Genomic DNA, 72,089 nt, shown 5'->3' on the forward strand with positions numbered 1-72,089 from the left:
AAATGACAGGCTACAATTTTAAAAAATTTTATTCTAGATGCCATAGGGAGCCATTGACAATTTCTGGGAAGGGGAGTGACATAGTCAAACTGTGTTTTAGAAATACTAATTTGGCAGCTGTGTTGAAAATGGATTAGAGAAGGAAGAGACTGGAGGTTGGGAGACCAATTAGGAAACATTTGAAATAGTCCAAGAAAGATACAATAGGAGCCTGAACTAGAGTAGCAACGATCTGAGTGAAGAGAAGGGAACGAATGTGAGAGATACTGTATTAAATGTTTTATTGTTGTTATTGTTTCTGGGTCTTTCAGGGTGTTTTTTTTCTGGACAGAAAAGGAAATAATGAGCAATGGTGGAAGGTGTAGAGCAGCAGATTTTGGTTTGGCATCAGAAAGACTTTGTAACAATTAGAGCTGCTCAAAAGGAGATGAGTTGCTGTGGGAGATAGCGAGCCTCCCATTATAGTATCAAAGGATGCAGGGGATTTCCTAGTCTTCAGATTACATTTAAGGGGCAGCGAGGTGGTGCAGTGGGTAGAGCACCGGCCCTGAAGTCAGGAGGACCTGAGTTCAAATATGGCCTAAGACCAAACACTTGGCATTTACTAGCTGTGTGACCCTGGGCAAGCCACTTAACCCCAATTGCCTAAAAATTAAAAAAATAAAAACAAAAAGATTGCAGACTTAGAATGAGAATGGTCATTGAACTTAAAGGTCACAACTCTTTTGTCTTCAGATGAGAAAACTGAGTCCCAAAGTGGTAAACTGATTTTCCAGAGCTTAGACAAGAGGCTTTTGAGATAGGACTGATTGTCCACTTACGAAGAACACTGTAGAGCAGGAGGGCTCCTGCTCACATGCAATTCAGACTACATAATCTCCCTTCCATCTCCAGGATATTATGCAGTCATCTGGTCTAACCTCCTTATTCAATACAAGAAGAATTAAGATGTAGATGAGTTGTGACTTATACAATCTCACATAGATAGTACATCAAATTTTTTTCATTTCAACTTCAAGGATGAAAGGACAAAAGCTCTCCCCTGATAGAAATTCAAAATAAATGTTTTACTGCAGAGTTGGCTAGAAAGTTATAATTCGATTGGCTCCCGATACAAAAAGGAGATACTGTCTCTCCAATAATTACCTGACTGGAGAAATAGAGTGAAGTTTAAGAGAAGGCTCTTCAGAAAGCTGTAGGAAGAAGAGGCAAGAAAGCCATCTTTTCAATACCATAGACAAACTCACAGCTCACATGTGTATCCATTAGGGTTTTAAGTTGGACAAAGCATTTTCCTCACAGTAACTCTGGGAATTAGATCATGTAAGTATTTAGTATCCCTGTTTAACAGAAAAGGAAATGGGCTGTGAGAGTCTTGCCCACAGTCATCACATAGCTAGGGTCAAGGGAGGGATATGAACCCAGATCTCTCAACTTCCTGTCTGGCAGACTTTCCAGTACACTTCCCTCCATTTTCCCAGAAGGAAAGGTCCTGATGTTCTGTTGATTCCAAGCAACTTCTCTACTTCCCACTATTGTGTAACATTAGAGGTGCCAAGGTAGAAATGAAAACATAATTGAGCCGCTGAGGCTTGGTGATTCTTGTACCTGGAAGCAGCTTGGCATAGTGAAATATTCACCTAAATAGGGACAGCTAGCTAAACATCTTGCCCTACTACTTCCCTGAGAGGCAAATGTGGGGTAGCAGAAAGGCACTGAACAGCTAAGAAGGGTCATCAATAGAGTGCTGGGCCTAGAGTCAGGAAAGCTCATATTCCTGAGTTCATATCTGGCCTCAGACACTTACTGCAAGTCAGTTTACCCTGTTTGCCCCAGTTTCCTCATCTGTAAAATGAGCTGGAGAAGGAATTGGCAAAGCACTCCGGAATCTCTGCCAAGAAATCCAAATGCAGTCACAAAGAGTCAGACATGATTGAACAACAACAAACATCTAAATAAGAGTCAGACCCAGGTTCAAGTTCCAGGTCTGACATTTGCAGGCTAAGTGACCCTGGGCAAGTCACTTAACCTGAGTCTCAATTTCACACACACACACAAACACACATAGAAAAACATGGATAATAATACTTGCACAATTAACCCCCAAGAGGATGTCATAAAGATACAATGAGATAAAGCACATTGTAACTGAAAGGGTTAGAAACAGGACCTACGGTTTCACTGCGATAAGGAATTCCAAATGAGGCAAATCCCTCTGCGATGCAGCCAGCACCTTCTCATAGTTAATGGTCTTAAAAGAGGCACCTAGAATAGCGGTGTTGAACTCAAATAGAAATAAATCCCTGTTGCAGTAGGTTGACTTAGAAAACACAAATTAACATTATTTATGGCATATTGTATTTTGAGGGATAGCTAGGTGGCACAGTGGATAGACTGCTGGGTCAGGAATCAGAAAGACCTGAATTCAACATACAGCTTCAGACACTTACTACCTGTGTGACCCTGGGCAAGTCATTTCACCCTGTTTGCCTCAGTTTCCTTATCTGTGAAATGAGCTAGAGAAAGAATGGCATACCACTCCACTATCTTTGCCAAGAAATTCTAAAAATGGAGTCATGAAGAGTGGAACATGAGTGAAACAACTGAACAACAGTTGTATTTTTATTTATTTTATTAACCATTTGCTGGCAGCTGGGAGTTTGACACCTCTGGTCTAGAACACTGAAAGGTGACTTGCTCAGGGTCACAAAGCCAGGTTGTGTTCAAGGCCAGCTCTTCTTAACCTCAAGGCCAGTTCTCTGTCTACTACTCTATGCTGCCTCTAACTGAAAAGTATGCCATATCAATGTGTGTTATTATTAGCATTCTTTCTCTTTCCTCATGCTATCTTGGTCCAAAACAGCAGACGTCCTGGACGAGCTGTCTGCTTTCATTTGAAGGTGTTAGGGCCAAAAAAATTACCCCTAGATGATAGTATTCTTGTTACTGCCAACATAACTCTTTGGTTCATTCCAGGGGACTTGCTATTAGGCAAATATTGTAACAATCCAAATACCATTACATAACAATAAAACAAAAACAGATTTTTGCTTTTTTTTATTAAATCATTGAGGTAGAAGAATGAGTATATATATTTATACTTTTTTTAATTGGATCAATAAAGAGTAACTTGAACATTCAAGCTGACCCACTCTTAGGCTAGCCAGTTGAAAACACCGCCTATTCTCCCACTATCCAATATGCTTCTATGTCATGAGATAGTCTATAGAGCTTTCTAACTCTGGTTTTTGGATGTTTCTTGAAGTGGCATCAAGAGGCATTTACACAGTGCAGTCACAGCCCCTAGCAACAGACCACCAAACTCCTAGATGAAAGACGGAATGCACAATTGTGCATAATCATGGGCTGGTTGATGAGTTTTAAACAAGATTGCTCTATTCAAACAAATGTCTACAGAGCTAAAAATAAACAGTGTGTTTACCTAAGATTACTTTTTAAAATAGCAAAGTCATTTTCCGTGAAATTAACTATTCAAGCTCAGCAAATCTCAATGGGCCACACCACTTGAGTGTTATTTTTTTTCTGCCTCTCTAACCCCCTACTAAAGAAAATTGTATAGAAATGGCTTTGTGAAAGAACCTTGCAAATACTAGGGGTTTAGGAAGTCAAAGTTCCCAGAATAAGTCTGCCACTGGAAGGAAAGAGCTAGGCTTTCTCAGACTGCCCCATTTGCCAGGAGTCCTTTGGCTCTAGAGTGAAATGCATGACTTAGAATACTGGCCCAAGAAGTGGGATGGTGTAAGGAGAGCTGGATTCAGGATCAGACAAATTGTATGCTAATGTGGGCTGTGCCTTGAGCCAGCAACAGGCTCTGGACCAAGTCACTTCTCATCTCTCGGCTTCCCTTGGTGGAAAATTAGGACAACCCTGCCCATTAGTTACCTGTCTAGAATGTGGTGAAGGTAATTGAGATAATGCCTAAGTGTTTTGCATTCTTTGGCAATGGGCACCATAGCCACTCAGTTAAGGCTACCAAAGCAAATAGACATTTTTGAAGGACCAAGCCTTGTGCAGTCATTAGTTAAGAAAACCACTCCCATCTGTGAACTCAAGGTTGAATTGCTGAATATAGCAACTTTTTCTTAGTCTTTCCGCATTATCTAACTCACATTAGTAAACAAATATTGAAGAATAACATTGTAACAAGGATGCCCTTTATATGATATACATTTGGTAACAGTGCTCATAAGTACAAATTGATATCATATCAACTGAACTCCTTGAGGGCTGAGGCTCTCTTTTGCCTTTCCCTGCGTCCCCCAGCACTTAGCACAGTGTCTGGAACATAGTATGTGCTTATTGAAATAAGAAATTGAAATAAGAAATGCTTATCGACTGACTGCCTGACTGAACTTCTTTGTCTATGAGTGCTATTCTCCACAGAGCAGAAGCCATTTGGGACACAGCACATGTGTCACTAGTGTCCCATTTAGTCTATTAATGATGTTGATATTTATGTCAGAAATGTTGTACAAAGTCCATGATAACGCGCTACAACTACTACAGCAGTAAACAGAGCTTTGCTTTATTTCTAACTAATCTTTTTTGTCATCCACTGCACCACTTAGCAGCCCCTCTTTCTTACTAATCTTAAAAAGGAAAATGAAGCCTAATATTACTTTCAAATCATGTGTGGATACATGGTGTGGAAACTCACCATCTATAACAAAACTCAGTCTATAACTTGTCAAATATTAGCATGTTACTAAAAGCATAAATAAATGATAAATGACTAGTTCAGGTCATACAACCAGTCAACAACGGAGGCAGAATTTGAACCTAGGTCTTCCTGATTCCAAGCCCAGCACTCTATCTTCTAGTCCACACAGAATGGATCATAACCATAAAATTGAAGCACTAGAATGGATTTGAGGTCATCAAGTCTAATCCCAACCCAATGAATCCTGTCTACAACATCCCCAACAAGGGATTATTCAGGCTCTACTTTATTACCCTCAGAATAAAGCTCTCTTGTGAAGCAAGGGAGGATTTATAAAGGGCGTTTTGGTGTGAAATTCTGTCCTTCCAATGTAGCTGGTTTCCAGGCCATTAATCCATAATGCGTCAGGCACAACCTCTGTGTCATGTCTAAGATATAAAACCAGTAAAGTACTAATGATCAGCTGTGTAACCACTGTTTCAAGCTCTCTTCATTCTCTGTCACCATCTCTCTCAAACCTCACCATTTTTCTTCATGTTGTGGCATTTCCTTCCAATTCCCCCAACCTCTTTATTTCGAGAGATCGTTCATCAATAAATTGGGTTAATAAATTGCTCACACATATATCACCTAGCCCGTAATAGAATTTCCTTCAGAGTATTCAGAGCTAATGGGAGAGGTTTCCAACAAGGTAAACAGCCATGTGACAAATTGTCACATTGCTAAGTCGAAAACAGTTGAGCAGGAATCATGAAAATTAACTACTGTTCTGTCCTAAAAATACACATAACTGTCAGTTGCACAACATGCCCAGACTGGTATGTTAGGTTACATCCTATTGACTTCTTCACACTTTATTTTCCAATGGCCCCTTTACATTCAAAAGCAAAGAGAAAGGAAAGCAACTCCTTCAGGGACAACAGGGATCTCTGCTCACTTTAAACCATAAAAAGCTCCCCAAATGGTCTGAATAAAATGTATTCACTGGAACCAGATGACAGCCTATACTGAATCCAAGTGTAGTACTCCTTCCCCAAATGATGCCACATCCCTGCAAGACATCTCTACCCACTACACAATCCAGTGCATCTGTGACAGAGATTGAGGGAAGGAATGCAGGCGGGGTAAAGGAAGAGAGAAGGCAACTTGGAGGATATATTTTATATGACTTATTATTTCATATTCTTTCTGCCCACCTGCAAGGTTATATACCCTTTCACCAGCCATATTTTATCTGGAAGCATATCCTCCTCTTTCTATTTGCATTTTGACAAAGGAGCAAGGATGGGATTCATGGTTAAAGGATATGAATTCAAAAATATCCTCCAACACTTACTACCCTGTTATGTTAAGCAAATTATTGCACTGTCCTGATTCTCAGTTTCTTCATCTATAATATGGAGTTTATAATACGTAGGCGTTTGACTCAATGACCTCTGGTTTGTTTAATTTCATTTCCAGGTCCACGATCCTTCCTATGAACTTCCCATTTCTTTCTTTTGGTCAGATTTTATATCCTATGCTGTATGTAAGAGATGAGATAGCCAATTAAATTTTGATACAGGAATAAGTTGGTTCACCCATTTAAAAAGGATTCTTTTTAAGTAAAAGAGCCCCACTCCACTCCCATTGATTCTTCGTACTATGGGATCAACTCATGGCTCTAGAGATGTATGGGACCTCAAGATCATCTAGTCCAATCCCTTCATTTTACAGAGGAAATGGAGACCAAGAAGATTAAATAACTTGACCAAGATAACATCCATCAAAGTGTCAGAAGAAGGATTAGAACCCTAGTCCTGAGGATGAGAGAATTGGGACCTCTATGAACCATAGGACGGTCTTGAAGCAACAAAAAGCTGTTTCTGGTTCATGAGTCCAGATCCCACAGGTACTCAATTACACTCAGTCCCAATATGGGGTTTTGTTGGTTGGTTGGGTCTAGACCTGTAATTTCATCTGTGTCAGCAACTACCAATGTAGAAACTTCCTATACTGAGGTGAATGACCTCAAGCTTAAGGTCACAGAGAGTTTCCTGTGGCAGTGAGAAATGAAGAGATTTGTCTGTGGTCACAAAACTAGCATGTGTTAGAAGGACTTGAATATAGGTCTTTCTGATCACAAGTCCAGCTCTCTATTCCACCACACTGCCTCTCTCCCAACACGGTAAAGGTCTTCAAATTAACTCTAGACAGGGATGCCAAGCTGTTAGCGTAATACAGTTTTGATAAGCCAGTTATGCTTATAGAAGTCAATAGCCACTTTCTCGAGCTCACACTCCACACATGTGTGCGTGTGTGTGTGTAGGTGCATGTGTAAATGTGCTCTCCAAATGGAATTTGGACAGGTATGTTTTGGTGTGCAAATTTGGTAATGGGCAGCCATGACATTTGCAAATGCTCCCAAAATGTATTGTGAGTCAAGGTTTTTTTGAGTGAAAAGGGAGCCACATACTACCAATGCTTCTCCCTCTCCTTGATCTTCTCTTGGTTGTCACTAACATTGTCTCTCTCACCAAGGAACACAGATTGACCACTTCAAAAGAAATCAGGAATCATGATAGATATAGAATTATGTCTTAAGAGAATGGCAAACAGGAAAGATGAGTAAGGACAGATATGAAGATGAGGGAGCACATTTACTGCAAGAAGAATTAATCAAGGAATAAATAAACATTTATTTAAATGCTTGCTATGTGCCAGGCACTGTGCTAAGTGCTGGGAGAAAAGGAAAAATGCTTGAACAAGTACAGGTCCAGAGATGCCAGCAGGAAACACACTACTCTCATACTCTAATGTGAGGAGTATCAAAACTAATTCTACTAGAATAAGGTTCCCCATCCCCACCCTCTGTGTAGGAGCCAGCCTAAGCCAATTCAAGAGATCCAATTGTTAAATTATCAGTGTGAGCATTTACACCTCAAATATTTGACAAATAATGCAAAGCAGGGCTTGATGTAGTGTTTTGTTGATTGTTTACACTGAATAAAATGATGGAGAAAATTGTTCTAATGTAAACTGAAGTGTTTCCTATACATATTTTTTCCCAAAGTGCCAGTTGTTAAACCTGAATACCCTTGATCCCACCCACCCACTAAAAGGAATAGGTAGTTCAAAAACCAAATTAAAGCTCAAAACCAGTAATAATGCAACCTACTCATAGGGGGAATGTGTAAGAGGAAATAGAGGTTTGTGTGTGTGTGTGTGTGTGTGTGTGTGTGTGTGTGTGTGTGTGTGTGTGTGTATACCTGTGTGAATATATGTGTATATATATATATACATATACCTGTGTGTATATATGTATATATACACACACATACATACATTTATGATGTGTATACATATGTGTGTACATATACATATGGATACATGTACACATGTATGTATATGTGTTTCTTATGCCTACCTATCTACATAGACATGCTGATATGCCAGTCTAAGGCAGCTAGTGGCACAGTGAACAGAGTGTTGAGCCCAGAGTCAGTAAGACCTGAATTCGAATCCAGCCTCAGACACTTAGTAGAGTAACCCTGGTCAAGTCACTTAACCTCTGCCTGACTCGATTTTCTCAACTGTAAAATGAAGATAATAACAGCAACTATTTCCCAGGATTGTTGTGAGAATTAAATGAGACAATATTTTAAAAAAGACAATGCCTGGTACATGGTAGGTGCTATATAAATGCTTATTTGCCCTTCAATATATTCCTGCACACATGGGTCCCTTGTGCGTATATGCCTGTGTGTGTGTGTTTACACATATAGAAAACATTCATATGTGTGTTTTATGTATGCACCTATGTGTGTTATATCTATATGTGTGTCTCTTGCTTATATACAGATGTAGACACATGAAATATATGTATCATATGTGTTTGTGCCCATATATGCATAGTATATATGTATATGGGTATATATGCGTATATGTAGGCATATACATATAGGCACAAGGAATATGTACATGCATGCACACATACAAAACATTTCTATGATAATCAAAATCACTTCAAAATTTAAGTTTGCTTCTGTGTGTCAGATCATCAGAAGAGATGTCATCATTTCCAACACCATCTCCCTTCACCAAATCACCAATTCGTGATCCTTTTTTGGAAAACGTGCTTCAGAGACTCCGCAAAGGGAAACATAACAGAGAGAAATGTTCTCCTCCTCAGTTCTGCCCCACCACTGGAGGGACCAACATGATGCATGTCCCAAAGGATGGAGAATCTGCTCTCATGCCAACATGCACTGTTTTCAATGCTCCTCTAATTGGATTAGACAAGATTTCTTAAGCTAAATTGAGCAACATCAAACTGTCTCAGACAAGGTCTCAAGTCCCATCAGCTATTCCTTCATGAGCCATCCATCACTCTTTGTCAGCCCTACTTGTTCAGAAACATGTCTCTTCCTAAATAGGGCTGCAGCAAGGGGGAGTCATGCTTTCCCTAGAACTGAAAGAGGAAACCAAAAGGAAGTAAAACTGAAGCCAAAAGCTGATTAACTACAGATTTCTTTTTCTGGTGGAGACAAACAAAATGAGATGTTTTATCCTTCTAACCAAAAATACATCATGCTACCCCTTTAGTAATAAATAGTTATGGTGATATGCCCATTTTTCATTGAGCCCAGTTCTTACCGTTTGGAAAATGTTTGCTGGGAATTTTTTAAAAAGGACTATTGAAAGTTGCATTAACTCTTTCAGGCCATAGGGCATTATTTACTAACTTACTACTTCCATGGCTTCCATCCAATTCAATTCGGAAAAGTTCTTGTTCAGGCATATTCTAAAAACTAGGTAAGTCCACATTTGATCCACTTTGGAATTCCTTGGCTTTTCCTTAGAATTAAAATTGGAAAGGCCTCATTCTGCTTATTCCAAAAGGAGTTATTGACTCCCAAGGAAGAGTCAAAACATTAGAGCAGTCTGATTCGCAAGAGTCTAGCACGACCTTTGAAAAGACTGTCCTACTTCATGCTTTGTGGCTTTAAATGGGGCTTACTGCTAACCAGGCTCTCTTACATCGATATAAACAAAATGCAAAAATGAAAGAGAGCTCTGAGGTTCAGGGATAGTTGCCAATTCTGTCCTCAGAACCATGTAATCTGGACATCCTAGTCCTACAACAGCTAAATAGGAGCTCTCCAATGTTTATTTGCTTAACAATTTACTTAGTGCCCAGTAATGTACAACAGGGAACTTTGCTGATTAACATTTATAAGTAGAATTTCATCTGGTTTTTTCCTTTAAAATAAAAAAAAGATGTCACTATCTCTACAATTTCTTTATAGGAAGTGGTATAACATAAAGGAGATGGACTTGGAATTAGGAACGCCTGGGTTCAAATCTAATCTCTAGTATTAATTTATTTAAAATAAAGGTGTGACTGTGGGTAAGTCACTTAACTGCTCTGGGCCTCCATTTCTTCATCAGATAAATGAGAGTGCTCACTACGGCATCTATCCCACAGGTTTCAATGAGTCTCAAATGAATAATGTCAATAAAGCACTTTGTAATGTTTAAAGCATTATACAAGGGGTCCCAAAAAGTCTTAGTGCAGGAGTGAGCCATAAAAGCTTACAATTGCACTAAGACTTTTTGGGACATCCTATATAAGTGCCCCTTATTATGAATGACAGTAAAAAGAATATCGGATTTGGTTCTAGAGGACCTCGGTTCAAAGAGGAAGGAAGGAAGGAAGGAAGGGACATAAGCATTTTTAAGTGCCTACTATGTGCCAAGAACTGTAATGCATTTTACAAATGTTTTCTCATTTGAGCCTTATACCAACTCTAGGAGGTAAGCACTATTATTATCCCCATTTTACAATTGAGGAAACTGAAGCAAAAGGGATTAAGTGACTTCCCCAGAGTCACATACCAGTGACTGAGGCTGGATTTGAACTCAGGTCTTCCTAGCTGTAAGCCCAGTGCTCTTTTCACTGGGCCATCTATCTGCCCCTTTCTCGCAGTGGGACCTTAGGCAAATCACTTAGGCTCTGTGAGATTCAATTTCTTTATCTATAAATAAACGTTGAACTAGATAACATCTAAGATTCCTTTCGCTCTAAATCTATGATTTTGTGCATCATGCTTGCCATGTTACGTAGATGATATACGAGGAGAAAAGTATGATAAAGGAGCCAAACAAAACAAAAGACCTTGGTGGTCATGGGGGTGGGGAGGTTGCACATAGCAAAAAGTTCATCTGACTGAAAGAGTCCAGGTTTCAGCCACAAATCCACATAACACCAATAGTAAGGAGGCCATGAGTATTGGTCCCTGCTAATCTCCAACCAGTTGGTTTTAAATCAAACCAACAAAGTCTTTCCATTGAAGTGGTATAGACCCATCCAGCTATGAACAATGTTCCAAAAATATACAGTGGAACCTCAGTTAAAGAGTATAGAATTTTGGAGCTGAATGACCTTATAGACCTAGTCCAACCTACTCATTTTACAAATGAGGAAACTGAGGCCCAGACAAGCTGAATAACTTCTCCAAGGTTACATAATAACCTTAGTAGATAGTAATAGGACTTGGACAAAAATACTTCTCCTAACTCTTCTTATTCCAACCCTCTTTACTTGACAGGCATCAAATTATAAAATACACTGTTGGATTAGAAATGTCATAAAAAAAAATCATGACTGAAAAGGACAGGCCAGCATTGTGCCTAAAATAAATGATAGGTAGTCTACATAAGCTACATAGGTGGTCTTTATGCTTCCTTGGTATTCTTGTGATGTCTTAAAAAAAAAAAAGGAAGACCCACCAGCACATTGAACAGAACTAATATAGTAAGAACTAATATAGTGCTTACTATGTGTCAGGCGCTGTGCTAAGCACTTTACATTGTTATCTCACTTGATCATTACAATATCCCTGGAAAGTAGGTGCCCCTATCCCATTTTACAGATGAGGAAATTGAGGCAGAGGTAAAGATTCTTGCCCAGGGTCACATAGCTACTAAGTGTCTGAGGTCAGATTTGAACTAGGGTCTTCCTGACTCCAGAATTGGCACTCCACCCACTATACCACCTAGCTGCAATGATGAGTTCCCAGAGGCATTTGGGTATTGAGAATGAAACACTCTTTTAATATGCTTAGAGACATAGAGATTACTGGCTTTTCCACCAAAGGATAATAAGGAGCTCTGAGTATTGCCTCTTCCCAACTGTTACAGCTATAAACTTGAGTATCTACATAGGTTCAATGACTGAAAAGGCCCTCCTGCTGGTTAAGAGATAGTTGGGGAAAGTGCTCACAAAGCTATAATTTACAAACCCAGGGCACATGTACACAGCAGAAGCACTAGACAGCAGCCAGGTTGAACTTAGACTGTTTTGCAATATCCCACAATATGGTCAGGAAACAGGAAAAAGCATCTATGAGTATTTTAGAAAAATCCATTTCCCGATTCCTGAGCCTGGCCTTACATACTGTCAACAATGTTTTCCACATTCTTCCCAAGTAGCAAGGGCAGAACCCGTGGTCCACACTTTGGATATTCCCATTGCACAACTTTTAACTCCTTGGTACCAGCATCATATTTTCCTGGCACCAAGTTCACTCATGGCAATGGAAATGATGGCAAGAACTACTAGTGCCAGAGGTCGGACTGTGTAGTATTAAGGGAACTTCTGGTTGGGAGCAGTGAGAGACAGAGCCCAGACAAATACAACTGCCAAGAATTGTTAAGGAATTGTACATTCCTACAAAAGAAAAGAAAGAAGGATCTCAATATTCTCACTCCAAAGAACAGCAGCTTTCAAAACCAAAAAAAAAAATGGGATGGGATTAAAAAGATGCCAATAAATAAATGAGAGGCTACTTTCAAGTGAAGAAATTAAAAGCAAAATGGAAAGCTTTTTCTCTGATTTACTAACTCCAGTATTCAAAAAATGGAAAATTTGAACCTAAATTCCCCTTTACAAACATTTTTTATTAGTTTTAATTCACTTGGACAAATCATGGAATCGTGGTGAACAAAGCTTCTCTGGGGAAGGAGAGAATGTCTAAGTATGTATCTCAAGCTGGAGAGCTTCCACTGTCTGCTGAAACAGCAATGAAACTTTCACTCCCAGCATTTTATTCTTCCCCTGTGGCTTTCAACCTGATATCCAGCCCTGGCCAGAGATCAGGCACTCGCTACCTGGTAACTGCGTGCTCTTTGTGCCTCTTTGGAGACAGGAGCAAAACACATATTAACATATCAGGATAGCGAGAGAGAGAGAGAGAGAGAGAGAGAGAGAGAGAGAGAGAGAGAGAGAGAAAATACATATTTTTACTTTTTTGATATACATTGCCACCACCCCACCCCAGACATTATATTTAAAACTTAGTAAGAACACTGGAAGAGGCAGGAATGATTTAACTTGCTGAAAGAAAAGGAAACCTGCTTAACCAATGTTTACATTTTTCCAACTGCTCTTACCAAGCCTTCAGAGGCTGGGGGGAGGGCGACAGGGAAATGATGCTCCTACCACAGCTGCTGGGTACCTTGTTTGATATCTCTTCACAGCAACAGCCAGGAGACATTTGTCCCCATAATTCCTCATCAATTCCAATTTAACAGCAAAATATGCACTTAAAAAGGAGAAAATTTCTTTGGATAAATATGGTGGACATAGTACATATACATGTATGTGTATGTGTGTGTATATGCATATATATACATACACACACGTATATACATATATATTACATGTAAAAAAACCAAAAATGCATGCATTTATGAGTTATTTGGTATTTTTTTTCTTTTCTTGTAACCTGCAATATCTCCCTCACTGAGATTTGCTTATTAGACTATTTTGCAAATTACCAGTTGTAACTGATCTAAATCTAGCATATCACCAAGGTCAAAAGATGCAGCAAACTGACTATAATTTCTCCTTTTTCCATTCAACCCTCCATATCCATAAGCGCACACGCGCGCACACACACACACACACACACACACACACACACACATACACATATGCACCCTCAAAAGCACATGCACATAGAATTCTTTTGGTTCCAAGTGATCCAAGTACCATCTTGGAAAGCTGTCTCCTCAAACTTGCAGGAAAGAAAAAATATCTTAACGGGTTTGCTTCCCACCCCCTCCTCCATACCCTCACTCAACACACGCACAACAGAGGTAAGAGCAAGGAGAACATTTTTTTTCCAAATTCCAGTGGTTCATGTAGGCACAGTCATCTGAAGCAGCTCTAAAATGGACATCAAGTAGAAAATACCATTTTTCAAAAGTCTGTAATTATGTATTTACACAAATGACATAATTGTGTATGTATTTACATACAATTACAGATTATCAGGTAGACAACATGAAGTCAATGTTTAATGTTCATGAGAAGGGGTGTCATAGAGTGACAAAGCTGTCCATTTCTCTATAAAATAGGCCCAGGCAGGGTGAGCACCCACGTGACTCTGACCTGCTCATGTCCTTCAACACCACCTGGGAAGGTTCACATGAGAGATGAAAGGATAGGTGGGTCAATCCATTCCCATTCAGTCTTTGACTAAGGTGCAAGTTGGCACCAACACAGTAATGATTTGGTGGCATGAGCATGTGGCTATGAAAAAGGGAACAGCTCATTCCACAAAGGCTAAGAGTTGCCATCAATTAGACCTTTGGTCACTAGTGACATGAGATGGGTATAAATCAACAAGCTAGAGATGAAACATTCCATAGCCCAGCAATACAATGCCCATGCCAAAACCCTGAGCCAGCAAAACCTCCCCTCCCAATAACACCTATTTACATAAATTGCATAAGTCAGCACTTATTTATTTACACACCATTATGAAGATTTGAATAATCCGTTACAATTTATTGTATCACTTGCCAAAAGCACATAACATTTTACTTTTCTTCCTCTTTAAAAAGAGACCAGAACAATATGAACTCCCAAAGTACACATCAAAGTAGCATTCTTGCATGAACTAACTCATGGACATCTTAGTCTTGTCCATGAATCTCTTTGTGGTTGGGTTTTCTTTTCTTTGAGGCTGGCTACCTGACTTCTAATGCTACTTTAATGAGGCTTTTAGCAATTGACTAAAATGAACTTCTTCAGTGCTGAACGTCATATCTTCTACATCTCAGAAATTTGGTTCTCTCCTGAGCAGATACTTAATACTTTTCCATCAAAAGAATCAAATATTTTATGGAAAACTAAAGCCTGAATATGTGCATATTTCAATAGCAGTTAAGGGTTTAAAAATAAATAAGAATCTTACTTGGACTTAAATGCAAGTTACTATTTAGACATAGAACTAATCCTAAGACAAGGGAATAGGCAATTCTAACCTCCACCTTAAATCAACTCATTATTATCACTGCTGCCCACTCCCTCCCAAAAAAAAAATCCTATTTAATACCATATTACTAGATTGAATTTTTCATAATGCAACTCATGAGGAGGGCATTGCTACCTACTCCAACTTAAGGACCTCAGAATACAAGCTCAGGACACTGAGACATGTACTGATATTTCATACCTGCTTTAAATTTGCCAGTGCCATACCTTTGTCCTACATAATGTGCATCAGAGCAAAACAAAGTGGGAATATTAAATTAAAAGTAGTTCAGGAATATGAATCTCCAAACATTTTTTTTAACTGTCACTCTCAATTTCCCATCATAACTGGCTAGAAAGGGCTAGCTGTGGTATGGGAATTTGTTATAAATTCCTTTTTTCTTAAATATTGCTTTAAGAATTTGGCTCTATTTTCCTTAGTATATAGTAAGAAATATTCTCCCTTGCCCAAGGGCAAGTTCCAAAACTATTGCTACTAAAGAAATATGTATTCCTATGCTTGACAGCATAAAACATTATAAAAAGTCTTGTAAAAGATATTATATATTGTAACCTCCCCCTTAAAAAAAAAAAACTTGAGCGCTTGTGAAGACCATTTTGAAAAACAAAACACAGCCAACAAGTATAATGCTTTCTCCCTCATTGTCATTATCGATAAAGATTTATTAGTTTCATTTTGCAAGTTTTACTTTAAGAAGGGTGCTAGTATCATGTATGATGACAGTTCACACTGAAAGCAGTTTTCCATAGAAGATGTTACAATGACCCCTAAGGAACTTTTATCGTTTCATAGTAAGATAGCCAAGTGAACAAATAAAAAATGTTTACAAGAGTGATCCTATTAACCTGATTCTTGCCTCTTGAAGATAATTCTGTGCTATGTAAGCTTTTTTCTTTCTTTTTTTCCTTTTTTTTTGAGACCTTAAATTAGTACAATGGTGATGTTAGTCCTGCTGTTCTGGAAATCTACTAAAAAATAAAAAAGCATATTTATTGTTTAGCTTTGGTATAATTTGCAGTAGGTTTAAACAAGTAGAATATATACCAACCCTTATATTTTTCCACAACTGTGAAGTTACAATGATGGAATAAGCCACTTAATCAGAGAGGAAATATTACAGACACAGAATAAGAGTTTGAGACCCAGTTTGATCTTTAATCCTCTGGGGGTAAGCTATGAAACAAGCAGTCTGAAGAGTGAATACTCAGGGTCATGAGTGGTGTGCATACTTGTACAATAATACGGACACAAAGAGATTGTCACCTTTCAGTACATTAGGGTCACTAGAATTTCTTGTATCCATGCACCTTTATAGTTACTGCATGAATTTACCACAGGTTCGTAGCAGACTTTGCCATTTAATGCTTACATAGCCTAAAGCTTCCAAAATGCCTATCTGGCCTGTACATATTTCATTAAAAATAAACTCTATATAATAAATAAATATATAAAATAAATAAAATGTTGCCTTTGGAATTTCTATAAATAAATTTAACTTTTTATTTTTTTTTTACTAAGAGGTCTTTGCTTTAAGCTCACTGGGATGATACCAGCAAGCAATTAAACTGAAAAGTCTTTTTTTTTTTTAAGTAAGACTGCACCCTCCATGTCTTTGTCAATGCAGCGTACCCTTGAGCAGGCCACCAGCCAGAAATCCTGATGAGTCGAAGTATGGCAGCTATGCTGATATATGATGAAATACAACTGACCAAAAATTTAAAAGCGTGTCTATTTCCCAGCATGCATCAGGCCTTTTTCCTCTTTGCTTTCACTTCTAGCTTCCATCTCCCCCTCTCACACTCATTCACTCATGTACTCATTCTCTTACTCTCTCTCTCTCTCTCTCTCTCTCTCTCTCTCTCTCTCTCTCTCTCTCTCTCTCTCTCTCTCTCACTCTCACACTCTGTCTTTCATAATAAATCAAGCGAGTGGGCATAGGCTCTCCTCCAGGAGGACAAACCTTTAAGTGCAGAACAAAATCAGCATGTTCCATCCAAGCCTCCATCATACATTATGCATGCGACAAAGTTTGGCAACAGTGGAGCTGATATGATGACACAGCGAATCAATAAGAACCCACCGCATGAAACCTTTATAGTGGTTACTTTTTAAGGGCTCGAGTGAAGGAATTGTCTTTGTCAACTTTGGCTTAAAATATCCTTATATAGTTCAGGGACTTTCTCAGGGTCCACTGGTCTAGGTAAAAAATGTGTGAATTTTTGATGCCGCTTAGTCCTAGCCCCTTCTCTCGGAGTCCCGTCTTTATTTAATGCAACGTAATATCGCCTTCCAGTGTCCGCGTGTTTGTACAGATTCGATGAGTACGTATTATACCAATTTTCTTCAAACTGCTCTCTGAATACACACTCTTGGGTTAATTTTTCCTGTGAAGACAAAACAGAAATAAAATATCTTACTACAAATAATCCCCTTTCAGTGACATTTAAAACAATCCTACAGCATGGTATGATCTTGATAAACAGATGCTTTTTTAAGAAAAAACTATTTTTTGCAAATTTCTCAACCATAAAAATTCAGTCCCATTCTTATTTCCCATTTTAATGGCTTACTTACAAAAAAAAATTAAAAGCCTTAGAATTTTGTTTTGTTTTCTGTTTAAACTGTGGACAGTCTTCCAAGAAAAGTAATTTTTCAGCTTCCAAATCAATTTAACCCATATAAACAATCACTTTAGTGAGTCATGAAGTATAGAGGATAACGAGAGACAATGGAGAGTCATTAACAAAGCTTTCTCCTTTTTACTACAGATAATTAAAAGGGTGACTATACAAGCTGAGAAAGCAAAAATTACCGAGCTAACGTCAAAAGTTCAGGTAAATGTTTAATTTTTTTAATGTTTTTTGTGATGTGCTTCTTTATATCAAGAACCCTGATGGGTAACAATCTCCTTGTGGAGAAGCAATACCTACCTGGGTACCAAGCATTTTCAATCCTCCTACACAGGTGAGGGAAGGGAAAAAATTTCTCCTCCTTCTTCCTTAAGGCTGACCAGCATGAAAAATGCAGCTGACAAAAGTATATCTTCCCAATATGTATTGGAGGAGTGGCCAAGAGAGGAAAAGAGTGTACAGACTCTCTAAAGTGCATATATCTGCAGTGTTCCATAGGGCCACATATTTACTGCAGAGTAACCAGATGGTCCACCCCTCTTCTGAAGTTCATGCAGCCAACAATTCTGCATGAACTGAAACAATAACAGACCTAAGGAGGGTATTATAGGATCATAGATTTGGTGCTAGAAGGGTCTTTGGAACCAATAAGTTCATCTCCCTCATTTGGCAGATGAGGAAACTGAGGCACATATACCAGCAGTATATGACAGGTTATCAACTTAGGTTTTCTTGACTCCATCTAGAACTCTATCCACTAGGCCACCTACCTGCCTTTATATGAGGATGCCCAGAGCATCACTGCATATATTTTTTTGCTGACCCCTAGAAAAACAGCCTTGAGATCAGAGGTGTTGTTTCCTTCACTATTATTAATATGTTGACATACTGTATAAGTAGAACTATCTTGGATGCTTTGAGGAAAATGTACCAAATGCACTAAAAGTGACCCATACTATCTATTTGTAGCTTCACAAATAAAGAAATAATAAAATAAACAATATATGTAGGTATAACCAAACAGGCAACAAAAAATTATTAGATGCCAACTTCTTTCATTTCCACAATTCTGTCCCAGGACTTAGTAGATAAATTATATTCAGTAATAAATTCTGGTCATCCATTATATGCACTCAGTGAAAGACTGTCAGCAATGGAGCAGGCTACCCTGCTTAACTGAAATAGCTGAGCTTTCTGAAGGAGGGGAGAAGGAGGGAAGTTTTCTAGTGCCTAGAGAATAAAACCACCAATATCTCAGCTAACACTTCCCCTTAAACCCCAGAGTCCTATACTCAAGAGCCCTAGAATAACAGTATCCCCCCCCCCGACCATCAGCTCTACTTCTAGCCTAGCCCCCCTTAAGCTATCATTTTAGAGAAGCAACCCTAGTGGAGAAAGAGCCCCCAACATCCCCACGACCAATAACACCAACTATCAACCAACTGCCACCAATGGATAGGTAAATTCCATAAACCCTAGTAATAGTTAGTTACCCACAGACGCCAAACCACTGATCCTGCTTCCAGCCCATTTCCCAAAGCTATCATCAAGGGGAACAACCCTTGTGGAGATTTGACCTAGCAACTTCCTCTGCAGATGCTACAGCCTCCACCTGCTCAGTAGCTACAGCGACTGAAGACCGAGAAGAGAACATTCTCACTCAGAAGTCTTTGGCACATCAAATGATTCAACCTCAGAAATAGATAAAGACTTATCAGTAGAAATGACACTAAAAGAAATACATTACCATCTGCTTTGCCACTGTACTCTACAGGTCACTGTGTCTTTCCGTCGTACTTGCAATTCTAACTTCCTGTATGTTGTCTTCCCCATTAGAATGCGAGTTCCTTGAGAGCAGGGACTATCTTCCTTTTCCATTTGTAACCCCTGTGCTTATTAGCACAGTACTTTGCATATTGTAAGTGCTTGACAAATGTTTTTTCCTCCAACTCCAAACTCAATGATCTTTCTATTATGTCATGCTCAAAGACATGGTTTAAATTCCAGGAACTCAAGAAAAATAATTGCAAAGGGATTACCCTTCCACGCTTCTGGACACACCCACAGAAACACTCTCCAAGTGCAACTTTGTGGAATTACTACTTTCATCAATTCTCAAGGCCTCTAACAGCTTCTTAGCTTACATCTATGTTGATGATTAAGCTACTTCTCTTTTTACCAGTGCCTCCACCAAAAGATCTAGGTGTCATTACCCATGTTGATTTCTTCATGAGTTTTTCAAAGTAAAGTATGAAAGTTTTAGCCATTTTAGCTGTGCAGTTTCTAGTTCGTATATTTATTTCAAACAACAAAGCAGAACTAGTATCTTCAAGTGTTGGCTCAGCCAGTCCTTGTCCATTCTTGATGTGGCTTGTTTCAATTAAATCTCTATCTTGAATGGAGCTGCAAGATTCCTAGTGGTAGAGTTCAGTCCTGTTATATGTCCATACAAGTACACTTTATCTGCTTCAGCTCTTTGAGTAAGCAAAGGAAACCCAATGCACCATGAGGAGCTAGTATTCTCAATAGCTACCCTTCCAAATAATCAAGAAGAACTCAATAGGTTAGAATTGTTTTCTCTCACTGAACAGAAGAAATTTTGCCAAAGGTATGGGAAAACCATGAAGAAAGAAGCAATAAAGTATGAGGTAAGAAGAAAAGGCTGGATAATCCTGAGGTTGGGTTGTGACTACACAAGCAAAATGAAACCAAAATCTGGAACCAAGGAATTCCCCACAATGGATCAATAAAGATAGTCAACTCGATAACAATACATATTAATTTTATTCATTTGCAGAATTAAGGTATGAAATTATTTGAATAATTATCTAAATTTTCCCTTTCCTCTTCTCATGTAGACTAGGCCCAAAAGGCAATGAATACGGAAAAACACACTGCACACACACGTTATACAAACGCCAATCCAATTACACAAATGTCTACTTCATAAATATTGGTTAAAATTTTACTTTCCCATTTGATGTATTTGGAAATTGTTAGTTTAATCTTCCCCTCAACCCTTAGCAAAGTACAAGTAGGGTACATAGGTCATACACTGAGGGTCCCATTCTAGTTAATCCTGCTATGGAAACTATACAGCTGGGTGTACACTTGAGAATAGTTTCCACGTCATCTGCCTCTGCACAAGGGGCAGATAATTTCCTCACCAACACACTCAGCTGAACCCAGAGAGGGCATCCCTCTGTGGATATACAACAGCCCACTCTCCTCCTGGGGTGGCAAAAAAGTAGGCTGAATGCATTTTGTCTTTCATTTGTATTAAAACTGACAGAACAAAAATAGTGTGTTAAACATATTAGTAGCTATCTTTAGGCTATACCTCCATCTGTGTAATGAATATTTTCCTCGCATTAGAGATTATTCCTGGCTAAAATTCACTAGTTTTGGTTTACTGTAATTAAATAAATTTTTAAAACTTAAAACTAAAAGCTATATTGTATTCTTTAATTACAAAAACAGACACTGAGTGGTATTATACACTGAGTCTGCAGTTCCACAGGGGACATGAAACTAATCCAAATGAAGTTTTCCTTTTCTCTGTGGGAAATCAAATCACCTGACAAGCACTGCAGAATCCATCCTATTAAAAATAGAACTATTCCTAAAATGTCACATTTTCTTATTTCTTGGATCCACTCACTACTCAATATTTTCTCTATATTTCAAATGTTTCCCAAACAGTAGTCTTTTGATTATAAGAGGGAGAATGTATATATACAATACATACATACATACATACATACCATATATATATATATATGTATATATATATATGTATATATATATATATATATGTATATATATATATATATATATATATATATATATATATATACATATAAAACATATCATAGATTCCTATCGTAGATTCCTAAAGCTAAAAGGTATCCCATAGGTCATCTAGGCCAGGGGTTCTTAACCTTTTTTTGTCACGTACAACTATGGCAGTCTGGTAACACCAATGGGCCCCTTCTCAGAATCATGGTTTGTTGTGAGGGGGGAGGGAGAAGAGGTGTTAATTTTATAATTGAAAGAAATGTTAAATTTGAGTTAGAGGTTGGTGAAAATAAAGATGTAATTCTTCCCCATCCAAGTTTGTGGGCCCCCTGGAATCTATCCATAGACATGGACCCCAGATTAAGAATACTGGATCTATCATGGTGTATGTATGTGTGTATACACACAAAAATATTTGTATGTATATATTTATAAATATAATATATGTACATATACATATGTAAATACACAATTCCTAAATTGAAAATAAACACACTTAATTCAAATATAAACATACATTTGCTTCTATTTATATCTATAACTATAATATGATTATCAAAACAAAAATCTTTCCAGGAATGGGGTTGGAGACAACTACCCTGTTATGACTTGGAACTCTGGGTTTTGTGTTTGTTCATTGTTGTTACTTTTCAGAAAGTATTGTGACTGTTCTTAATCTCCTCTCCCAGAGAAAAGATCTATTAGCTTATATTGAAAGATTGAAAAATGAGACAGGAGGAAATAACTTAGACCTTCCTTAAATAGAAAGAACTACAAGTTATTGCAGAATATACTATAGGAATCTTGAGGGTAAGTTCCAAAAATCCTGTTTCCTCTACCATCTCCCCTCTCCCCCAAAATATGAAAAGTGCAAATCTTTTTGAACAAAGAAAGGAGTCAATGACAAAAGACAAGAAGTAGAAATGGTGCTAGAAAAAAAAGTGTTATAACTTGAGCTCTAGTAGTCCTTATTTTGGTAAAGATTCTCATTTTTCTTATTTTCTGTCAGAATGTGAAGACTCCCTAAACGTGAAGGGGGGAAGATTGAATAAGTGAAAAAACTGAAGTGGCATTTTCACTGCTCAGTAAACACTGTTCTATTTCCCCTAGTAGGCTATTACAGCACAGTTTACACACACATAAAATAGCTTTCTAGGGAACCCAGAAAATAAAATGGATTATTCAATGTGAGCATTTGTCATAATCATGAGAAGTTCAATTCTTCCATAAGAACTTAAAGACTATGTTGGCTGCACTCAGATCCCAGATACCATAAGATGATATATCCAAAGTTTGAAGGGGCCTACCTCAGAGAGATAAAGGGAGGAAGAGGAAGAAGAGAAGGAAGGAAGGAAGGAGAGAAAGAAGGAAGGGAAGCAAGAGAGGAAAGGAGGAGGGAAGAGAGGGAGGAAAGGAAAGAAGAAAAAGGAAGGAAGGAAGGATTTATTAGGTGCCTACTGCATGCCATTCACTGTGCTAAATGCTTTACAAGTATTTCATTTGATCCTTACAACAACCTTGGGAGGTAGGTGCTATGATGATCCCCATTTTACAGTTGAAGAAACTAGGGCAAAGTGACTTGCCCATGATCTCACATCTATTAGGTGTTTGAGGCCAGATTTGAGCTCAATTCTTGCTGACTCCAGGCTCAGCCTTCTATCTACTTGGCCACTTAGCCATCTAATCCAACCACTTCAGGTTAATAGATAGGAAAAGTGACTTTCCCAAGGTCAAACAGGGAGTAAGTAGGAAAGAGCTAAGATTCAAACCTAGGTCTTCTGAGTTCAAATGTTTCACTTAGTGAATGAAGCTGTCCAAAGACCAAAACATGACTAAAATTACCAACACAGTGCAGTTCTCTGGCATTTACAACCCCTACTCCTCCTCCTTTTCCCTTCCCATTCCCCCACAACCCCCATCCCCTGCTAAATTTGCACAGCCCTCAAAATATGGGAGGAAAAGAGGATTTACCCACTGCAACTCTTCTTCTATAGCAGAACAGATATACATTTTTAGTCATTCTTTCTCTTGTTTAGAAGCACTGATGTCACTAACTAGAAGATTTCACTGTATGCATTGGCACTAGTGTTACAACTGATAGGAAGACTTCTGGAAACCAGCCTCATTCACTACTTTATCCCAACATTTTTGTGCATTTCAACTAATTGTTCTTTATTTTTTATTTACACTCCAGAATTCCTGCAAATCATAATTTTTTTAAACAAGCTCTATCAGTGGAACTTTAAGAGAAATCTTGATCTATGCTCTGACACATGAGTAGTGGTGGGGGAGGAAGGGATACAAAAAGTGTCTGCTTGCCCATAACTATATACTTCAGAATTATGCAACTCAGATGTTTTCTTACTCACCACATGTTTCCAATGCAGACAGTTTATAGAGTATTCCACTATAAAGTGATCAATTCTTGTTTTACTGTATTTCCACATTTTAACTGCTTTTTTAGATTATTTAACTGTAGCTGTTTATAGCATACCTATCTTTGAACTGTTGGATTATATCACTGGGCCTGGGTGGAGAATGTGGACTTGATTCAAAAGTCTACTGAAGCCTATACTTTGGAACGCAATCTGGTGAATGTTAGCTACTATGGAAACCCCTTTTTATTCCGTGTCATCCAGTCCTAAGCAGTGGGGAAAATTGAAATTAAAACAGCAAAACTTGTACCAGGCCCATTAAAACTCAAGTATGAGTTAATGATGGGAAAAATCACAGTACGTCCCAACGAATGTTAGGAATGTTATCTTATAACACATACCATTGGGGAGATTAATTTGAAAGGTAAGGAAATTAGAAAGTGTGGGATCCATGTGGACATTACTATGCCCAATTTGTATCTATAACTATAAAAAAAGGAAAATGGAGCTAGTTAGAAATTTTTTCTCTTAGAGAACAGTAGTTCTCTGCACTGATATTTTCAAGTGGGATTTCTACATTAACATATATATGTTATGGATCTGACAACATGTTTAGCTGACCAACCGTACAATTGACTACATTTATTTCTTTGTGTCAACAAAAAAAATGTGTGACCAAAACAAAAAGAAGCCTAGTTAGAAAGGAAGAGTGAATGATAACCAACCAATGTTCTATCTGTACCCAGGCAATATCAAGAGAACTTGAGGGAAAAACCTCAACACATTGGTTGGATTCCCTGTGGCAAACATGAACAAGAGTCACAAAGGAAAGGCAGGCAAGGATGGGCTGCAATCTGCACCCCTGGAGGAAACATCCACACAGATAAGAGCCCAGATCTTTTAGAGTATTCCAGTGATAGCCAGCTTACATAAATCATTTTTAAATACTAAGAGTTACTATTCAGCAACAGACTTAATTTTGGAGTCCCTGCACATTTTATAAGTTAATGACTTTGATGTAATCACTCATTTCCATATCTACTATTCATTAGAGTCATGGTATTTAAAACTCCCTTCACCACAGCACCTCTTTCAGATAGGTTCTTATTCCTTCTTGTATTCTCATAGTCTCTCTCTCTCTCTTTCTTTCTCTCTGTCTCATTAATAATATAGCAGTGAAGTCTGGGAGTTGTTGTAAGGATGGGGATGATTAAATATAATGACTAAAGGACCTTTAATAAGAAGCTCAGGTTTTTCCCTCAACTCTCCAGGGAGACATCCCCAATGAGAAAGGCAGATGAGAAGAGAAGGAAACAAAATACAGGAAATCAGCAGAAGACAGCCATTTCTTAGTCCACTTCAAAATCTACTTGAGATCAAATACCCCTCCAAAAAGCTGGATTTTCCTCAAAAGACCAAAAACCACAGAATAGTCAGCTTGTCAGCTTTTCTATTAAATGCTGAGCACTTGAACTAGAACAACAACCAAAACACTTAGGTCAGGTCAACATGGCCAACCTAAAGCATAGGGTTATGTAATAGATTCACTTTAGGGGAGAAAAAAAAAACCCAGACAATGAGGCCTCCAACACATCCACATCCACACACACACACACACACACACACACACACACACACACATTAAACAATGGGCCTGATAACATCAAGAGCAATCTGCTAAACATGTAATAATACCAACAGGCTTCATGTAGTATGTGTTCCTTCAAAGAATGTAAAATGAACATTTGTATATCAAATCACATTTTCCTATTAGCTTTCACTATAATTTCTGAAATACAGTCCCACAAAAAAATGTTTCGCCCCCAGCACACAGTAAAATTCACACTTAAGAGTCTTAACATTCACGCTAAGGAGCATTTAGTATTTGTGCAGTCTATGGGCATTTAATTTTTCCATACAACCCTTGCAAGAAAAGCTTTTCAAAATCACCCATATAACTTTGCATGCTGATTAAAAGCACATGTTATATATTACACTAAACAATAAATTTCTATTTCTTTGGGGATTGTCACTAACATAATATGACTTGAATGTCTCCACATAAGATAAGAGCCACCATCACATGGGTTACCATTTCTCCAGATCACAGAAATAGCCATCAGGTAGTTACCAAAAAAAGCTATACAAGCTCACTTTGTTTTTCCAAATGGTCTATGTGAAGCAGGAAGGTATTCCCATCTACTAAAAGAGCCGTTGTCTATTGGCACCAAGAGAGTCTTAACTTTGATAAACTGCCTTCCATCAGGTTTAGTACTGCATAGTTCCCAGTAGCATAGTGCCAATGGTCCCTTGAATTTCATTTTAGTCTTAGCCCAAGGGTCAGATGCTTTGGCTGCTCCAGGTGTATTTGAGATTTGCTTCAACACTGGGTTACAATGGCAGCACTCATCATGTAGGACCTCCCAAATGTAAGCTGGCTAATTCCTATCATTTATTAAAGGTGCTAGCAAGAAACTGTCCCCAAACAGGCTTTCATAAAGTAAGGTTCTCCTGCACTGAAATCTTAACATAAAATCCCTTGTAAATTCCACCTCTTTAAAACAAGATTCAAGAGAACCTCCAACTTTACTCATCTGTCAGCTGGCACCAGAAAATATTGTCGGGGAAGAAGACAAAGGCTGAGAGCAAAAAGACATTGGAGGGGCTGACTGAATAAGGGAATAGATGGAATGATGAAAATGGGCAAGGTTGAGAGGTGAAATTCAGAGATCCTGGGCATAAAGGGAGAACACATCAAAGGAAATTTGGGTTCCAACTTCCAATCACTAAGTTTGTAATATGATTTTGAAGAATTAGATATGAGTGAGAAAAAGACTGCGACACAACCACTTTCTGTGAAGTATAAACTGCTTCGAGAAGTTTTGCCTTCAAAGGTAACAATGCCATGCTTTTCATAAAGACTAAAATTTATTTCAATTGGGGCTCTACTTTTCAAATGCAGTGACATTTAATGTGAGTGGCATTCAGCTTCTAAAAGTTTCACGTGGGCTCTTCAGGTGGTCATTTAATGAGATCTCCACATATCGGCCAATAATAGCAACCATTTACACATTCTGACCCCCATTTTTGTTTGACTCTGTGGTCCTGGAAAGCACAGCATTTTAACAAATGGTTAGAAATATGCAGCAAACATTTAAATACCAAATCATACAAGACTGAGCTACTTTCATTCTATTCTATAAAGAATGAATTCAAAGGATACACATACCACCAGCCAGCTATCTCATTTTAGAAGTCATTTGGTAATCTGAAAGGTCAATAAAGTCAGAGTCTAAAGTCAGACTGAAGAGACTAGCTAAAAACATCTTCAAAAGTAACTTCTGTTTCTAAATCTTCCAAGGTCCTTGCACACACAGTTGTAATTAACATCTGTTGAATTTGCATTCTGGATACAGTGGAAAGAGTGGTGGATTTGTGTTCAAAAGATCTGGGATTAAATCCTGCAGGGCTCTACCACTTACTGATTGTGTGACCTTTACGAGTCATTAAATTTCACTAAGGTTCAGTTTTCTCATCTATAAAATGGCAAGGATGAGGGGTGAACTAGATAATGTCTAAGATCTCTCATTGCTTTGAGTTCATGAATCCTATAAATTGGCAGATGTTGAGGGGAGGGGAAGATATCACATCCAAAATGCTCTTTAAAAAGTGTACTAAACAGGAGAGGGTGAAAAAGAACCTGCAACGAACGGGGAATAGCCATGAAAAACAAGGTGAAAATATGCTGCATCAGTAGACTCCTACAAAGAAACAATAAATGCAGCAGAAACATCAGCTTCATTCACGTTCTAAGCAGCATGAACTAGAATGAAAATGCTTTGATAAAGTACAAAATAGAGAATGGAAAGAGAGTGACAGCTTTATTTTCTAAGTGCTCCCAAAATGATAGCTCAATGGTCTGCAAGATGAATGAGAGTGACAGATAGAGACAGACAGACACTGGGAGACAGAGAATTCTATCCATCTGCTATCTGATCTGGAGTAAGTCACTTTCCTTGTCCTGGCTTGAAAGGATCTGAACCTCATCTGTAAAACCAAGGCTTGGGGGATTACCAGGGTATGGTAGAAAGAATAGTGAATTTGGAGTGAGGAGGTCTGGATTTAAATTGTAGCTCTGTCACCAACTGTGTGACTGTGAGTGAGACCAACCTCTAGGCTTCTGTTTCCTCACCTCTAAGAGGCCTTTTCACTGGCTGCCCTCTGTGCCTGAAATACTCTCACTTTTCAACTTCCACCTCAGCTTTCCTGGCTTCCTTTAAGACCTGGATCAAATCCCACCTTTTGCAAGAGATTTTTCCCAGTCATTCCTTCTTCTTATCTCTTCGCCCTCTGCTAGTGCTTTACTTTTGGAATTGCCTCCCATTTATACTGTATATATCTTATACATATACAGTTGTTTCTATGTTGCCTTACCCATTAAACTGGGAGCTTACTAAGGACAGGGACTAGGTTTTTCCCCCTTTCTTTGTATCCCTAGCACTGAGCACAATGCATGGCATATAGTAGGCTCTTAATGAGGGCTTGTTAACTGCATGTTCTTCCCAGCTCTGAACTCTATGATCATATAAGAGGTGATCTGTGAGCAAAATCACTTCCTTTCCAAAATCCTACAATTCTACATAGTGGGTATTTCCTTTTCAGGGTTCCACTACATAGTGTTAACTAAAGTGAAGGTTCAATGAGCACTGCTGGCTGATAAAGTGACAAGCTAACTAGGAGATCTGACATCCTGAAGTATTTTAAGAAAACTCAATTTGGAAGATAACCAAAACAACACAAAGATGCTAAAAATTAGTTAAAAGTGGACATAGAAAAAAGCCACAAAAAAATATATATATATGGATATGTTTGTATGTGCATGTGCATGTGTGTATGTGTGTGTGTATATATATATAAATACAGATATACATAGATGCTTGTATATGTATAAAACAAACATAAAAGGAAGAAAATAAAGCTCTGAGAAGAAATAACTTAGCAGTTCCTAAACCACCTTGTCTGGCATCTCCCTAGATCTTTCTGATTTTCCATGATCATTAACACCCAGATCATTAACACCGTTCCTCAGGACTGGCCTCAGCTGAAACAGCGAGAGTTTGCCTTTGGCTTCTCCCACCTAAACTCAATTAAATTCAACAAATTTCTATTGAACACCTGCTGTGTGCAAGCCTAACATTGGTTATGGGAGGATAAATATAGCACAGATTCTGCTCTCAAGAAGCTTACCATCTAGGGACAATCAATACATATCCATAAATAACTGATACAATGGAGAATGTGATGGGTAGAGTGCCATGAAATGAAATATTATGAGAAATCTAAGTGTGGAGAGAGAGGTAACTCTTATTTGGTTAAACCTGTAGGGGGTGTAGCACAGGGGAAATGGAACATGAAGGAAGGCTTCATGGAAGAAGCAGCACCTGAACTGAGCCTGTCAAGTAAGAGGGGAAGGGAAAGAGTCTATTTCAGACATGGGAGAAGAGTTGATAATGGAAGAAGGCAACAAGAAAAGAGGAGATAGGCATCTGACCAGGCTGGAACAAATAATATGTTAAGGGGAATAATAGTATGAGTTTAGACTGGGAAGGTAATTTGGAGTCCAACTGTAGAGGGCTTTGAATGGCAGGAACCAGAGTTCATGCTTTATTTGATAAGCTGTAGGGAGTCACTAAAAGTTTTTGTGTTGACCAGTGACATAATCAGAGAGGGTACATTAGGAAGATTACTTGGGCAAAGATGGAATAGGAAGGGAATAGACTGAAGACAGGAAAATTGGTCAAGAAACATTATAATAGTCAAGGCAAGAAATGAGGGCCTGAATTACAGTAGTTGCAGTGGAAGTAGGGAAGACAGAAGGGAAAGATATTGTCAAAGTAGATTCAATAGGAGTTGCCATTCCCCGTTTCCCATTCATAGTTCCCAGCACCTTCATGCACCACCAGTGGCTGAAGCCTTCTAACTAGGCCTACCTAGGCCTCAAGCCTAAAAGTCTTAACTCCCTTCTCTTCTCCAGAACAAGTTACCTGTCCTGTGCCAGATTCTCTCAGTCTTCTACGTTAGGTCACAGCTGTCTAATTAATGTGATAATTGGTGATAATGGCTTAACGTGTTAACCCTCTTAGGGGACATATTTCCATCCTAAATTGTGTCTTCTGGAGACACAATGTCTTAACTCAAAGGAATGGGAGTTCTAGACCCTATAACAGATGGGGAAGGGGTTAGATATTTGCCATTTGGGTGTAGTAGAGCAACATATAAATTGCAATATTTAGTCAATTACCTATTCCAACTCCCATATTATGCACAGAGAAAATTAAACCCCTAACAAGTTAAAGATAATTTTAAAATACTAAGTAAAAGAATAATCAGATTAATTTAAGAACAAAGCAAACAAATTCCAACAAAAAAGCTTCTTTTTGCTGTTAAAATCAGAAAAACATACTAAATTATAAAATGCCATCTCATGGTTTGAAGGAATAACTTCATCTGCTTTATTTAATTTGAGGGACAAATTCGAGGACTCTCCTGAATGGCAAAAGCAAAAATCTGTTATTTCATTTGGCTCCAGAGTGTGCACATACAACATTAGGATCAGCATTTCTATCCTGAGAATGTTCCCCATGCTCCCTGAGACTCGAAGATGATGATAAATAGGAAAGTGCTCAGGATAAAACAAAGGACCAAGAAGTAGCTGCAAGGGAGAGTATAGCATAACAGGGATAGGAAACAACAAACTAGAAATCAGGTTGATTTTTTTAAATGCAGGTTACTACAAAGAAAAGATTATGTGAAACACAGCTGTTCAGAAGAGCACTCAGTGAGCAGTAATGCAGAAAGAAGCCCAGGGCTGAAAGTGTACAGCAAATTATGTAAGACTTTACAATGCAACATGGTAGCTAAAAAGGAAAAAAGCCAAAAAAAAAAAACAGTTCTAGAGTAGAGGAAAGTACTCACATTATGCACCAGAGAAAGCAATGTCTCTGCATGACCTTGACAAGTCTGTTTTTGGAATGCTGCATTAAGCTACCGGCCCTTCACTACCAGAAAGAGGAAATATGCAACGGAGAGCTCATGGAAGACTAAGAAAATAGATTAAGAAAGGGAGGAATTGATTAAGGACCAAAAAAAAAAAAATAACCTTTCAGGAAAGAGTGAAAGGAAACAGTTCTACATACTAAACCAATCCATTTCTTAATACTACTGTGAAAGGAAAATGCTGGCCATTTTATGGTTCCTTCACATATCCTGTGTCCTTTGTCTCAGCTGGTTGGGGAGGTTAAAAAAAAAATCCGTGGGTGTACAATTGCCACTTTTTGTATGTAAAAGGTTCTGAGCTAGAAACAAGCAAGGGTGACCACTAACTGCGGCTCTCGCTCCTTGAGGACCTGTTAATAGTCCAGTGGCTCCTATTCCAGCTCTGAGTAGTTGATGATTAGAGCAAGTTCTTTGGGTGGTTCAACTGCAATCCCCAGGTGACACCAGATTTCAGGATCAAGACACACACCAGACCAGCCTCAATGTATCAAGCACCAAGCAATTCTGCCAATGGTGTGCTGTGTTGAAAGAGTAAGAGAAAGAAGCTAGGGTGGGGATTAAGGAAAATAAAAGCAGAGAGATAGCTCAGGAAGCAATTGAGGGAGAACATATCTATCTCTGCCCCCATCCCCACCCCCAAAAAACCTCGTATCTAACGTTCCCAAGTCCAGTATCAAGGGCATGGGGAAAAAGTTCCACACTGAAGCCTAAGACTTGGGATAGCTACCAAACATACCTTGTGAGCAAGACAACTAGAACCATAGAAGATTCTAGATCCTTGTGATTACAGCAGCAACTGAAAAGGGGACCAAGAATTTTCTAGGGACTCAGTGAAATCTATGCCCAAAGAAACATCTCTGTAGGTTCTCTCAAGGTTCTGGAAGGAATTGAGCCATTCATTTACTTAAAGGTGGGTCAGAGATTTGAGTCTACACTTCTGAAAAAGAGATAACCGTGAACAGAAGAGTTACAACATCAAAGGAACTAGTATGGTTAAGGAAACTAGACTGAGGATTACAGAATTTATACCTGATGGGGCCTGTAAGGACTGTCTAGTCCAATCTGCTCATTTTCCACATGAGAAAATCAAAGGCCAGCAGAAGTGAGTTGACTTGCTCAAAGTCACCAGGTAACTAAGTAGCAGGTGTAAGATTTGAACCCAGGTCCTTCCCACTGCAATTTCAGCAATGCTTTTCCTACTACATAGCCTTAGGAAGGGTAAGGATGGGGTCAAAGAAGAATGGAAAAACAAAGGGACAGACTGAAGTTTTCTCTTCTGAAGCTTCTTCTACTGTGTGTTTTCTGTTATTTGTAGCTAGGCAGTTCCTAACTGGTTGAAACTCAGAATGTGTTTTTCCATAGAGACAGTGTTGTAAATGGTGATTTGGTTCCCAGGCCAGCCCACAAAAGCCTATAATATATCTAAAAGTAGAATACTCACAGTGATAATCTTAACTAATTGAAAAAAATAAGGAAAAAACACAGACCTTAAATCAATTCAATTCAGCTAGTATTTTTAAGTGCCTACTATGTGCCACATATAAACTAGGTGCTAGGGACAGCTAGGTGGAGCTGTGGACAGAGCTCCAGCCCTGGAGTCAGGAGGACCTGAGTTCAAATCCAGCCTCAGACACATAATACTTACTAGCTGTGTGACCATGAGCAAGTCACTTAACCCCATTGCCTAGCAAAATAAAAAATAAAAAATAAATTTAAACTAGGAGCTAGATACAAAGATAAGAACTAAACAGTTCCTACCTTCAAGGAGTTTATATTCTACAACATGCTACATGTATACAGATAAGTAAATTAAAAGTATATACAAAATAGGGTAGTTATGGGGAAGTGCTTACAACTTGAAAGGGGCACAGGGTAGGAGGAGGAAATTCCTCTTGTAGAAAGTAGCACTTGAGCTGATCTTTGAAGGGAGATAGAGTTGTCAAGGGGATGGCTAGACGGCACAGTAGATAAAATGCCAGGCCTAGAGTCAGAAAGATCTGAGTTCAAATTCGACCTCAGACACTTACTAGTTGTGGGGCCCTGGGAAGTCACTGAATGCTGATTGCCTCAGTTTCCTTGTCTATAAAATGAACTGTAGAAAGAAATGGCAAACCACTCCAGTATCTTTGCCAAGAAAACCTCAAATGGACTCATGAAGAGTCAGACACAACTGAAATAACCAAACAACAACAAAAGGGTTTCCAAGAGGTATACTTAAGAAGGGAGAGAATCTTATGCATGGGAAACAGGCTGTACAAAGGCACTGAGGTAGGAGATAGGATGGTGAGTACCTGGAACAAAAAAGTAAGTCAATTTGGCTGGAATGTAAGGGTATATAAGGTACCAATGGTACAAAACAATAGCTTGGAGACAGACTGTGGCTTTAACCACCAGAGGAGTTTGTATTTTATCTTAAAGGTGACAGGAAGACACTGAAGTACTTAGATTTCTTGGTACTCTTAGGAAGGTCACAACCCCTCTGAGGCTGTTTCTTATCTTTATAAGGGAGAGGACAGCACATACTCTACCTTCCTCACAATTTTATTGTGAGGAAAGATCTTGTAAAGCTTAAATCATTAAGAAGACATAAATCGGCTTTACTTAATAATATTTCTTCAATGGGGAAAAATAATCGAAAGTTCTACCTTGGCATACCAGAAACATATCTACTATACCAGAAGTAGCAGGTGGCTTCCCTGAAAGCAGCATGGGAGAGAGGAACATACCTAGTGTGACATCCAGAGTCACAGATTCCTGGCTGATGGAACCTTTTTTTAACTCACTACATGGCTCTGGACACATAATAGCCCAGAGAAGACCCCTCTTTCTAATTCTAAATCTGTAGTCACTGAGTCAGTCACTCTTAGGGGTCCTGAAAAGGGTAACAACCCCATAGGAAGAGGAGGAAGAGTTCCAAATGCAAACTCCCCTAATAGTTGTTTGTATGTGCAGGGCAATCATAAGTCACTATCTGCCTACGATCCATTAGAGAAGGGAAGGGAAGGGAAGGGAAGGGAAGGGAAGGGAAGGGAAGGGAAGGGAAGGGAAGGGAAGGGAAGGGAAGGGAAGGGAAGGGAAGGGAAGGGAAGGGAAGGGAAGGGAAGGGAAGGGAAGGGAAGGGAAGGGAAGGGAAGGGAAGGGAAGGGAAGGGAAGGGAAGGGAAGGGAAGGGAAGGGAAGGGAAGGGAAGAGATTGAGTAAGAATAATAACAATGCCAAACTTGGAGTTCTTTTCCCAGTTTTTCTCTCCCATGACCTGGGAATTGCTTGCTTCAGAAGTTTCTAAAGTGGGCCTTGTGGAAACATGAGTACAAATAAGATCTGGTGGGTAAAAGATAGAGTCATGTATCAAGGTTATGTCTATCTGATTGTAAAGGCCATGCTGAAGTGTTTCTGAACCTGCAGGAGGACTATATTCTTAACCTTCTCCTCCTTGGTATGTAATCTGTGACCCCATCCCTATCAAGGGGCAGAGATCACTTTTAAATTAAACTATTAAAGTCTCCAAAACAATGATGTTATATATAGAGAGAATGATAGATATGACATACATGTAGATATTGTGTTTATATGTGCATGTGTGTGTGTGTATACACGTGCACACATCTTTCATATGCTTGAAAACCCTAGAGCCCTATAACACATAACTCTGGCCACACCACTCCAAGGACTGTCATGTATGACTCATATAGTGAGTTTGGCTACCCTACTCTATGATCATAGGATTCAGAGCTGGAAGAGATCACAGAAATCATCTTGTCCAACCCACTCATTTTCCTAAAAATTTGAACAGCCAGATAAAAAGAGTTTTCAGAAAACTAAATGCCAAAAATGTAAACGCTGAGGAGAAAAATAAATTATATGTAAGCTTTATAACTAAGGCAAGTGAAAAAGGGGAAGCCTGAAATAAGATGAAAGGGGTCGGGAGGACACTTTAAAATAATTAAATCTAGTCTGAGAGAAAAAAAATATGAATGAAAAATCTCAACCTAGTAGAGAGATCAAAGAGACTGCCTTCATTACTAATTTCCCCCCACTATCTCTAAGTTCCAAAATGTTGTGGAAGAATTCAAAAACATTTTTGGTTGCATATTTGACCCTGGTAACATATTTTCTTATTCATGGAGAGCCACATTTAAGGTGCATGTAAATCAGGGAAAGAAATATACTATTTTTCCCACCCACCCCCCATCATCATATACTACCTATATATTCACTAACTTACTATAGTAAAATTTTGTGCACAGGATGACACAAGGTTTAGAGTGGGAACCTTAGAGATTAACTGGTCAACTGTTTCTTTTTACAGGTAGAGGAGATGAGGTCCAGAAATATTAAATAATTAGTCCAAGGTCACAGGCAGTAAGGAGCAAAGCCAGGTCTTTGGATTCCAAATCCAGTGTTCTCTCACCACTACACCACACTGCCTACAGCATCTTATCCCTGGAACTTCCTATGAGCTGGCACTTTTTAACACACCTCTCTTACAAAAATGCTTCGTGTTCATACTGATGAACTTGAGGTCCTGAACTACAATGTCTTGAAGTGCCTTCTGAATTATCAAAGAAAGAATGCTTTCTATAGGCTGGTTTGAGTGTTGAATATATTTCACTGTGTGCATATCCTCTGGAAATTGGGCATTCATGAGGCTGTAAATGGTAATCCTCTACTAACTAAAATATTTAGTTAACTAGAACATCCCATTCCTGATCATGCTGCGTATCAGATAGCTTGCCTATTGACCTGGTACATTCTTTTTAATGTGAGCTGACTTCCTTAAAGAACTCCATGAACTCTTTGATTCTGTGATTTTACATGACAAGTTTGAACTTCTACTATCAAAATAAATTTGAACAAAAAAAATATTCATAGGTTTTTAAGGTAATAGCACCTAGCACAGTACTTCTATTGCATAAATCCACAGCTGTGTGCAAAGAGGAAAAGGTGAGCATGTCCCAGAAAAATTCCAGAGGGGCAAAATCACCAGCTTCTGACCCAACATACCCTTGGTAGGGACCATTTCTAGGGTTGTGTAACCAAAGGACTCCTTCTTCATGTCCCACTGTGGAACTGGAATTTCCATTAACTTACTCTCCGTTGCACAATACACCAAGTTTACAAATCCAAAGCCCTGGACTTGGAGCCTCAGAAACTTACTAGTTGTAAGAGCAGGTTTAAGTCACTTAATCTTTCTGTGCTTCAGTTTCCTCACCTGTAACATGGGAATAATAACAGTACCTTCTTTTCAGGGTTGTTGTGAGGATCAAATGAGATAGCTCATATAAATCACGTTGCAAATTTTAAAGTTTTACATAAATACTAGCTATTACTGTTATTTGGTGGATTTACATTGCCTTGGATCAAATCATGTCTTTTAATAAATATATCTAGTAAAAGCCAGATGTTTTATTTTTTCTATTTGGAAGTCATTTCCATCCTTTGCCACCAATGTATCAAACACATTCCACAACCTATGAGAAAATACAACACAATATAGCATGAAGAAGCCTATGTGTGCATACAGTTCAGTGACAGGTCAAAAAAAGTCAATAAAGTAAAAGTTTCATTATAAATTAGACAAACTAGCTGTTTTAGAGCAAATTATTTCTTTTTAAAATTCAATTAAATATTGATTAAGCATCTACTTCTGTGCCAGGTGCTCTAGCAAGCACTGGGTTTATAAAAACAAAAAATTAAGTAGTCCCTGCCCCTCAGGGAGGCTTACATTTTTGCTAAAATGTGATTAGTAGGCATCTAAGAACTTTCTCAGCTAAATATTCTCAGCTAAAAAGCACACAATCAAAGCAAACAAGGCTTTTGAAATTATAGGAAATATTAACACTTGGCTACATTATAACACCAAATTTTCATAATTGCTATTGACTGCTTTTGTGTTTTGGCAATACTCAGATATTGATTACTGATACTTAGAATGATTGGTCCATAACACCTGGCCTGACACTGTTTCTAAGAATAAAGATACTAAATTTATGCTAATACCCTGGCTCACTTCCAACACTTGTAAAGATATTAGCTTTCAAACATGCCTTACCTAATCCCTTCCACTAGTTCTAATGAAGTAAGATATTCTCTTTCCATTCTAAAAATGTTATCTGCACTAACCACAACATACTATTCAACATATTCAAGCCTAGAGTTGCATGTACCTAGGGGTTTTTGTTTGGCTGTACCTGTGACTTCATCAGTTTGGGAAATTCCACCCAGCAGTTCAGATGAGCAATTCACTTCTAACTAGAACTAACTAGAATTTAGACTCTAACTAGAATTACATTGCTGTTTGCATGTTTTCTCTACCTTTAGATCATGAGCTCCTTGAGTATTTTTCTACTTTCTTTATATCCCCATCACTCAGCCCAGTGTTTGGCATATAGTAGGTATTTAATAAATGCTTGTTGACTTGACTCCCTTGAGCCACTGAGAGTTTAAGTGGGTTGCCTTTGGTTACATAATTAATATATGTCAAGGCTGACCTATCTATTATTCCTTACTTTCATATTCAAACAGTAAAGGATAAACCTGCCTGAACATACCACTTAAAAGATAAAGACTGATGTTCATGAACAAAATAATCATCATATTTCTCACCTCCAAGCTCGTCTTTTCTATTTTTAAATATTAGCAGAACAGGCATCTCCACTAACTCTCTGAGCAGTTATTAGGCCACTAGTCCATTGGTTAGACTTCACCTAATATAAGGGTAAGTTATTAGACAACAACTCAAGGTTGGGAACGTAAAGTTAATCCACAAAACCAGGTTACTTATTTAAAATTGCATTTTCTGTACTCAAGGAGTTAACTGGCTTTACATAAGTAACCACCATATTCCCAGGGATGGTTTATTTACCTTGCCTCACCATGGAATCAATCTTAATGCCAACAAGGTTTTTTCTAATGTTTAGGGTTGCCAGAAATTCTACTTCCTTCATAAACATTAGTTCTTTGAGCCTTCTGCCATTTCAGGAGAGGTCAAGACAAGTTTTTTTTTCTTTAAACTATAACTTTAATGTTATAGTCAATGTGAATTCTACCTCAGCAAATCACTAGAATCCATCTCCTCTTCCCTATTACCATTGCCATAACTCTAGTCAGGCCCTCATTACCATACGTCTGAAGCATTGAGATTGCTTTCTATCAAGTCAGCCTCCTTCCACTCTCTTCATAAATACTCCTATCCCATAAACCTAGCATCCATCCTTCATATGACAGGAGACTAATTTTATGCATGAATCTGGATTGTGCATGGATTTTAAACAGAATTCCTCTGCTCAAAAATATACATTGAACAAGTTATGGTATATGAATGTAATTGAATACTATCATGCAGTAAGAAATGACAAAGGGGATGGTTCCAGAAAAACCTGGGAAGACTTTATGAACTGATGCAAAGTGAAGTGAGCAGAACCAGGAGAACATTTTATCCATTAACAACAATATTGTAATAAAAGCAACTGTGAAAATTTGGGAACTTTGGTCAGCACAATAATCAACCACAATTCCAGAAGATTCACAATGAAACATGCCTCTCACCTCCAGATAAAGAGGCAATGCATTCAGAGTGCAAATGGAGACCTTTTTTTGGTCATGCCCAAAATGGTCACAGGGAATTTTTTTATTTATAAAAAACAAATGTTTGTAACAGGTTTTTGTCTTGCTTTCCGAGGTAGGGTAAGGAAGGGGAAGAAGAGCTGGGAGAACAAGGCATCTTTTTTTAATAAAACAAAATTTAATTTAAAAAAAATCTTCAGTGGCTCCCCATTCCCTACTGAAATGAAAAATCATTAGCTTAGCAAGTCTCTCACAATCTGAAATCACCTTTCCTTTCAACTATAGCTAATACTACTGCCCACTATGAGCTGTGTTCCAGCCATTTTAATTACACCCTACCTCCAGTCAAAGCTATATACCTTGAACACTTTCCCTTTCCCTCTTTGCCTGTTGAATTCTTAAACATCCTTTGAAGTCACTTCTTCCATTTTTCCTCAATTGCCCTGATTCATAGCAACCCTTCCCCTTTTTAGGTTTTATGTGGCATTTTACTTTGTACATCTTTTATACATGTCTCAAGTATGATTTGATATTATAGTTATTTGTGTGTCATATCATCATACAAAACTGTGGGGACATCTTATATTAACTTAGCATCTCTCCCAGGGCCTAGCATCACGTTCTGCTTAGTAAGCACTTACTAAACATTTGTTTATTGAATTGAGTGTATTTAATCATTTTGGTAGTTGCTGTTTCCTTTCTGTTACCAATTTTCTCATAATCCAAATTAGATCTCTTGATTACTCTTCTAATTCTTTATCTTTCTCCACCTCCGTAATGGGCTAAACTACTCCACTACATAAAGAACTAGACTTTACCCCACTACATAAAAATTAGGTCTCCCAGTCACCAAGTAAAATGGATCATCCTCTCTTCCTTCTCCCATATTCTCTTTTTCACGTAGGTCAGGATTTCTTAGCCTTTTTGTGTGTGTCCTGGAACCCCCCCCCCCGGCAGTCTAATGAACCCAATGGACCTCTTTTCAGAATAATGTTTTTAATTACATAAAATAAAATACATTCCCGTTGTAAAGGGAAGAAATTGTACTGAAATACAGTTATCAGAACATTAAAAAAAAAACTCGTGGGCCCCTAAGAATTCCTAATTTTGGTGTAAGCATAGACAAATGACAAAATAAACAAAAGCTTGCTATCCTTAGGAACTTAACCTACTCGGTTTCCCTCTTTCCCTCCCCAGAACTTGCTGCTCTATACTCAGGCTGCTAATAAAACTCTCGTATACCCATTGTGTGTGTGTGTGTGTGTGTGTGTGTGTGTGTGTGTGTGTGTGTGTGTAGATCAGAGATCATCTTTTCCAGTGGTATGCTGCAAGCAAATTCATAAGCTGCAACAGATGAACATGGGAAAGAAAGAAGGATGATTCTTCCCTTGGACCCCTGACTACATGTCCTCAGACCATGCTGACATAGGTATACCCAGTCTCATACCTATATATTTAATACAGCATATTAATAAACTGCTAAAAGATTCTAAATTTTAAAAGTTTTTTCTATAGGAAAATTATAATGGGAAAAATGGTCTATTGCTTATTTTTCTCAGGACAGCCACTGAGATGGTACCATTCCCATCATCCCAAAAAGTAAGCATTTTTCTCAAGCAGAGAAGGAAGAAGGGCCTCTTTCATTTCCTCTGGATTCTCCCCTTTGCCCAGATTTAAACCATTAGTGAAGGGACTAGCTACTGGCTACTACCCAGGAACTAGCCTCTGGCTACAGGAGTGGGGCATCTGTGACTTCTAGCTCGTTTACAGTAAATGGGCCTAAGAAGGTTAGTGTGGGTGCCTGTGAAATGCATCAGATCACCATTCTCTTGACTCATCTCAACCACATACCCCTAATGTGAGGTTGTATGGAGGCTCCATGCCTGAGCAGCTTTCCACTGTGGCCTTGTGGAAGAATTGGACAAAATCATTTCAACAAACCTGAAGAAAGTGTGTCAAAAGCAAGGGAGTGAGGGGCAGCTAGGTGGTGCAATGGATAGAACACTGGCTCTAGATTCAGGAGGACCCGAGTTCAAATCCAGCCTCAGACACATAACACCAGCTGTGTGACCCTGTGCAAGTCACTTAACCCCATTGCCTAGCCAAAAAAAAAAAAAGAGCAAGGGAGTGCTCTTCAATCAAAATTATATCTGTACTCTGAAATCTGTCAATTATTTAACCTGCTAGACCATGAGCTCTAAAAATCACTGTTTTCTAAACTTTCAGCTCCAACTTAATACAGAGCTGAACAATCATAAAACTACTGACTTTTCCCTACAACCAAAGGGTACAAATACAACAGCAGCTGAGTGGTGCAACAGAGAGAGTGTCAGACCTGGAGTCAGGAAGACTCATCTTCCCGAATTAAAATCTGACCTCAGACACTTACTAGGTATATGACCCTGGGCAAGTCACTTAACTCTGTTTGCTTCAGTTCCCTCATCTGTAAATGAGCTAGAGAAGATATTCTAGTATCTTTCCCAAAAAAGCCCCAAATGGGGTTATGAAGATCAGTCACAACTGAAAAATGACTGAACAACAAAACAAATATAACCATAGATACAGAAATCAACAATGAGTTCTCATTTACTACAAAATACCTCCGCCCTGAATGATTTGTACCTCAAATTAACACACCTTCCTAGAATTGGAGAAATTACAAAAGTAGAAAGGCTGACAAAATGTCTAGATATACTTAATAAGATCGTTGTTCATCATGGGGGAAAAAACACAGTCAGATATTTTACAAAGTAAAGTACTTTTTTTTTCATTATTGCAAAATTGAGAGGTGGCATGACATCCTGGCTAACAAGCTAGACTTGGAGGCAGGAAGACTTAGGCTCAAGGTCCACTTCAGACACATACTAGGTATGGACCCCTGACAAGTCACTTAACTTCTCAGCATTCCAAGCAACTCAGACTATAACTTGGAGAATAGTTGCTATTCAGCATTGGTAGAGGGAGCTTCATCACTGGGCTGTCCCTGCAATAGTGAAATAATAGTTCTGGACCAAATGTGACTTATTATTACAGAATCTGACCTATGCTATACCTCTGGTGAAGCTAATTCTTAATTCATGTAAATTCTGGGGGTTTTTTATTTTAAAAAAAAAACTTGAAGGTATATACACAAGCAAGGACATGTAAACATCTAAAGAAATCAACCCACAGCTCAAATTTCCTTCCAAGATTGTCAAATGACTCATGCCATTCCAAACAACATGTTAGGTTCAACTTAAATAGACTATTGTTTCCTACAATCTGAAGCTCTCGGGCCACATTTCTTCTAAGGTTTCTATCTCAGTACATATTTGTTATGTTGTATATGATGATGGGTAGAAAGAAAGGAAAGTGGCATATTTATAAAAAGGTATCCCCAAGTACTATGTGAAGATCACTTTCATTTCTTCTGAATTGGATACCCCAAGGATTTTCCTACCCAGGGTTGTTAGACTTTTTGTGTTTTCAAAGTATCATTTGCTCTGATAAAAATTCTTATCTTTCAGTTAAATCTGGACTAAATGTTCTTCGCATTTATGGTTATGAATATGATTATGAATAATATTTTAGCTAAAATTACATTTATTCTTGCATGCAGAAAATATTTATTGAATACTTCCCTGTTTGCTATGTCCTAGGCTAAGAGCCTTGAAAGATACAAAAGCACAGAAGACTAGTCCCTGCCCTCTATGAGTTTGTCATCTAAAAGGGAGGTTAAAACATGCAGTAAAAGTAATTACAATACTCTCAAATTCTTATTCAAGGATGAGAAGTAGAGCAGATATAAGGTTACCTTCCCTTCCCTGCTTGCATAATGAAAACTCTTTGTGCTTTGAAATATGGTTTTAAACTCACTTTTTCATCCACACCCAATTTTCATTGGGATGCTTGATAAGAGTTAGTTTCAATACCTCTCAAAAATACCTTCCATTCAATTCTAGATGAAGAATTATTTCCATACTTGCAGATTTCCCGTGTAAAGAAATAGTGAAGATGGTTTGATGCCTTTGTGCCTGAATTTAAGAGTTTGCTTGGTATGTATCATGTAGATCCAAAAATAATGTCCATTTACAATTCAATGAAATGTTTTCCACTTCGTATGTAAAAGTAAGCACTTTAACTCTTCTTTAGAACAAATATTTTGCCCATTTTGGGCTATTTTTAAATCTTAAGAAAATGTGCAAGGTGATTAATAATAGGACACACAGATTGGCAGTGTCTCTCAGAATACTTACTGATCCATACAGCTCCCCTTTCTCATTCATTCCGAGGTATAGTCCACTGTCCACGCCTCGAATGCTGACCAAACCTACTGCTATGCTGATAAATTCCAGAATGCCTTTTTAAAAAAAAAAAGGAAAGAAAGAACAAGTCAATATGTACATAATTTCCTCAGAAATTTATAGACTCTAAATAAGCAAGAAGCGACATGAAATCTAGTTCACTATTTAGAAAATATCTTCCAAAAGTTAAAGAAGTATATTTTGATTGTAAAATAATTATACAACAGAATTAGCTTCAACCTGTTTTATAGTACGACAACCAAAAGATAAATCTTTAACATTTTCCCAAAGTATTAACTACAGTTTAATAATATTACACAACTTACCAGCATCCTGATTTGTGCCAAAAACAACAAATTCCCTGAATAAAATAATAGGAATGTAGATGGATGCCCATGCCTATGAATGCTAATTGTCCTGGACACAAAAGGAATTTTCTAATTAACCAAAATATTATTCCACAGATAGATAACTGAACACCATCAGGGAATTAAGCATATATCTAGTCATATGGATAAAGGACAGATTTCCCCTCAAAATGTTGTCTTGTGTACCCACAAAACATAACAGAAATTATCTAGATTATTATTAGTCTCAGAGAAAAACCACCTAGTTCCCTTATGCTGTTTTTCTAAAATGAACATTGAAAATTAGAATGTTCCTGTTTTTTCCTAAATATTACTACTTTTGTAAATTATTCATTTTTCTCCTACAGTTTATCTGAAATTCAAAGAGGTATGTGGGCAAGTCAGATAACACCACATTCTACACCATTTTTAAAAAAAGTAATTCTTTATTGAGATTCAATAAGCTGACATTAAAAGCCTACATTGTGCTGGGCATTGGGAATTTTTAAAAAATACCTAAAACAGTTCCTGCCCTCAACTCTCCTGGACACAGTCCAGTATCTTCACAAATCAGCATTAAACTTTGTCATTACCTTCCTTTACTGAAACTTGCTTCCCTACCACTACCCAGTCAAAGCACAGAGCTGGAATTTTACTGCAACAAACCTGAATGACCTTTCTAATTGGCTGTAAGGTGACTAGCTCACAATATCAATTGGGCAGGCAAATACAGAAGTAATATAATTGTACTCAGTCATTTCCTCGTTGATATAATAAATCTACAATGCACCATTTAGAATTGATGCATTCTAGCATAGTTTAATACTGAACAACTTACAAAAAGAAAACCTTCAATTATTTAAAATTTTAGTTACATTTAACAGTAAAAACTAAGTTTAACACCGTACTGTAGGCAGTCCCATGTGACTAATAAAAAAGCACTTATATGGATTTTTAAACAATTAATTTTGCATCTCTCACAAAATAGACTGTGTGGTAATCAATAGCAGACATGGACCACATAAATCTAATAAAGCCTAGGATAACACCCCAAGAGAAAATTTTGTATCAAAGCAATGTAAAGATAAAACCTGTTTCTTATGAGGAAGTATTTGTAATTCCTTTATGGTGTACACAGTACTACAAACACTGAAAGTCTACTATTTAGAGACTGTGTCTGCCAACATAGGTAATATATAAGTATCACACAGTTTAATGGAATTTGAAATACTGTGCAAGAAGAAAACATGAGAAATTATTTTTAAAATTATGTTTGTAATGTAATAAATTATGGATGAGAAGAGTACCTCGAATAAAGCCAGTTTATTGATTCCTCCTCATTTCACAAAGATATTGTAAGGTCAAATGAGGCAATATTACTACATGTGGGATGCCATTTTGTATAATACATACTCCTATGTTCAATCCAAGCAATTATTTTTATTTTATTGAATTATCCATATATATACAAGGTGTGCAGCCTAGATTTCTGAATGTCAAAGTAATAGAAATACTGCACCAAATGGCAAATATGTTTAACGGTCCCATTCTGCCAAAACTTTTTCAGCTAGTTAAAAACCACCAAAGATAGCATATGCCACAACTAATGTTCAACAATAGACTGTCTAAAACTACCCAGGGGGACTGGCTAATGTTCAGTTTTCATGGGAAATTAAAGCAAAAGAATCCCTTTGAGGGCCAACAATTCACTAGGTCAATCAGAAAGTACAGTTATGAAGTAAAAAATACATTTATTATAGTCTGATATTGTCTTACCCTTTAGGTTACATCAAACACTAACCAACTCTGTTCATTCAGTCTAATACATACAACAATAATGTAAGTTGGGGCAAAAAAAAAAAAACCCTGTCACCAGTCCTGTCTCTTACACCAAGACTACATGTCTGAAGACCATTACAATGATCGTTTGAGAAATGGGGAGGGGAGGGATAAACTCACATTATTATAGCACTTTAAGCTTATACAGTGTTTTCACATTCTAATTTGAGCCTCCCAACTATTCTGTGATGCAGGAAAAGAAGTGTTTGTTTCCATTTTATATGTACAGAAACTGTAACAATCTCACATAAAATAATTGTTTTTAATGTTTTTGTCACCAAAATTATCTAATAGACTTGTTACATTGTTATAATTCATATGTTACTCTGCCTTTAGCAGATACACAGGAACTGCTCTTTTGCTGCTTTTGATTCAATTAATGGGCAGAGGTGAAAGAACAGAGGACCCTGGCAATCTGATAGAATGATGAACTTACTCTATCCTCAATCTCTACCCACCAGTTTTTTTGGTGGTTTGTTTTTTGATCCTTTTGTTTACAGAGTTATCAGTGATAAACATAAAGGGAAGACATAGCTATTCACTGAAAGACATCTAGAGCATATGGCTACCTTTATATTTTGATAGTTACACAAACTTCATTAACGTACATCGTTCCAAAATTTCTCCAAAAACTAAAAAACGTTCTTTTTACTAGATTTACTTGTTAGATCAACTCAGTTATTGTATGTAGTATTTTGTAACTGAGTTATTTAATAGTATCAAAGTAAAGATAAAATACATCTTCATTGTCCAGTCTAATCACTGGGGATCTTGAAATAAGTATTTCTTGACAAGTAGGAAAGTAAAAGGGCAGTATGAGAATAGCATGCGTGTTGAGTAACTAGTAATGAGCACCCACATGTTTGAGATTAGAATAGGTCAATAGAATGAGTCAAAATATGTCTCCACCAAATGAACCTCACCCTATTCCAGCTCACTGGCCCAAATGAACACATACAAATGCATTGTACATCTTAGTCTCCCTTATAGCATAGTTATCTGTGTGCATGTCTCATTTTCTTCCATTAGATGGTGACCCCCTTCTGTTTCACTTCTGCCCCGACTCCCCAATCCTGAACACAATACTTTGTACACACTAGGTGACCAATGTTTATTGAATTGAACTGAAAAGTGAACCACCGATCTCAGAATTTCCTAGTCGTAAGTGAAAGTGGCCATCAATGGCCCCAATCCTTGCTTGAAAAAGGAATCTTCACTACACTGTACCCAACAAGTGGTCATATGAGCTCTACTTGGAGAACTCTAATGAAGGGAAGCTCATTACTTCCATCCTTTTCCATCCTAGATAGCTCTAACACTAGGAAGATTTTCCTGACACTGAGCCTCAATAAATTTGGACATTTTCCAGCCAACACTATGCATTGTTTCCAGCATTGTAAGTTAGAATTTCTTTCAAATTTCAGAAATTAATTAGCAATACATTTTATTCAATATAAGGGGGAAAGTTTTATTATATTCACCTTGCTCCACCAGGCTTATCCTTTCTACTAGCAATTACATTTTGTAGTTGTATAATTACTAGTAAAGGGTCACATGTAAATTCACCTCAGGAGAAATGTAAGGACACCTTTATGGGGAAGCAGAGAAACTATGTGTATTATCGAAAGTAAAAACTATTGCTGGATCCTCCCCCATATCCCTACTGGCAATGTTGCTGGGATAGGAAAAACAAAAGTTACAATTCAGATCCTACAATGTCCAAGCATGGTGAGATGGGCAATTCTACATCACACCTGGGTACAAAAAGGGCATCCTCAAGCATTTGTACACTAGCTTCTAACTCCACTGTCTCAGAAAATCAGACTCAGTATGGCAAAGATTGGGGGAAGGGGGCAGAGTTCAAGAGTCTATAAGGCATACCAAGTGACTGACAGCTGGATTAAAGACATCCAAAGACAGGTAGAGCAGTCACTAAGCTAAAATACCTTGAGAAGTATACTCTTTTCCCAAAGTTTACAAAATAGTTTCTGGAGCAATTTGAAGTTAAGCTTAAGGAGGAATAGAAAGGAGCAGCTATCCACTACATTTTTCCCCCAGCTGGTGTTTTTCTGGCATCTTGAAGCTATCTGCAATTGATATGAATGTGTTTTGAATGCCCACAAGTCCTTCAATAAAAAGCCAAATCATTTTGTGACTATATTTTTCCATCTAAAATTATTAATCCTAACATTAAATAAAATGACTACTTTCCTAGAACTAGAAAATTACATTTTCATTGTGGGGAAATAACACAACAAAAACTTGTCAGACATGGAAAGACCTCAAATTTGGGACATTTGATTTAATTCAACACCCACTTGAAAGCTAAAAGCCTAGCCATTTGTCTACATCAAATTCCAAACCACCTTAGATAGCTAAGTGTAGAATATTGGATTTTTTTTTGAGATTCATTTTAATTTCTTCTTTCTTGTTTCCATAACTCATACTTTATCATTCAACAAATTATGGTTTCTACCTTAAGTAAAAAACAAAGCATTCCCCATAATATTCAGGCACTCCTATTCCCTAGCTTATCCATGGCCTGTGGAGGAATTAAGGGAAGAACAGACAAGGTATACTACTGCCAGCAATGCACAGTCTCAGAGTGCAGCAGTTTTACTGAGTGAATTTACTTGTGACTCCACACCCCACTCCCACATCCCAGCAGTTGCAAGCGTAAGTATAGTTTCAATGAAAAGAATAATCCTGGAAAGTGGAAGAAATGTTGAGAAGGGTATTGTTTGTTTTTCTCTTTTGCACTGAGAAGGGTATAGCACTACTTTCTGAAGTTTGTTTGTTTGTTTGTTGGGGGGGAGGTTGAGGGGGAATCAAACTTAATAAGCTTTCTCCCTGCCTTGTGAATTTTCTTGTACTAATGATATTCTAAACATGCTCCAAAACAGAAGTTAAGTCTTTCATGGTCTAAATACCAACTCCTCTTTATCCTATCCATTTCTCATTTGAAACTAGAAAACTGTTGTCATTTCATATTTATTCCACTTTCCTGCTTCCTATATTTAGAATTCCTCAAATAAGGCGACTGAAAAGAAATACTACTTCTTACAGAAAAGTAGTCAAATAGAGTGAGAACAAACTGAAAATGAGGACAATACTAGAATGAATTGTTTTTGGTTTTTTGAAGTGTGTATATAGAGGGGCTCTTTTCTGGAGGTGTTTCAATTCACCACATCACAGCTTATGGTGTTATTTAGTTATTAGTGGTCTATAGGAATATGGGAATGGATACATCATCCAGTCCTTACAGCACGGAACGCCCTCTTTCTGCACCTCTTAGAATTCCTGACTTCCTTCAAAACTTAACTCAAATACTGCCTTTTATAGGACGGCTTTCCAAATCCCCCTAGCTGCTAGAGCCTTCTGTTCTAAGTTTATTTTCAACATAATTTGTATACATCTTGTATATATTGATTTCCCAACTAAAATATAAGTACCTTGAGAACCAGCACTGTGTTTTTGCCTTTTTGTAGCCTCAGAATTTAGCACAATGCCTAGCATATTGTAAGTGCAAAATAAAACTTGATTGACAGAAAGACTTCCAACCCTCACCCCGGAAAGGGTTTCAACATTATCAATAACATTTTCTTCATTAACAGACTATTTGACTTTAATCAAGCAAGTAAACTCCTTCGTGTGTGGCTGTTTGGTGTCAGACCAGTTTTTCTGCCTGCCCTAACTTTGGCACAAAACTATTTCCCCCATTCCCATTGTTCACATAAAAGTAGGGGGAAATGCTACATATTTCAACTTAGCTACTGGGAACCTGATTTACCCTCTTTCTGGGCCTCAATTTCCTCATCTATAAAGTGGACAAGATTATCTTGAAGGTCTCTTCCAAATCTGGCTATGAAGGTGTCTTTTGTCTGGAAAGGTAATACTTAATAGGCAAAAAGAAATATTCATAAAACAAAGGTTAAAAAGAGGTTTAAACTGTTTCCAAAGTCGAAATATTAAAGCTTGCTACCATATTGCATTATTTGTTCCCTGCCAAAACATCCATTTCCTCCTGTGTAGATACAGCTTTGATATCCTTGGTCATATCATATGACAAAGAATAGAATGCAGAAAAACACCTGTTCTCCACCTTCCAACATACACAATCTGGGACCCCATCATATGGTAGCTAAACCAGTTCTAGTATAACCAAAAGAGTTTAGAGTACACATTAGGATGGACCTAGAAGGTCCACTTGTACACTAAATCATTCAGCTTTTGATGCAGGCCTCTGATCTAAAGGAGCACGAGGAGATCAGCTCAGTTCTTGAGGCTGCTTCAGTAATGCAAGGTTGGTCCAAAGCATTCTGAATTCCCATGCCTCAGCTTTCTCTTTTCTTCTCATCTCCCCCTATTGTCCCCTACTCCTTTCCTCACAAAGCTCATCTCCCACTCTTCCAATCAGTCCCAGAGAAGATTGGGCCTTTCTGATTTTCTTCATTCAATCATTCATACCAATTAGACATTTACTGGAGTCATACTATATGCAAGGACTTGGGGGACCAGTTAAGCAGGTAGATAAGATACAGCTTTCATTAAATTTTTTTTAAAACCTCACATTTATATAGCAGCTTACAGTGTACAAAATACTTTAGTCACAACAATTCTTTTAGTCGGTAGTGTAAGTATTAATATGCCCATTTTTCAGTTGAGGAAATGAGATTCAGAGAGATTAATTTGTTCAAATACATAATAAATTGTGAGGCTGGAACTTGAACCCAAGTCTATTGGTCCAACACTCTAGCTTAAGACATCCTGCCTCTTGGGGTAGGAAAGCTTATGGTTTTTCCAAGTGAGTAGTGACCCAGAGCTACTCTGAACCATGCCAAACCTTAACTGGCTGAGCCAAGACCAGCACTTGGAGGGAGGGAATGGAGAATCTTGCTGCATTCTAATCCAACGTTTGGTAACCCTGATTAACACAGAAGCAAACAAGACTTCACGAAAAGACATTAGTGGGGAACCTTCAGCTTCGAGGCCACATGTGGCCCTCTAGGTTCTCAAATACGTCCCTTTGACTGAATCGACCTAGAAGTCCACAGGTTCCCCACTTCTGCGTTAAGACAATAATAACCAACATCAAATAGAGTATTCAGGCTATTGTAAAAAGATACAGTTTTAACTACTCTAGGAAACAAAGTGTAATGCTCTTGCTCACATAACTCGTTCATTTCCAAGGGAATTCCACCCATCAGGTTTATAGAATAAATGGCTGACAAACGCTAGTACATATTGTAAGTCAGAGCTGATAGCTGAAGCAAGTTCTACAATTTACTCAGGAGAATGGAGAGTCAGAAGCAATCATAAGAACTCCGAAGCATGGTGCATCTAGCTGGGAAGTTACTGAATGGCCAGGCTTGGAATTTGGGGAAACAGGGCAGAATACAGGAGGGGAGTTTAATATTTTCTGCCTTCTCCTAAAAACTCTAATGCCCATTAAATCAGTCCTCTTCCCACTGAAACAACCTTCATTTAACTTTGACTTAAGCACTGGTGCCTGTCTAACTGGTGTTCCATCTCTTAGTTTGTAACTCTTTTTTAACTCTATTACATCAGTTGACCTAATAGTAGCAGCAGTAGCACCATCTCTCTTGAAAGGTTAGCACCTAACTAGTTTCAGCCTCAATCGAGTCTCTAGACATTCTGCAGGCTAATAGCAGGTGAAGGCTAAAACTAACTTTCTGGTTTGCTTTGCACTGGACCTAACAATTATTTCTCAATCTTTTTTTTTCTTCTGCTGTTGGAGACTCCAATATTTTTTTAATTATTATAAAAGTCCCCTTTCCCCTAGGGCATCAATCAAAAGTAAATGTCAAGTTCCTTATCTATATTCCTAATCCATCAAGTTCCTTAGTTATATTCCTAGTGCTTCATCCCACCCCCAACATACACAGAGACACATACCAAAAAGAAAAAGAAAAACTTCAATCCTCCAGGCCCCACCCGATTTAAATCCCACTGCTGTCACAGCAGCGGCTTCTGCTAGGATTAGTGTCCCCTGCACTGCTGCTGCTGTGTCACCACCAGGCTTGCCAGCAGGAGCAGCAATTCCCTGCAGCTGTGTAGAGGTAGCTTTTTTTTTTTTCTGGAGAATGTTTCCTCCTCCCTGGTCTGAAGATACAGTTGAAGTGAAAAATGCACCTTCTATTTTTGTCAAAAAAAAAAAAAGGAACCTTCCCTTTATTCTCCCCCACAAACTTTTCTAGGGCATCCAAGAGAAACTGAGGATAAAGACCAAGTCCTCTGGGGGGGATGAGAGGGGAGGTGGAGAAGCTCCCCGAGGATTCAGATGCGGGGGGTGGAGTAAGGAGAGTAAAGAGGCGGGCAAGCTAGGAGATTCGAGGTGTGAGAAACTGCAGCAGGATCTCTACTCTCTCACTTCCTCCCTTCTTGCCTCCCTCCCCCCTTCAATCAGGTCCTCGTTCTCACTCCAGGAAGGGAAGCGCCTGTCACATGTAGGGGAAGAAGACTCTGCCCAAGGCTCTCTGCAGAGAGTTGCTATTATTGGGATATGCAGCAGCAGCAGCATGAGACAGCGGCAGGGCTCCTGTCACCCAGGAGTACAATTCCTCCCAGAAACCTAACCCGATGAAAGATTTGAGATTTAAATAACCCTCCCGCCTCATTGGCCCTCCCCCCACTGCACACAGACATCTATTCAACTCATTTAAAAGGAGTGAACATGAAGGGGTCGGAGACTAAAGAGGAAGGTGACTGCGCTTAGTTTGAGGTATCTTAAGAAATGCACAACCCTCACAGGAGGGCCCGCCATCCTTCCTATCCCTGGACACCACCACCACCACCCGCCGCCGCCATCCCACCAGGGGTTCGGGGAGGAAGACCCACAAAGACTACTTCTCTCTCCATCCTCTCCCTCCCCGGCCTCCTTGCAGGGTCCCCCCCAAACCCCCCACTTCTCAACCCCACGGTTTCAGTTTCGACTCTGAACGATCGGTTCTCTCTCTTCCCCTTCGCTGTAGCAGTCACCCTGGTGGTACCGACAGCCAAGTCCTAGGAAGAGGAGGTCACCTCTTGGGCGAAGCGTTTCTCTTGGGTCTTTTTTTTTAATGGTGTGCCTGCAGTACTCTTCTGCTGACGCAAGACACACGCCTCTCTCCTTCCTCCCCATCCCAGTCTCCCCTGCACCCCTTTACAAAGTTACTGAACTAACAATGACTCCATAGTGCCTGACAGATACCCTATACTGCAATATATTTTACACACACACACACACACACACACACACACACACACACACACACAGGAAGAGTAGCGCCCTAGTGCTTCACGGGTAGTGGAGGGGATGACATTTGGAGCAAATCATCTTTCACTGAGCTTAGACTGAATTGTACTGGAGGGGGCTGCGGGGCTTTCCGAAAGGCTTCTATACCTTCTGTATTATCAAGACAGACTGGCTAACATGCACACAATAAAACCTGCATTGCCCAACGAAACTGGGTGTATTAAAGGCCATCTCCCGTCCCCTGGGGATCATTCTATGAAAGGGGGGCGGGGACACTGAGGCAGAGGCGGGTGGTCGGGGAAGGACAGAGGAAAAGCTTAACCTCCAGGACTCCGAGGTTTTCCACACTGGGAAACTAACACGAGTTGTAATCCCAGAAACTGTTTTGACTATAGCATCCCCACATCTCCACGAACCTTATCTGGTTCCCTTTGTCCACCTCCGCCCCAACCCCAGCTCCCCTCTTTATGCCCCTCCCCCGAGCCCCTGCTCCCTGCACCGCGGCAAAAAGGACCCAGCGCAAAGCTCCCTGAACAGGCAGGCAAGACCCTTTAAATATGTGCCAAGACCTTCAGAAAGAGGTGAAGGGGATCTAGCAGAGGTTGGGGGAGCAAGGGAGGAGGGTCCCCCAAACCCTGGTATACATAGCCTACAGTTAGAGAATTAGCCATTCATCTAATGTGGGTGACACAAAAGAGAAAAACAAAGCTGACACTAAAAGTTTAGCACACACAAAAAAAGCATGAGCTTTGCCCAATGCTGCTAGAAATCTGCTTTTAAAAATAGATGTTTCAAATATGCGGTCACTACGGTACTAGACGGCAGCAGCTGATGGTACTCGAAGACAGGCAGAAAAGTGGAGTGGGAAAGGAGCGTGTTTAGGACCCCGCGGAACTCCTTGCTGCTGATGCTGGCGCTGCCGCCAATGCCGTAGCGGTGCCGGTAAATGTGCGAGCGCGAGCGCCGTGGCCCCGCGCGGCGGCAGCCGTGCACAGAGCAGGCACCTGCTAGGGACAACTTGAACCCCACGGAGAGGGGTTCCCGGGCACGCCAGCTACGTCTCACCTCCTCCGTGGTTAACTGCAGCTTTTGATGTCTGTGCCAAGTGCTTCCGAACCCACGAAAAAGGGAGCAGCTTAGGTCCCTAGAGGCAAGCAGCCGCTCACGCACAACACACACACACACACACACACACACACACACACACACACACACACACACACACACACACACTCACTCACTCACTCACTCACTCCCTCCCTCCCTCCCTCCCAGGGATCGTAGTATTAAGCTGTAAGCAAGGTGGCAGCCCCTAGCAGATATTCATCAATGTCTCTTTCTGTAAAGTTTTTCTCCTATCTGCAGCATTCAATAGATCCATTTTTTCATCTCTCTGAGAAAGCTATTTTCAAATGAATAGTCCAAAAGATATTTTGCAAAGCGAGGAGCTACAATTCAAAATTATTGGTGGTGCTTCCCTTGACAGGGAGAGGGAGCGGGCGGGGGAGGAAGGAACGTAGGTCTCGTGGCTCAGAAAATCCCTTTTTGCAGAAGCGGCTGAAGGAGAACATCCTGATAGAGCCTCCTTTCATACCTGTGAATATTCACCTCGCAAGCTCCGAATCTTCCATAATGAGCCCTACGGCTATCATCCCTCACAAGACTGGCATCATCTACAACCCATGAAGCAATAACGTATAGTTAAGAGCTTGTTCAACATCTGGCTGGGGGGGGGAGTTTCGGATCACCGCAGGACTTTCTTTTTACGACCTAGTTTAAGTACTGTCAGGTGGGTTCACTGAGAAGTTAACTCCTTCTAACAACCTGGCTGCCCAAACTGGCGCTTAGTTTCTATTTATTTTAAGAAAAGAGGGGAAAAAATAATTGGAGTCTCCCCCCCCCACCCCATACACACATTGTGACTCAGTTATTTTAAATCATCTTGTTGGTTCTTTAAGGTTGCACCAGCAGCAGCTCCAGGCCTATTTGACACGTGTGTGCCTGTGTGTGTGCAGGCACTTAAAAGTGGATGAAGCCACGAGACCTCCAGTCTGCAACCCTCAATGCTGAGTCACAAATAGCGTCCTCTGGAAATGAAATCTTCGGAATGCTCTTTAAAATTAGCTCACAGCTTTACACACATACACACACACACACACACACACACACACGAAATCCACTTTTTTATGCATTTTATGGCATTTAAAGAGTATAGGTCTTAAGTTGATACCTGCAAGCACAAACATTTTTATCTAGCCCTATGCCCTCCAGAAGTAATTTTCCCCACAAGCCTCTGACTCCACCACTCTGGGTCTAAAATATGACTTTAGTCCCTTAACCCCATAGGCCATTCAGGCGGACCTTACAATAGGAACAAACAATACAGTGGATTTGCAATTCAAGCAGTTTACTTAAATGAGCATTAATTTTCTAAAAAAGAAAGAAACCTCTTATTTTTGGTACAGGATGACGACCACTCCCTTCAGGAAACTGTATTTTTAAGTTTTTAGTGGTTAATGATTAAAACCTAGTAATTCTTGGAATTAGTCAGTTCAACAGAAACTTCCTAAGCACAACCTTCCCATGTATCTGATACCAAAAGAATTAAGATTTTGTTTCATATCCCTCCTCCTCTCCCCTCCAAAAAAAAAATGCTTGAATTGCAGCTGTACCAGCTGTAGACCTGCAATTCCGGAGGTATTTTCTTCTTAGCCGGCAAGCAAATTTTTTTTCAAAAACCTTCATTCTAATCCTTTTCCAGCTTCCACCAACACTGCCATCACCTTTTTGTTAATTATAACCAGATCATTTCATCACACGACCACTAAAGGGTTAATTGTATACCTACCAAATCTGCTGTGGTCTTGCCTGGTTCCCTGGATAGTACCATTGGGGAAGATTTCTAAATGAAATCCAGTCCTGCAGTATAGCTGCCTCCGCCTGAGAATCCCCTTTAAATGATCCAAGTCCGTGACTGCAGGCCCCCTGGGCAGACCCCCTGCTTCGGACTGACCCAGGTGGTCACTTAACAAAACCGGGCTATCCACCGGCAAAACTGGCACATTCCCAAAAGGTACTGCTGCATCCTGCACACCGAAATAGTTCCCAACTTCACCTAAGGGAGCCATCAGAAGATTCTGCTTTTAGAGAACAAGAATAAACAATAATGATGGTGTCAAACCCGGGAGATATTAGGCGAGGTATATCCAACTCCCCTCCCTTACTGCAGTTACAGAGAGAAAATGTTCTTTTCTTCAATCCATTAAATGCATAAATAAAAGTAATATGCTGTTTTCACTGGCACAGGTTCAAGGTCAAACCACTGATAGTCTAAGAAACCACCACTTTATACTCACACACTGACATATTTATAAACATATATATGTATTTCTATAGATCCCCAGCGCTTAGCAGGCAGTAAGGTCTTCATCCCATCCGACCGTAATGAGGAAAAAAATCCGTAGTTTCTCCATTTGGTTTGAGATCAGAATGACCATAGCAACTTAAATACCTAGGCGTTATTATAGGGATTTTTAAGATGCACAGGCTACGTCAGAATTTATGGATCCTGACTCCAGGAAGGCATGCGCTGTTTTTACTCTCTAACAGACTCTGCAGACATCAGCATGAATCCTTCAAGGGGAAAAAAAAAATCTCACGTTGTAGGCTGAGATAAATCCTCCCCTCCCGCCCCCCCTAAAAAGGAAAAAAAAGGGGGGGAAAAAACTTTTGACGTCCAAATCTATTATCCGGAATTCTCCAGCGGGTCAGAAGATGTCCATTGGCTTATAATTACTGACGACCAACAAGCAAAGGAGGAAAACGCACGAGTGTCTCTATGCCTTCTTGGCTGGCGTGAAACAGGTGTTGCTTCTGCAGGGCTCCCAGTGAAATGCTGAACTCCAGCACTGAGCTGCGGCTCTTGACTGTATATCTCCATCCAGCACGCAGAGTGGCGCAGGAAGAGGCATTGGGCTGGGTTTAAGGTAGTCCTGACTGCTTCTGGGAGCATTCTCCAAGGTCCTAGCGCTCACCCGTACCTGCTGCAATACAGAGATTCAGTTCTCGCTCTGGGCTCTAGTGGAGTAGTCTTACCGCGGCTCTGCGGCAGAGCAAACATTTCAAGAGGTTGGAACTTCGTTTGGGATGAGGAACACTTGCGAAAAAGCGAGGGAGAGACAGGAGGCAGTGCAATGCTATTGGAATCACAAGTGCTTTGGTTGGAAGATTTCTTGCTAGGATTCGCAGGCTACAGGAATCTTTTCTAATAACATAAACCGCAGGTTCATGCCTAAACTGAAGTGAATTTTCGGGTGGAATTTATAATTGTAAAACAAGATTTAAATATAGTAGTAGTTTGGGGGACGAAGAGGGACTGCTCTCACAAGAATGAACACAATCCCCAATTCCTCATCTAATCCTATTCAATTGCTTACCCTAAAGAATTGCAAGCAGGTAAGCAGGGTAATTTGTACTCAATGACTTAGATCACTGCCCCTGTTCATATTCTCTATATTTTCCGTTTGCTTTCTGTCTCTCTGTCTCTCTGTCTCTCTCTCTGTCTCTCTCTGTCTCTCTCTGTCTCTCTCTCTCTCTCTGTCTCTCTCTCTCTCTCTCTCTCTCTGTGTGTGTGTGTGTGTGTGTGTGTGTGTGTGTGTGTGTCTCTTTCTCTCACACACACACACACCCCACACGATATCATATTTGATTGCCATTTCTGCAGCTCCGGTATCTCGGCCACCAACTTTTGCAGCAACCCCTGCAGTCAGTCCTATAGGAGAGGCGCTAGTGAATTGCTGCTGGTCCAAGAGTTCAACTCTCACCCTAGAGGGCACTTTGGGGAAAAAGATCAGCATTGTCTCTTACCTCCCCCAAACCACGCCATTATTACCAATTGTGTTCATCCCGACCGCTAGGAAGGCTCCCAGAGCCTTGGGAGGGTATGAGGGGTATGAGGTTGGGAGCCGGGGGGGGTGACTTGGAGGGATGGGCTTTAGTGTCCCCCAAAAAGAATCTAACTAAAAACAGAAAAGAAAGCTGGACCTTTTTTAACCGTCCTCAGAAGCAGAATCGTCAGCGGAATTGGACGCAGATTCTTCCACCTAATCTCGCCAGTGAAACTGCACATTGAAACCTTTTATAAACTGGGACTTTGAACAAGTTTCTGATAGCAACCATCAGTGTACACAAGGCACAGCCCAAGCGCGGAACAAAGAAATCCGCAGACCGCAGCCGCCGATCCGATAGCACCCAGCCCAGTGCAAGAGGGGAGTCCTCCCAATACTAGACACAGGCACCAATGTGGCCACAGAAAACACTTTATCTAGCCTGCTTTTGCTTATTTCACTGCAACTCCCAGTTCTCTCTCTCTCTCTCTCTCTCTCTCTCTCTCTCTCTCTCTCTCTCTCTCTCTCTGTCTGTCTGTCTTTCTCTCTCTCTGTCTCTGTCTCTCTCTCTCCCCCCTCCCTCCCCTCTCTCTCCCCCTCTTTCCCCTCGCCCCCTCTCTCCTTCCTTCCACTCCTCCTTCCTCCCATTCTCTCCCGCCCCCTTTCTCTCTTCTTTGTTCACAACCCTCGAACACCGGCAGAGTTTCTTCCGAGTCTCCAGCAAAGAAACTGAAAGTTCTCCAGACTTTCGCGAAATCCCCACAGACTGCCAAACTCAGGACTGCAGGGCGTTCAACAGGGAAAGGAAGAGCCAACGGCGCCTACTGGGCAAAACAAAACAAAAACACTCGGGGGGAGGGAGGTATGGAGAAAGGGGAGTGGTGGGGGAGAGGGAGAGGAGGGAGAGGGAGAGAGAGGGAGAGAGAGAGAGAGAGAGAGAGAGAGAGAGAGAGAGAGAGAGAGAGAGAGAGAGAGATCTTTTCGGAGGGGAATTTGGTTCCACCTTATTACACCCCCAAAAACCGGGGACAGGAAGATGTTCTGGATGTTCCAGGGACACGCAGGTTTTGCTGGAAGATAAGAGCAGGGAGTGAAATTGCAGATTTCTTGGGCGTTGGCAGTGCCCGTGACCTAGAATGACCTTTCCCCTACCCCCCAGGGTGGCGGGGATGTGAAGGGTTTGGGCTGGGGAGGGACACCTGGAGGGCAGCAAAGCATGGGGCGGAGTGGGAAGGGGTGGTGGAAAGTTGGACAGAGATAGGATCATCTCTTTCCTCCCTCTCCCACACCTTTTTCCGCAGTGCTGGGTCAGCGAGCGTCTTGGGTTAGCTGCTCAGTGCCTCTTGCTTACTTTTTTTATGAAGCATGATTAGCCTGCACCGTAGTGGTATTTACAACAGTCACATCAACTATGGTACAGAGCAGCCTGTTAACGATAACTGCTCAGTGGCTGATAAAAGCTGAGCAGGAAGTGTCGGCTCTCATAAACCACCCCAATAGCTTTCAGTAATCACCCTAGACACCCGGCCAGCATTACAGAAAACATGGACATTACTGGACCACTTGCATCATGTTGTTGAACTTTTTTTCCCATGATTGAGGGGTGGGAGGAGTGGGTAACATATGTGAGTATCATTGTGCCTTGGGAGGAATCTGGACACATTTACAGAGGAGCAGTAAGACTGGGAATCTCCCTTCTGTCAACAGCAGCATTCTTCAGTCTAAGTTTAGATTGTGAGCCCTCAGTGAGCAGGAACCATTTCTGGGTTCTGTAATAAAGCTCATGAAACTTTATTATGGGTTCAAACTTCATGACTGTCATTTAAAGAAATGATTTAACAAGATCTTCCTCTCATAGCTTAGTTCTCTTTTTTTTCCATGCTTCATTCACCCTCCCTTTAGCTACTATCATCTTTTACCCTTTTTCACCTTCCCCTAACTCATTTTCTTATCCTACTCCCTAAGCTTTCATTGCTCTCCTATACCCATCATATTTTTCATGTTTCTGCCCTCTCCTCTTTGGTCCCTTGTCTTCTTTTCCTCTTCCCTATCACCTCTTTTCCTTATCTTTTCTCCTGAAGCTGACTGGCTTTCTCAAAGCTCTCTCACATCTCTGCTTAGGGGAGCCATCTCATGCTTTCAACACTACCAGTATTAAAAACAACAACAATTAAATGTCACTTACTATTGTCATTGTGATCATCTTCATGTTTCTTTACAAATCGTGTGTCTTTTTCTCATGTATTTGTCCTGTTTATGAGTTCAGAAGAGGACAGAGACCCTATAGTTTTTCACAGGCTCACAGACTATGAGAGCTAGAAAAGATCTTAGAAATCACAAAGTACCACTGCTTCATTTTACAAGTAAGGACTTAGATCTTCCTACAAAGTTCCACCCAGTGGGAGGAAATCAATTCTGTTAAGACACTACTTGCAAACCTTATTGGTTTCTCCCTCCCCTTTCCTAGGCTACCAACTGCCCTCTGTAGAATGCCATTGTAATGTCTTCTCTTTCTTTCTTCCTCCTTTCACCTAGGCTTGCTACCAAATATGTTGACATCTGTTTTCTTTGGTTTAAACTTAGTAATTATAGAAGTCAGTAATGACATTAAAAATCTCTGTTTATTCTTATGAGACACTCTATCCTGTGTTCATCTCTATTCCATTATCACTATCTTCTCTATTTACTGAACATGTAGTTTGGTTATGTCTTTGATCCTTCTGTTTCCCACTTACAAGCCCTTAAAGAATCCTTTCATTTTTCTCCTTTTCAATGGTGCTAACAATAAACATTTTAAACACAAAATAACTTCCTAATCTGATCCATGTATGTTTGGTGCATGGGATAAATATATCACTGGGAAAAAAAAACAGTATGTGTTAGTTTATAACAGCTTTCTTCCACAAAATCCCACATACCTGATTTGATAGATTCTTCAAAATGCAGAAAAGTTAACCTCCCCAAAGATACCCTGGAATGTGTCTACAACATGTGCTCCTTTTCCTTCTTTTGTGAAAATTCCCATCTGCTCTTTAATTACTTTTCCCTTTGTTTCTTTCAGTCTTAAATTTGGGACTTCCTCCTCTCAGTACAAAATCAGTACAAAATATAACTCCCAAATCACTGTAATTATTCTCTATTATCATTGTAAAATTAGTGAAGGCTGCTAGGTGATGCAGTGGATAAAGCACAGGACCTCCAGTCAGGATAGAGCTAGGTTCAAAACTCACCTCAGACATTTACTAGTTGTGTTATCATGAACAAGTCCTTTAAATTCTGTTAGCCTCAGTTTTCTCAACTGTAAAAAAAAAATAGAAATAATAATACCACCTACTCTCAGAGTTTTTGAGAGGATCAAGTGAGATATTTGTAAAGTTCTTAGCACAGTGTTCTGCCCATAGTAGGTGCTATATAAATGTCAGCTGTTGTTATTAATTGAGTTAAATTCAACTCAACAAATATTTAACAGGTACTTGTACACAAAGTTGTATCCTAGGTTTGAGGATATTGCCTCAAAGCTCAATTTACTTCACTGGTTTGAAAAACTTCTAATGTTATCTATAAAAACTTTAAACTTCTTATTATTAAGATCTTACTACATTCTAATTCTACCTCACATCTCTTACCTTTTGATCTGCATGTGTGATTTCATCAGAGTATGGAACTCCTAGTGTGGAAACTTCCATCATTGCTACAGATTAGCAACTCATTGGTAATTGATAGTCACTGATAGATTATGACTCATAATTAGTCATATATATCAAGAGGCAGAACTTGAACCTGGATCCACTTGACACCATTATGCCACACTGCCTCTCCTTTCTTGCCTTTCCTTTCCTTCCTCACTTTCCCTTTTCCATTTATGTAATTTTTTTCCTACTTTCTAGAGCATTTTCCATTTGGTCCTTTCACCTTTTCTTCCCCTCCCAGTCCCATGTAATAGCTTAGTAATGCCTTCCTTGCTCAAACAAGAAGCTGCTGACTTCAAATGATGTGCTGCCCTCCTTGAGATTCTTCCATGAAGACTTGCTAGAAGCATCTTAATTTTCTCCATATATGCTAAATAATAAGATATATGGTAAACAGTATGCTTACTGGGTCCTTCACCCCATCATCACCTACTTCCTTATGGAATTTATTTTCATACTTTCTTTGCCTTGCAAATAGTAGCTGCTCAATTCAAATCCAACAAAATAAATACATTATCTATTATATGTAAAGCCCTGCTCTAAGCATTAGAGGAACAAAGATTAAAAAATGAGAGTGCTTCTGTTTGCTGTGGAAGGTAGACTTTCAATTTAGTAGGAGGATGTCTTATAAACAAATGAATATCATATAAACTAGAATAACAAAAGTCAACAAGAGAGATCTGATAGATATAATGTATTGAATAAGGAGGGATTTCCTATAACTGGGAGGGGAGGGGGAAGCATGGAAGCCAGAAGAAGAGATGGTACCTAAGTTGTGACTCTTAAGGAAGGGAAGGATTTCCAGAGTTAAGGGATATAGAGGGAATACATTCTAGTGATAGGAGAAAGACCTTTCCTCAAATAAGCAAGGGTGGGAAAGAAGAGCATAATATCAAAACACACCTAATAGCCCAATTTGGCTGAAGCATTAACCACAAGTAAGGTAGTAGTAAAATAAGCCAGACCATGGAAGGACTTTGATGTCAGAGAAAACAGTTTTCAGTTTTATTCTTTCCAATATGGGGACCCACTTAAAGTTTTAAAACAGGTGCAGTAGATAAAGCTCAGGACTTGGAGTCAGGAAGATCTGAGTTCAAATTTGACCTCAGACATTTACTAGCAGTGTGACCCTAGGTAGTAAGGACACCCCTCCCCATCTCATTTTCTTTATCTGCAAAATGGGGATAATAATAACATCTCTTTCTAGGGTTGTTGTGAATACAAAATGAGATAATATTTGTAAAGCACTTTGAAAATCTTAAAGTACTACATAAATGCTTGCTATCATTTTGGTTATTATTTTTGTTTTTAGGTGATATGATTAGACTTGTGCATTAGAAAGATTTCTTTGGCAATGATATGAAGAATGGATTGGAGAAGTGGAAAGACTAGAGATGTAAAGCTATTAAGTTCTTCTATTTATCTCATCTTTCACATCTAATCACTTGATTAATTCTATCTTTTTACTTTTGCAATATTTCTTACATCCCTCTCATCATCTCAGTTCCCACTAGAATTACACTTGCTCAGGCCTTTGTCTTTTCCCCCTTTGTTATTATAATAGGTTACTAACTTATTTTTCTGCCTCTACATCTTTCTCATAGGTGCCAACATGATCTTTCTAATGCATTTATCTCATCATGGTACTCCTTTACTAAAAAAAATTACTGCAATTCCCCATTTTCCACCAAATAAAACATAAGTTCCTGATCCTTCTATTCAAGGTTCTCAGAAAACCTTAAAAGGCAAATTTAGCTCCTCAGAAGCTAGCTCAATTTGCAGGTGCTATCAGGATAGTGCTTTGACATTCTGGTCTCTTTCCAACAGTCTTACAGAGTACCTCCCAAAGATTTGCAGTACTACCTTGTGGTTTAGACTCCCATGAAAGGAAACATACTTTGAGTGCTATTGAATAAGCAATGCCCTTCATGAGCAAAGTCCACTGTCCAAGTAACTCACTATCTTTGCTCTCCAAGGATTCTTCAAAGGAGCTATGCAAACAATACTCTTCCTTATTCAAGGAGCATGCTTTGTGAGGAAACTCCCTTGTTTCTCAAGGTCTAATATTTGGATTTCAATTTGATAACTCTTAAATTTGGAATTAACCACAAGATGTTATCTAGGAATTCCGCCTTTTCTGGCTCAATAGCTAGATTTTGGGCTCACACAACCTAGAGAATTCAAAATCCCCTCCCCCATCTGCACAGGACTTGATGTTTTGTTTTGTTTTGGCTAGGCAATGGGGTTAAGTGACTTGCCCAGGGTCACACAGCTGGTAAGTGTTATGTATCTGAGGCCAGATTTGAACTCTGGTCCTTCTGAATCCAAGGCTGGTGCTCTATTCACTGCAACACCTAGCTACCCCAGGACTTGATGTTCTAGAACATTATTCATGAACTACTTCTTTGAGTCAAGTGAGGACACATATGTCTTTTATTTGCCATGTGCTTCTAAAGGAAAGCTATTCATGCCTTGTCGACAATATGTGTGAAAATTGAAAAGTCTGCTCTCAGGATCTCTGGTCTCCAAACTATTCTCAGAAGTGAAAATTCAAAGGTAGAATAGAGTCAAGAACTTGAGGTTCATCAGCTTCCTCTTGGAATGCCTGGACAAGGATATGCAACTTAGCATGTCCTTATGTCACAAGTAGCCACCTCCTTTTCTTAGGAGCAGCAAATTACACATAGGGACAGGTTTTCCTACTCCCTAGAATGAAAGTATATCCTACTGTATAGGAAGGAAGGAAGGAAGGAAGGAAGGAAGGAAGGAAGGAAGGAAGGAAGGAAGGAAGGAAGGAAGGAAGGAAGGAAGGAAGGAAGGAAGGAAGGAAGGAAGGAAGGAAGGAAGAAGAAAGAGCTGATTGAAATTTATTAGAATTAGAGCCATTCTCCAATCAATAAATGGCCAAAGAGTATGAACAGACAATTATCAAAGGAAGAAACTCAAGCTATCAACAACCATGTGAAAAATGCTCTAGATCACTAATGATCAGAGAAATGCAAATTAAAGCAATTTTATGGCTCTACCTCACACTTATAAGATTGGCAAAGATAACAAAAAAGGAAAATAACAAATGTTGGAGGGGTTACAGAAAAACAGGTACATTAATGCACTATTGGAGGAGCTTTGAATTGATCCAGCCAATGGAGAGCAATTTTCCTTTAACCAGCTATACCAGTATAGCTAACCAGTATAGTTGATTAGGCAAGGATAATAATACATACCAGATCCCAAACCATACTACAAAACAACAATTATTTAAAATTATTTGGTACTGGTTTATAAAAAAATAATAATAAAGAGAGAAGTCATTCAGTGGAACAGACTAGGTACACAACACAGAAGCAAAGAAACACAACACAGTAATATTTGATCAGCTCAAAGACCCCAGTTGCTGGAGCAAGGACTCATCATTTAACAATATCTGCTGGGAAAACTGAACAGCAGTCTAACAGAAATTGGATTTAGACCAACAGCTCAGAAAAAAAAAATAAAGAAGGAAGGAATTTATATTACAAAAATATGAATAGCAGCTCTTTTCATGGTAGCCAAAAATTCACAACTAAGGGAATGTCCATCTTTTAAGGAATTGAGGTATATGAATGCAATAGAATATTATTGTATTGCAAGTAATTATGAAATAGACAATTTCATACAAAACTGACAAACCCTTTATGAACTGATATAGACCTAAGTAAGCAGAGTTAGAATAATTTCATCAATGATAATGTTATAAAAAAATAACTTTGAAAGACTTTAGAACTCTGATCAATGAAATGATAAAACTAGAAGTCCAAAGAATGATATTTATTAAACTCCTGACAGAAAAGTGATGGACTTAAAATGCAGAAAGAGATGAAAATTTTTAGTTGTGGCTAATGTGGGAATCTGTTTTGCGAAACTATCTATATTTGTATTGAAGATATCAAAAAATTGTTCAGTGGATGAAAAGATAAAGGAGGAAGAAATTTTGAAAGGAAAAATTTGTTTCTTGAAAAATAAAAATGAAAAATAAACTAATGAACTAAAAAAATTATTAGGCACCCTGAAAACCAGGACCAAAAGAAATTGTTTCAAAATCATATTTCAAGAAATAGTAAATGAAAACTTCCCATATTTACTATAACTAGAAAGCAAAGAAATGACAGGGGTGTAGGCAGCAGGAAATCTAGTCACCTCCTTAAAAAACTCCAAATGCAAACCACCAGGATTGTCACAGGCAAAACCCAGAGTCTCCAGATCAAAGGGGGAAAAAAAATACTACAAGCAACTAGAAAGAAAAAAATTGAAGTACCAAAGAACCACAGTAAGGATCACACAAGACTTAGCAACAACTTACATAAAAGAGAGTAGATCTCATAATACCATATTTCAAAAAGTAAAAGAAAATTATCATAGCCATAATAGCTTGCCTTAAGTAAAATCCTATTAGGGGAAAGATGGATCTTTAATGAAATAATTGATTATTGAGTCAAAAGGCTAAATTAAAAACACAGTAGTAAAGTGAAAACTAGAGAAGTAAATATATTTGAGCCTTTAGAAGGGGCTGAATAATGATAAGATTCTAATGATGGAGAAGAGACAAGAGTCTCTTCAAAATCTTAATGTCTTCAAGAGTCACACTGAGAATTAACTAGGGCAAGCAAAAGAACTGATAGATGGTTTTCTTCTGTTCTGAACCTCTTAAGAGAAGAGAGATGAAAGAATGGAGAAAAGGAATACACTGAAGAATGCACAAAAAGGAAGAGGATGGAACTTACCATGTCTCATAATTGGGATGTTCAAGAACAATATAAAAACATAGAGGGAGAGATGAAAGTAGCAGGCATCACCTAAGCCTTGCTTTTATTTGAATTATACAATGAAGGATTGAATACAAACGTATACATACACACATGTACAAACATTTAAGTGTAGCACTACATTAAAGTCAACAGGGAAACAGAAGGGATAGGAAAAGGAGTTTGAGAGAGAATAGAATCACAAGCAAATAAAACTTAAACTTTCAAGAGTGGATCATAAATGGGAGATTAAAAGGAAAGAATGTTCAAGAACAAGTGAGCAGGATCTTTCAAGAGGAAAAGAGGGGCAGGGAAGTAGAAGCAGATTGCTTCAATTATTGATCACTAGTGTAACTAATACTAATTTTGACTCACGTTTCAGCATCTTCTTTGTAAAAAGAGAGAGAACGGGTGCAAAGAGAGGAAAAAAAATTAAGATAACATAATCATGGTAAGTAATGCAATTAACAGTCACAACTGTAAATGTGAATAGAATGAACTCATATATAAAAGAAAAGAGAATAACAAAGTTGGTTGGAAAATAGAACCAAATAATATATCGCTAAAAGAAATATATTCTAAACATAAAGATTAACAAAAAGTTAAAAATGACGGACTAAAGCATAATTTATTATGCTTCAGGTGAACTCAAAAATCAGGGATAGCAGTCATGATGTCAGATGAATCAACAATACATATAGACATGGTTAAAAGAGAAAGAGGGAAATGTATTATGCTTAAATGCACAATAAATAATGGAATAATATCAACACATAATATTTCTGCAACAAATGATGTTGTAACTAAGAACATAAAAGGAAAAGTTCACCAAATTACAGATAAAAGTAGACAACAAAGCTATTATACTTAAGGATATCAGTGTACTCCTTGTGGACCTAGATGAACCCAACACAAAAGATAAATAGGGAAGAAGTTAATCACCAAAATAAAACTTTACATAAATTAAATAGGACAGTTCCCTAGTGATGAGAGAATGGAATTTAAAATGAATATACATGTTTTTAGCTTTCATAGATAGCATCTTTACAAAAATTGACCTTATGCTAGAGCACAAAACTCTCATAAACAAATATAGAGAAGCAGACATATTAAACACTCCTTTACTGACCACAGTGAAATAAAAATTTAAATTAATGAAGTACCATTGAATAGAGATTTCAATATTAAATGGATACTAAATAACTTAATCTTAAAGAATATGACTGAAAGAACAAGCTATAAAAACAAAAGAATTAAACAAAATGACAAGGAAAAAACCTAGTAGACCTTTGGAATATGATAAAAGCATAGGTAAGGAATTATATTGCATTTAATGAAAAGTAAATACAATTTTAAAATACTAGAAAAGCCAGAAATAGAAAAATGTGACTAACTACAAAAATAGAAATCCTGAAAAATCAAAGGAGAGTTAACAAAATTGAAAGGAAAAAATTATGCATAAAACTAAGTGCTGTTTTTAAGTAATAAGATAAATCATTAGCTAGTCTGATATTTTAAAGGAAAGAGAAAAGTAAAATTACCTGTATTAAAAATGAAAAACTAGAATTTACGACCGGGACAACACTGAAAGAACAAAAGACCAAGAATCTCAAGGGAAATAATGGAGGGTATGGATGGCAGAATGGGATGGAAGGAAAACTAGCAATACCAGCTTTCAAGTGATACCACAAAAGAATAATAATCAAAACTGTTTGAATCTGTTTTGTTAATAGAAAAGCTAATTAATGGGACATATTAGGTACCCAAGCTGGAGAAGCAAAAGAATATAGTTGCATAATGTTTCATAAGCCCAAAGACTCCATTTACTAGGGTAAAGATCCACTATTCATCAAAAACTGATAAAACTAGAAAGTAGTCTGATAGAAATTGTTTAGATAAACAGTTAATACCATATATCACAATAAGCAACAAATGGGGACATGACCCAAATGTAAAAGGTCAAATAATAAATAAGTTTGAGGAACAGGAAAAGAGCTTTTATTACATCTCTGTGTTAGGGAAGAGTCCTTGACCATAGAGGGGATAGAAAGAAGGACAGGATATAATCACAGACAAAATGTTAATGTGTTAGGAAGGTTATTAATAGCCTGTTATCCTTTTATAAATTAAGAGCAATCCTCTGAGTCAGGAGAGAAGACATTCAGTGAATAAACAATGTTTGGGCATATCTCCATGTGATCTTTAAAAAACATTCTAGGGGCAACTAGGTGGTGCAGTGGATAAAGCACCCACCCTGAAGTCAGGAGGACCTGAGTTCAAATCTGATTTCAGACCAAACACTTGACACCTACTAGCTGTGTGATCCTGAGCAAGTCACTTAGACCCAATTGCAAAAAAAAAAAAAAAGCAAAAAACCATTCTAGTCAGTTTCAGTCAGCCAAGTCAAGGAAAAATCTAACTCTTCATCTCTATGGAGGAAGAAGGAAATTTTCTCCCCTTTCCTTGCCATGAGCTAATTGTGTCTATTGGCTGACAATTAATAGAAAGCACATGAGTGGGAGCTATAATTCAGAAGTGCATACTCACAGTCTATTTTAGAGCATTGGAGTAGTATTCATCCTTTGACGACCCAATCTATGATATGAGTGCCAATTGGGAGGAAATCGTCTAGCAATTATTGACCTTAGGCAAGTTTTATTTTTCCGAAGTTTCTCAGCTGTTACTTCTATTCAATTTACCCTTGTTATACATGTTTTTGTAAGTCATCTACATATTTGGATTTCAAACCCTCATTTGAAAATTTTGATATAAAGATTTTTTCCCAGTCAACCATTTTACTTCTTATCCTAGATGCACTAATTTTGTTTGTTCAAAAGCTTCTCAATTTCGCGTAACAACAAAAAAATATATATTTTATAGATTTGTTTTGTTAAAATCTGTTTTATTAAATTTGTTTTGTTAAAATTATTAAGCAAAACCAACCAACATGGCAATTGCGTCTGTCGGCATATGCGGCATTAGGCATTGTTCCTCATTCATCCTGCCAAGAAAAGGGAGGTATGTTTCATTATATGACCTCTGCAACCTGTATTACTCAGTATGTTTAGCATAAGTTCTGCTGCCTTTTTGTGATATTTTAATTCATATTATTTTCTTTCTTTTTCATTTACATTATTTTTATTTACATTTTGTATGAAGTTCTGTTGGTTCTGCTTTCTTCATTCTGCATCTTACATTTATCTATGTTTACATTATTGTTATGTTATATTTTGTATATTGTTTCTTGGTTCTACTTTGTTCACTCTGCATCTTAGGTTTTCCTATCTTTAAATTCTTCATATTCACTGTTTCTTATGGCATGATAATATGCATATTACATATTTTGTTCACCAACGGCACAAAATTTATTTCCAATTTCTCTCTCTCTCTCTCTCTCTCTCTCTCTCTCTCTCTCTCTCTCTCTCTCTCTCTCTCTCTTTCTCTCTCTCTCTTACACACACACACACACACACAATACTGCTATGGTTACTTTAGCTTATTAGACTTTTTCCTTTGTCTTTAATCTCCTTGAAACATGCACAGTAATGGAATTATTAGGTCAAATATGAACAATTTAATCATTTTATTAAATAATTTGAAAGTTTTCCAGAATAGTTAAACCAATAATTCATAGCTCTACCAACATTGTATTACTGCTTGTATTCCCAAAATTCCTATGACTTTGTTTCAATCTCCTATTATCTTTACCAATTTGTTAGTTATGGCATGAAACCTCAAAGTTGCTTTAATTTGCATTTATTTTATTATTGTAATTTGGAGGTTTTTCACATGGTTTTTAATGGTTCACATTTCTTATTTTAATTTTTTGTCTTTTTTTTCCTTACCAATTATCTATTGGGGAATGGCTCCTTGACATATTTGTGTCACATCAAATCTTGTAGATCAGGTTTTTCTCCAATATATTTTATGCCAAGTTTTTCCTCTATTGCACAGTTTTTCTTCTTATTCTAGGTACATCCTAGGTTCATGCAAAAACTTTTTAGCTTTATGTACAAGAATTTTTCTGTTTTGTCCCCTGTGATCGTATCTATTTCTTGTTATATTGATTTTAGTTAGTACCTTTTTTGTTAGAAGGATGACTGAAGAAAACATGGTTAGAAATATTAGTCCAAGGACTGCAATTCAACTTTTGAATGTTTCTTTAGCTTTACAAGTACAAATACCCTCTATGCATTTGCCATAGCATGTCATCCATGACTATTCTCTCAAGCTACTACCAAAGCCTATCATTTTTACCTTCGCAACATCTCTTGTATATGCCCCTTTCTCTCCTCTGACACTGTCATCACCTTGTTACAGACTCTCATTACCTCACACATGGATTATTGCAATAGCCTGATGGTTGGTGTAAGGGCCACAAGTCTCTCCCCACTCCAGTCTATCCTCCACTTAGTGTCAAAGTGATATCCCTAAAGCATAGGTCTGACTATGTCACCCTCCTACTCAACAAACTTGGAGGTTTCTCTATCATTTCCAGAATGGAATATCAAGCCCTCTGTTTGGATTTCAAAGTCCTTTGTAACCTTTCCCCACCATTACCTTTTTAGTCTGCTTACATCTTACATCCCACACACATACTCTTTAATCCAGTAACACTGCCCTCCTTGCTGTTCCTTAAACAAGATATTCTGTCTCCCAACTCTGGGCATTTTCAACCCACTCTCCCTCATGCATGAAATACTCTTCCCCTCATCTCTGATTCCTGGCTTCCTTAGCTTTCTTCAAGACCCAGCTAAAATCCTATTTTCTGCATAATAAGTGTAAACATAAAACAACATCAAAGAAATTAGAAACTTCAAAGAAGAACAAAAGTAAAAGATGTCATCAGTAAAATGTATAATAGAAAAAAGAGGGCATGAATAAATAGGATGGAATCTGCACCATGAGAAGTAAGAAGCCATGAGATCACAAATCTATATGAGTATTGGTTATGATATCCTTTGAGAGATAATCAAAAGGATCACCTGTCCAAAATGTTCCTCTGTAGTATGCTCTTGGATGAAAAGGAAGGAGCCAAAGGACTGAGAAGACAGCAAAGTATGATCCATCTACTTGCCACACATAGAAAGAGGCACTGTTAATATTCTTTATTCGGTGGAGGATTAGGATTATCCTTCCCTAAGAATAACCTTTCACTTTAAGGTTTACAACATACTTTCTATCTATCATCTCACTTGAACTTTATAGTTTTCAAAGGCAAGTGAGCAAATTGGTCACTCACAGCACACTGCATCAGAGAAATGATGTATACTCTTCTTATATTCACAATGAAGGAACTGCTCAAAGGCAGAGGAACTGAAAGCATGTTTAAACACGCCAGTCATGTTTGAGGTTCCTTCTCCACATTGCTGTCATTTGATTGTGCACATATTTGAATGGTTGTTCCATATTTAGGTGAATTTACTTCAGCATGAAGTTATTTACTTCAGTGTGTTGAACATACAGAGAAAAGATAATAGAAAGTAATTTCTTAGGATTTCCAATGTTGTCCAAATCAGGATATGAGGATAAAACTCTACCTTTGGAGTTAACATTCCATTAAAAATCTAAGTGAAAGTCATGAGCTCAAGGTCCATTACAAATTTTCAGGGAACCTCTCCTATAGCTAGGACTTTTGCCATAATAGATTATGGTGAAACAACATATACACACATCAGTAAATACAAAAATATAGGAAAAGGGTAATAATTCAAGAGACCAGGAAAGGACTTGTGTGGGAAGAAGCATTTGAGCTAAGCCTTGGAAAAAAAACTAGCAATTCTAAGAGGCAGAGGTAAGGAGGGATTGCATTCTGATCTGGGGAGCAGCCTGTAGAAAGGTACAAAGATGGAAAATATGTCAAATACAGTGAAGAGCAAGTAGGCCATTCTGGATGGAAATAGATCGCATGAGGGGAATGATGTTGTTGTTCAGTCATTTTCTATCACATCTGACTCTCCTTAACCCCATTTGGGGTTTTCTTGGCAAAGATACTGGACTGTTTTGCCATGTCCTTCTCCAGCTCATTTTACAAATGAGGAAAGTGAGGCAAACAGGGTTAAGTGACTTACCCAGGGCCACACAACTAGCAAGAATTTAAGGCCAGATTTGCACTCAGGTCTTCATGACTCCAAGCTGCTAGTGCACTATCCACTGTGCTACCTAGATGACCCATGAGGAGAGTAATAGGCAGTATGTCTGGAAAAAAAAGGAAATGGCAAACCCCTCCAGTATCTTTGCAAAGAAATCCTAAAATTGTGTCACAAAGAATCAGACAGGGCTGAAGTGACTGAACAACAAAAATAACAACTGAAAAGATAAGCTGGAACCAGATTGTGAAGATTTTATATGTCAAAGAAGGTAATGTTTTATCCTAGAGGCAATAGGGAATCACTAGAGCTTCTATAGTACAAGAGTGACATGATTACAGAAACCACTTGAATTAAATGACTTGCATGAAACTTTCTGTCACTTAGCTCAATGGTTCTTCATGCCGGGATTTTTTTTCCTCAGAAAGTTTTATTAGAATGCAAACTAAATCATGGAGTATCCTTTAGATAGAGCTAAGATAAGTATGTG

The 72,089-nt window shown here is 38.6% G+C and overlaps 1 protein-coding gene across 1 annotated transcript; it reads right to left on the reverse strand.

Annotated features, from left to right (window-relative positions):
• Nucleotides 1–13,823: 13,823 nt before the first annotated feature.
• FGF9 (fibroblast growth factor 9) lies at nucleotides 13,824–56,729 on the reverse strand. Its single transcript, XM_020968777.2, has 3 exons — nucleotides 55,003–56,729; nucleotides 42,666–42,769; nucleotides 13,824–17,390 (listed from the first exon to the last, which is right to left on the reverse strand). Exons 1-3 carry the CDS (start codon nucleotides 55,280–55,282, stop codon nucleotides 17,145–17,147), a joined length of 630 nt encoding a protein of 209 aa, XP_020824436.1. The 5' UTR covers nucleotides 55,283–56,729; the 3' UTR covers nucleotides 13,824–17,144.
• Nucleotides 56,730–72,089: the final 15,360 nt, after the last annotated feature.

The sequence above is a fragment of the Phascolarctos cinereus genome, unplaced genomic scaffold (assembly GCF_003287225.1).
Source record: "Phascolarctos cinereus isolate Bilbo 61053 unplaced genomic scaffold, phaCin_HiC Scaffold_726;HRSCAF=1367, whole genome shotgun sequence".
In the NCBI taxonomy this organism is placed as follows: Eukaryota; Metazoa; Chordata; class Mammalia; order Diprotodontia; family Phascolarctidae; genus Phascolarctos; species Phascolarctos cinereus.

What these genes read in the sequence shown, in the direction of transcription:
- FGF9 (XM_020968777.2), bottom strand. Translation starts at nt 55,282, where the DNA reads ATGGCTCCCTTAGGTGAAGTTGGGAACTATTTCGGTGTGCAGGATGCA. An exon ending in GCAAGACCACAGCAGATTTG is followed by an intron (nt 42,770 to 55,002) that starts GTAGGTATACAA and finishes TTTTTTAAAAAG; the next exon opens with GCATTCTGGAATTTATCAGC. An exon ending in AAGGGGAGCTGTATGGATCA is followed by an intron (nt 17,391 to 42,665) that starts GTAAGTATTCTG and finishes TTGTCTTCACAG; the next exon opens with GAAAAATTAACCCAAGAGTG.